Source organism: Mercurialis annua, linkage group LG7, assembly GCF_937616625.2.
Source record: "Mercurialis annua linkage group LG7, ddMerAnnu1.2, whole genome shotgun sequence".
Lineage (NCBI taxonomy): Eukaryota > Viridiplantae > Streptophyta > Magnoliopsida > Malpighiales > Euphorbiaceae > Mercurialis > Mercurialis annua.
Window position 1 is genome coordinate 35,283,355 of NC_065576.1, and position 72,089 is coordinate 35,355,443.

General features: G+C 33.6%; 5 protein-coding genes across 5 annotated transcripts; 2 read left to right on the forward strand and 3 right to left on the reverse strand.

Moving 5' to 3' along the window:
• Nucleotides 1-532: 532 nt before the first annotated feature.
• Nucleotides 533-4,247, forward strand: LOC126657547 (uncharacterized). The gene is made up of 4 exons (XM_050352252.2): nucleotides 533-722; nucleotides 1,605-1,664; nucleotides 2,055-2,470; nucleotides 3,265-4,247. The coding sequence occupies exons 2-4, from the start codon at nucleotides 1,622-1,624 to the stop codon at nucleotides 4,075-4,077; spliced, it is 1,272 nt and encodes a 423-aa protein (XP_050208209.1). The 5' UTR covers nucleotides 533-722; nucleotides 1,605-1,621; the 3' UTR covers nucleotides 4,078-4,247.
• Nucleotides 4,248-24,276: 20,029 nt separating this feature from the next.
• On the reverse strand, nucleotides 24,277-24,882 carry LOC126657094 (uncharacterized). The gene has a single exon (XM_050351721.1). It carries the CDS (start codon nucleotides 24,880-24,882, stop codon nucleotides 24,277-24,279), a length of 606 nt encoding a protein of 201 aa, XP_050207678.1.
• A 971-nt stretch (nucleotides 24,883-25,853) lies between these two features.
• Nucleotides 25,854-26,766, reverse strand: LOC126657095 (uncharacterized). The gene is made up of 2 exons (XM_050351722.1): nucleotides 26,469-26,766; nucleotides 25,854-26,416 (listed from the first exon to the last, which is right to left on the reverse strand). Exons 1-2 carry the CDS (start codon nucleotides 26,764-26,766, stop codon nucleotides 25,854-25,856), a joined length of 861 nt encoding a protein of 286 aa, XP_050207679.1.
• A 1,580-nt stretch (nucleotides 26,767-28,346) lies between these two features.
• LOC126656620 (probable glucan endo-1,3-beta-glucosidase A6) lies at nucleotides 28,347-30,428 on the forward strand. The gene is made up of 3 exons (XM_050351229.2): nucleotides 28,347-28,607; nucleotides 28,682-29,983; nucleotides 30,092-30,428. Exons 1-3 carry the CDS (start codon nucleotides 28,559-28,561, stop codon nucleotides 30,130-30,132), a joined length of 1,392 nt encoding a protein of 463 aa, XP_050207186.1. The 5' UTR covers nucleotides 28,347-28,558; the 3' UTR covers nucleotides 30,133-30,428.
• A 23,202-nt stretch (nucleotides 30,429-53,630) lies between these two features.
• Nucleotides 53,631-55,679, reverse strand: LOC126654830 (uncharacterized). The gene is made up of 2 exons (XM_050348822.2): nucleotides 54,043-55,679; nucleotides 53,631-53,969 (listed from the first exon to the last, which is right to left on the reverse strand). Exons 1-2 carry the CDS (start codon nucleotides 54,217-54,219, stop codon nucleotides 53,688-53,690), a joined length of 459 nt encoding a protein of 152 aa, XP_050204779.1. The 5' UTR covers nucleotides 54,220-55,679; the 3' UTR covers nucleotides 53,631-53,687.
• Between the last annotated feature and the right edge of the window lie 16,410 nt (nucleotides 55,680-72,089).

Genomic DNA, 72,089 nt, shown 5'->3' on the forward strand with positions numbered 1-72,089 from the left:
TGGCGATTTAAGCTTAACGTTTAAAACTTTAAAAAATAAATCCTACTCTTTCTAATTTTTGAAAATTGTAGCTCAAGCCGTTTTTCGGCCATTATTTGCTTATGCGGCAGCCATATTATTGGTATATTAAATCTCAACGTTTAAAATTTTGCAAATAAAATTTCAACGTTTCGTATTTTTATAACTTGTAACCTAAAAAGAGGTTAATAATCACCCATGGCCCCTGACTTTAAGGGGTACGGGCGTTAAACTCCCTGATGTTTAAAAATGGGCGTTAAATGATAAAGTGAGGAGCCATGGGTGATTATTAGCCTAAAAAAATGATAAAATGGGTGAAATTAGAATTTGGACTATAATTTATAAAAATTGAAAATATTAGGATATATTTCGTAAAATTTTAAACATTAGGCTTAAATAAAAAAAAAAATGAAACGTTATGATTTGTTTCAAGAGAAAAGAACAAATAAAATGAGAGCCCATTCAGAAAGAACTTCAAAATTGGATCAATTAATTGGATTTGAGTTTTCTTGGGCCACACAGAAACAAACCCTGAATCAAGTCATCTCTAAGAATTCAAAGAAACAAAAAATAATTAGAATTGAAGCGCTGTTTGTTGTCTCCCCACTGAGTACCCAATAACCAGAGAGACTTCCTCGGGCTCCGCGCTCCCTCAATTACCTTCACATCCCCATCTTTCATCTTCCTCTTCACTCTTATCTCAGGTTTTCATGCGATCTCTGCATGTTTTTCTTTTACAAAACATACGCTTTTTGGTAGATATTGGTGGATATATTGTTTTCTTTTTATTAATTCAACAATTAAACTGTTCATTTCATTCATTCTTTTGGGTTATTCTTGCAACTGGGTTCCGTTTAGATTTCAAGATTAGTGCTTTGTTCATGGATCTTTAAATTTTTTGTTAATTTCATGTCTTTTTTGTTCATTTTGATCCTTCATGCAAATTTGCAGTTTGTTTTATTTTTGTGTATTTTTTTCCTTTTGTGGCTTTGTTTTTCTTTTTGAAGAGATTTGAGTTGCTGATATTTGAAAAAGATCCTCAATTTATATGGTTTCTTGCAAAACCTTGTTGGGCAAGTTAGTGTCATACGTAGCTTTGCAGTTGTATTTTTAATGCTCAACTGTTGAATAATGTCATTAGGTGTTTATTGATGCATTATTAGCTCGTTAATTGCATGATTAGCCAGATAATTTCTGTTATTTTATAGAGGCTATGTCTTCCTTTTGCTAATTCATATTTTTTTTTCTTCTAAATTTTAGTGTCTACATTCTTGGTTTGTAGACAATAATAATTAACTAGGTAGATTATTCAATCAACGTATCCCGTTTTGGAAGTGTGCCTGACACTTGGCGTTCCAGACATGAAACTTTATTTTTAAAAAACCTTAAAATAACACCAGTTTGCCGTGTCTGTATCCAAGTGCCCCGTTTTCCCGTGTCTGTGTCTGGCTTTCGAATTCAATATTTGTGATATTTATTTCTTTGCAATGAATTTGCTTTACGTTGATGGTTTTTCCCTTTGTGAGTTAAGTCAGGTGGTTGTTTAAGTTTTAAATCTATTAACTAAGCTTTGTGTATTCTTATAGGTTGGTTGGATGTTGCAATGGTGAGTATAAGAAGAACCAAACTCAAAGGACCTCGTAGTGGTATGCTCAAGCTATAACTCTGAATGCCAGATGAAAATTTTCTCCTTTCATTTTGAGGCTAACTGTACTTCTCATAATGTGGATATACAGTGATAGATACAATGTGGTTGATTTGTTTTTGTTGCTTTGTAATTTTTTTTTCTTTGTATGTAAAGTACTTGAAGCTATGTTCGAGTCCTATATTTCGTTTCTTGAAATGCTTTTGAAACTCCAAAACTTTTGGACATATCTTATACAAAATATTGTCTCGCTGTTTCTCAGTTCAGTAGTTTCCTTTTCCGTGCAATGCACTTTCAAGTAATTGTTTTGGTTTGGTATGCTTGAACTGTTGCTTCCATCATATGACTTTATCAGTGGTCAAATGTTGATGAGATATAATGGATTTTGCAGTAAGAAGTCCCCCATTAGCTTCATTTCGCAGTATTCCACTCAATAATGTTCCTGAAAATCCTGCCCGAAGTCATAAATCTGCCAATGTACAGCGCATTACCGAAAATCCTGAGCAGAGTCGCAAGCCTGCCAATGTACAGTGCGTTCCCGAAAATCCCGAGCAGAGTCGCAAGCCTGCCAATGTACAGCGTGTTCCTGAAAATCCTGGGCAGAGTTGCAAGCCTGCCAATGTACAGTGTGCTCCTGAATATCCTGGGCAGAGTTGCAAGCCTGCCAATGTACATCATGTTCCTGAAAATCCTTGGGAGAGTTGCAAGCCTGCCAATGTACATCATGTTCCTGAAAATCCTTGGCAGAGTTGCAGGCCTGCCAGTGTACATCTTGTGCCGCCGTTGCCTTCCAACCAAGTAATTGAAGTAAGGATTCACAATGTAGTTAATATTGCCAAAGTAGTTTATTCTGATTGCTGAAGTAATTGTAAGCATGTATTGTTTAGTAGTTTTCCCCAAACTGTTTCACACGTCATCTTGAAATACATGCCCTAGGTTATGTTAGAAATTGTGACCTAAGTAATTGCAAGTATTACTGCTATTAGCTTTATGACATTTTCTGGGGGTTGTTGAAGGAAGGAGCGAATGGAGGAACAATAGAGAGGAATATTAAAATGCTGAAGAAACTAATGGGACAACAGTATTAATATTGCTGTGAACGCACCCTTGTAAATGAAATTCTGGTGTGAACTTGCCCAAAAACAAGAAGTTAGAGCATGAGTTTATTGATAATTACTGCCATGCATCCTGAAATAAAGATAACAATTAGTCGATCAGTCAGGTATACTCCAATAGGAACTGATAACTGGGGCACTGTGTTAAACGGAAACTTGTTGAGTCTTACATGGTATTTCTCTTTTGTTTTTGGAAATGCTTCTAAAAGTTTGAAACTTTATGTTTATAATCTATTCTTGTAAAAATGTCGCTTTGCCATCCTTCCCGTTTCCATGTAGCATAGCTGGACATTCTTAGGGTATAGTGTAGCAATATGATATATTATTCATAGATAGGAAGATATTACTAAATGCAATTCCTTAGGAGGGAAATACACTGTCTTCTTGATTTCTAAATGATGCGAGATAAGTTAGCATTTATTATCTTTCTGCTTAATAAGAAAAGCATAATTTAACCGATGGTTTAATTTGAACACTGTGTTGCAGGTCGCGGAAGAAAGGGACTTGAGAGCAAGTCCACCTGCTAAGAGACAAAAAATACATGCCAAAATAAACCCAGAGAATCCCATGGAAGTTCATGCCTACCTAATGAAGCTAAAGGAAGATAAGAAGTTGGATCTTGGGCCACTGCGAAGAAGTGAAGAGATGCCGGTGAAAGAGTGGATGGAAAAGTGTTATCCCTATATATTCCGAGTGTTTCCGCAGAGTCCAAAAATGTCTTTCCAGTTTCCTAATGAAATAAAACAAGATGAATTCTTATATTCCCACTACTGGCTTTTTCTTTTTGAGGTACGGAACATAGCTTTTATGGACCATCGTGTCTCGCCAGATTTCGTGGAGTCGTTAGGTAAAGTGATGAAAAATTTGGAGACGCAAGGTTTTGACTGTCGATTTTTGAGGTCGGAATTGTTAGTAGTAGGGTACATGATGAGGAAACAGCAGGAAATTATGTCGGCTGAGAAGAATATGATTGCCAAGAGAACTGTAAGTTTAGAAAAAGAACTGCAAGATTTGGCAAGAAAGAAGGAAAAAGAAACAGAATTGAAGGACAGAGGGAAGGAACTCGAAGTCGGCAATGATCCTGATATCAAAACACTATCCGATCAAATGACTAAGCTGCAAAAAGGCGAACATAAAGGAGAAATAGCGGTCAATAAGTCTCCATTTGCTCCATTAGAAGAAGAATACGTCGAAGTAATTCTGGAACGACATAAAAAGATGTTAGCATGTAAGGAAGAGGAAGGAAAAAGACTTGATCAAGTTCTAGACAAAATAAAGCAAATGTATCAGAATAGATAATAAGCTTCATAATCTTGTAGCAACTTCTTTCATTTTTATCTATTTTTTGTAGGATTATCCTGTATAGTTGTCTTCAACCTGAAAACTAGCGATGCTGACATGTGAACTAATATGTATAAGTTAGTGAAATTTTTTCAATACCGCCCATCTGCGGTGGAAAATTTTGTTCATCATAGCTGTTGAAGAAAATTCAGACAAGTTGATGGTTTCTCTGCAGCTGATACCAGACTAACATTTACGAGGCAGGGGGATGCTAAGTTTTAATCTTCTGGCATTGTCTAATATTCGAGGTAATTGGACCGGAATTCACATTTTTGGAAAGGTTAGTTGTGCAATCCGAGTTGCATCATTTGGTGCTTCATTGTCTATCAGAGCGCGCATTGGTGATGGTGGTGATGACGTTCTCTGGTATGACTAGAGGCAGAGCGGTATGACTTGCCGAATAATGGTGGTTATTTGGTTTTGGAACGCTTGTCTACATGGTTCGATGTATGAGCTTTTGAAAAGATTAAAGTGGTGATATTTGAGATGAAGTTTTTCATGTGTTGCCTTCTATATTCTTAGAAGTAGATTGATGACTAGATTGTATGAGATCTGCAAAAGGCTCCATATGAATTGGGTGTGTACATTGGCGAAATCGGATTTTTTTACTCATGTGGACAACGTTACTTGATCGAACGATATATTGTTTGATTTCTTTTTCCATCACATTTAGTTTAGATTTTTGAATATGTCATTTGAGGTCTTTAAGAATAAAAAAATCATTAATTATGGCAATTATTAAATATTAATTCACTTTTATGTAAGTATAAAAAATTAAATTAATATTAAAAAAAATAAATAGTAATTCCTAAAATTATCTTAATATTTTAGGAAACTATAATTGTAGTTTCATTTTACAAAAGTTGTGCACAAAGAAAAAAAAGTGTAATGCTATATTCGCAATGATGAAAAAGTAATTAAATAAAAATAAAAATTAAGTTCCAAAAATGATAAAAGTCATAATAAGAATACAACAAATAAAAAGATTAATGTCAAGAAAATAGAAAAGAGAGTATGTTCATGTTTAGTTGTAGAAAACATTTTTTATTTTCTGTTTCCATTTTTCTTCTCATTTTCTCTATTTTTCAGTTTTTTGTTTTTCAAATAAAAAACTAAAAAATCAAAATTTTGTTTGCTTATGTAATTTTTTTTTTATTTTCTATTTTCTATTTTCTAAAATTAAACAACATACTACATCTTTTTAACGAAATTTTTGTATTTTTATTTTTCGTGAATGTTGTTTAACCTCAGAAAATATTAAAAAGAATTGAAATTCGAGTTTTAATTATTTAATATTTAATTTAAATATGAGGAGAAAATATGTGCTAACGAACTTTTTTATATCATGATGAATATGTATGATTTAATTCGAAAATAATATGGTTGGATCATTGATTATGTTTAAAAATCGCACCAAAAATGAACCGAGAGATTTTAGGCCGGTTCAATTTTTTTTTTGGAATCAAAAATATCGGTTGGTATATTTAAAAAAATATATATTTTAAATTATATACTAAATATGTTTATATAATTCATTGTTAATATAATTAATTATATTAAATTTATATTAAATTTGAATTTATTTTAATGTATTTTTTAATTTTTCGAAACGGGTGCAGCCAAAATTTGCCGGTTTAAAAACGGTCCGGAACAATTCAAGAGTCGGTTTAGGGCCGGTTCAAGTATTTCTCAAACTGTGAACTATAGAGTTATAAACTGTGGTAATTTCTACATGCAAGTGTTTATTAATGATTAAAAAAATTCATTATATTAAGATTGAATAAATATTGATTCTCGTTGTTAAATTCTTAAATTAAATTTTTTTAGTATTTTTTGAACTTGTTAGATAGAAATATCAATTAGAAAATTGTGTTTTCTAATAGTTGATTTTAATAAAGGAAAAGTGAGAAAACATGTTTTTGATGTTTTCCAACCATTAGTTATGATATGGAAAATTATGAAAATTGTTTTCTAGTTTTTTAAATTAGAAAATAATACAACTAAACATCAGATTCTGTTTTTCAGTTTTCTTGGAGTAATTTTCTGAAAAACAGCCAGTATTTCCCACAACTAAACAGAGTAGTTTTAAAACAATCGTTAATAAGTAATTTAGTTTTGAAACTCCTTGAGAAACAAATATTTACAAAGATATCAGGCAAGTTTTGGAAATTTTCTGAAAAATGGAAATAAATATATTCACAAAAATTCAAAAAATAATACGTAAAAATCACTACAATGTATTTCCAAAAAAAAAAAAAACAACCAATTAAATGCTAAAAAATATTGAAAAAACTCTGAAAAAACACCAAAAAAACACTTAAATACATTAAAAATATATAACACATGTTGACCATGATGTTGACCACCGTCCCAGCGACTGAAATTTGTTAGACGAGAATCCAACAGTAGTTTTATGGTATTTTTCAAGTGTTTTTTTAAATAGTGTTTTTGTAAATAAAAATAAAACAAAAGTGTATATTTTTTAAAATATAATTTTTAAAACTTGGCAGTATTTTAAAAATTAAGACTTTTCTTTGATACAAAAAACAATTAAGACTTACCCATCATATTATTAATTTAAAAAAGGCTGGGGGAATCTATTAAAGAAAAAAAAGTTGAGAGATGTCAATTATAACAGAAACTAGTCGTAATCCCGCGCATTTGCGCGGCTCAATTTATATACAATTTAAATTGTAATTAATTTTTTCAAAAAATTAAACTAATAATTCCTAAAACTAAAAAATTTAATGTGTGAACTTGTAGTAAAAATAAAAATATAATCTAATAATTTAAATGATGAATCGTCTCTACATTTTATATTTTTAACTATTTTTTTATCAAAATTTTATCTTTATTTCTTCAATAATTTTCTGATAATTTCATCAAAAACCACATTTATTTTTCACTTTTTACATTTAAGTATCTACTTTGTTAATATGACATATGAATTTATAAAACAAAAAACTCAAGATTTAAATTCTTTAAATAATTTGAATTTTAATTGCAATATAAAAATTATTAAAGCTAAAGAAAATGATGTTAAACTATTTTTTTCAAGTATTTGTATTTCATCTTATTACTACTGCTACTACTATAATATTAACTGTAGTCGTGCTAATTTGATATTGTTTTGTCTATTTTTTATAAATGCGATGCCATTTATATAAATAAATATGAAAAACCAAACAATAATTTTGAAAGTTGTTCTAAATTAGCTACATAGATGGAAAAATCAAGTATGACTAATGTATAAAACTTTAAATTAATATAAATATAATTTCAATTCATTATTTGAAACTATAAAAGATATATTATTTAATCAACTTAAATTTTTGTACATGTAATTCTAATTATATAATAATGTCTTAATTAGATTTAAGTTTTTGTCAAAAAAATAAAATAGAATAAAATAAAGATTAGAATCAAGAGGAGATAGTTAATAAATGAACACAATGCTGCCGATTAAAGGAATGATCACAAAGTAACCAATTTTTTTTCTTAAAAAAAACACTCATCAGCAAACTATAAAAACAAAAGCCAAAAACATGTATACTATTCTTAAATGAATTACAAGAACTGATGGACACCAATAAAAATATAGCATAATTCTAAATTGACAATTTTTTTGCTACGAATTAGGAAAATATTAATAATAAAAAATTAGCTATTAATTATAACTTTTAATAATTAAACATGTATTTTATTTAAATTTAATGTTCGTAGTTCATACAAATACTCATTCAGTATAAGTATTTTATTCAAATTGAAAAACTAATAAAATTATCTTCTAATAATAATTATTAATAATTAAATAAGTGGAAAACTAATGAGATTTAATTTTTAGTAACAACTTTTAAAAATTAAATAAGTGCTTTATCTAAATTAGAAACTCATTAAAATGCTTTTTTGATCCCCTCAATTATATAAGGATATAGATTTATAAAGAAACATGATATTCAAATTTTTAAGATAATTTGAATTAAGGATTGATCTAGTTAAGTTGCAATTTTTTTGCTATTATAATTTTTTAAAAAATTTATATTTACATCAGATAATAACTTTGAAAATTTGTCATACTTTATTTTATCATTTATTTGTCTTATCTCTATTTTTCTCTTAAAAGGTTATTAAAATTTATAAAATAATTAATAAATAAGTAAAAGCCATTTTTCTTAAAAGGTGAATAATATATATATATATATATATATATATATATATATATATATATATATATATATATATATATATATATATATATATATATTATTTAAATTATTATAATTTTTAGTTTTGAATTTTTATATTATGAACGTTTTACTGTTTACTGTGTATTTTTGATAAAAACATGATACAATTGTATATATAGCTAATAAAGTAATAAAATACTTATTTTCAACACCTATTCAATACTACTTTATTCTATGGGCATATTTAATAATTCATTATTCAGCACTAATAAACTAATACAATACCTACATATGGACCATATGCATTTTTAACAATGTCTAATGTTTATTTATATAATCAATAATTTTTAAAATAGATTTTCATTAATTAATAAATTATTTAAATAATTTTTAGTTAATCATTATTGTCACATATACGATATATTTATGATAAAAAATTAATTTTAAAATATGTTTGTAAGTTTATTTTGTATGAAAAAAATAAAATAATAGTTCAAACGGAATTTCATTTTTTTAGATATTAATTCGTTATCTATTTGATTTACAAAATTCTCAAACTCATATATAATTGAGTTTCTTCTAAAAAAATATAATTGATTTTGGTTAGTAAATATCTACCAAGAAACAATTTACAAAACTGAAAAACTCGTAATTAACATAAGAAAATTTACCTGCTCTAATACCAGAAGCAGCAAAAGATCGTCTAAGGCCTATCTTTTTTATGATTAAACATGCTCCTATAAAAGCACCTGATGATAACGCCAAAATAAACCCAACTAAATTGTGTTTGGAATATTTATCCAAAAAAAATTGTCTTTGAAATTACCCATTTCAGAATTGTAAATATCTTATTTGGTTGTGAAATTTCTTCTTCTTCTCTGTTTTCTCATTCTACAACTCTTAATATTAATGTTCACACAATGGAGAAACAATTTTATACAAATCAAGAAACTTAGTGCAAGTTAAATAGTCATTTAGAAATTAAATTCAAATAGGTCTTTAAATAAATTAAGAAGTTTGGTATAAGTTAAATAGTCATTTAAAAATTAAATTTAAATAGGTATTTTTAAAAAGATGGGAACTCATCAAATTGCTCTATTTGGTGAGATTGAATGAGAGGGCTCCGTTGGTCCTCTCAATTATATAATATATAGATTAATGATTTCAAACTATATTTAAAAAATTGAAAATCATAATAAATTAGATATTAAAAATCTAATTACTTAATTCTTGAAAGATTTTTTTTCTTATAAGAAATTTAAGAATTTTAATTTATTATTTTGTTAGTGTGAAATTTGTATAGTGAGATACCATAAATAATTTTTCGAACTTATTTACTGATGAATTTATTTACTTATGAAAGATCCAGTTTTGAAAAACAGCCGTTTGGCAACAAGGGCTCGTACTGGAACTCGTACTTAGATTAAATTTCTTACATTGAGAAATATGAGGCAACTTGTCTTAAATTAGATTAGATTAGAAGTCCACTGACTTGTCTCTTTGCGAAAGTGGAACAAATTTGTACTTAGCTCATGGAAACATATTAATGTCTGATTCCGTTTACGGCATTTTGTTTAGTAATCATGATGAGATTTAGAGTAGTTATGACAAATGTGTTAAAATATAAAAATTACTACCTAACTATTCATTCTATGGGGCAACATATCATTTTCATCAAAGTTTAATCATCCACGCTTTGGTATTTATTTATTTTAATATAAATAAGTAGTGGATAGATTATTTATTAAAATGCATTTATATAAATAAATCATTCTCTTATGATTAAATTGTATAGTTTTAATATAATATTATCTCATTTAAAATAATATAATTTTATGAAAGCTAATAAGAAATTTCAGTTTGCATAGGATGATTGTTTCTGCAAAATTTGAAAATTATTTTTTCAACTGATTCAGACATGCAAGATAATATATTTTAGTATTTTATAATATATACTTCTATCTAGATGTTACGGTCCCTGCGTCACAGATCGAGTTGTAGGATGATTAAGAGAGAAATCACCTTGTAATTCAGAGAACAAGGTTTTTTTAGACGGTTTTCTTCCTTTACCACCTAATTTAATTGAATAGAAATAAATGAATTAAGGGCCCGTGGCGAGAGAACCCTAGGATCTATTTAAGAAAACTAAATATATATTGCCTTTATCATTTCATCTTAAAGTTTAAATACAAACATGTCAATAACTGACAATAGATAACTGACATATAACTTCCTAATAAAATCCAAGATAACTAAGGCCAGGGGCTCAAACTCAATCAACTCAGCCACATTTATATGCTCAAGCTTATAAGAGGTTTACTCATGGAAGGAACAAGAAGAATGAAGAAGAAATCAAATGCTGATTCAGAATATATAATTTAATTATTATGTATTTTCAGTAATTTGTTCAGTTGTTGTATTTAATTCTTAAGACAATTATCTTGGATTTTTATTAGGAAGTTATATGTCAGTTATGTATTGTCAGTTATTCACATGTTTGTATTTAAACTTCAAGATGATTTCAGCAGCAATTTGATACGTTCTTACGGATGTATCAGGAAGATAAGGCCAAAGACAACGCAAGGTTTCGTGAGATGGCGAGTCGCTTTGAGGACCTTTCTCGTGAAATCTCAGTCAATAGGGAAAATGAAGGTAGCAGCACTAGCCGTAGCGGTAGAGAACGACGAGCAGAGAATGTGGACAAGGGTACTTTTGTTCCTAAACACTCTAAATTTGATTTTCCACATTATGATGGTGCAATTGATCCATAGGATGGATTAGCCGCTGTGGACATTTTTTTCGGCATCAACGAACGTACGAGGAAGCAAAGGTTGGTCTAGCTTCTTTTCATTTAGAGGGTGATGCACAATTATGGTTTCTGAAACTGGAGAAAGACAGGCCAAATTTGATTTGGGATGAATTTAAACACCAATGCAACCTTCGTTTTGGTCCGCCAATCCGGAGTAACAAATTGGGAGAATTGTCGAAGTTACGTCAAGTTGGATCTATGGAGGACTATCAAAGGAAATTTGAGCAGTTAGCGGCAAGGGCGAGTTAACACAAGAACAAGAAGTTTAGATTTTTGTCAGTGGCTTATAAGATTATATTGCGGTGGAAGTAGAACTTCATCGTCCTAACGATCTGTCGAGTGCTATGAATTTAGCGAGGTTATATGAAAGGCATGCGAGTTGGCGGCGTCCTGATTCAGTGCCATTAAGGAGAAATTCCTTAGGGGCAACATCAAAATCAAAGTTTGTTAAACGTCTTAGTAGAGCAGAGTTAGAAGAAAGGAGAAGTAGAGGCCTTTGCTACAAATGTGATGAACTTTATACCCCGGGTCATCAATGCAAAAAAATATTTTCATTACAAGTTTGTGAGGATATGTGTTTCAAGGAGGGGATGGAGAAGAAAGGGTCTTCGAACAAGAAGACATTTAAACACCAGGGATTTCAATTCATGCCATCAATGGAGTTTTGTCTGCTCAAACTATGCGAGTACATGGACAGGTTAAATCTGTCAATTTGGAAGTATTGATTGATTCGGGAAGCACTCACAATTTGATTGATGCAACACTGGCAAAACAATTGAATCTGGATTGGAGGAATTATGCAGATTTACGTGTTATGGTGGCTAACGGTGAGAGATTTTCCTCTCCAGGTTTGTGTTCTAATGTTTTATTACGTCTGGGCAATCATCACTTTAATGTGGACTTATTCCTTTTACCTCTTGGAGGAGTCAGAATTGTATTGGGAGTCAATTGGGTCCTATTCTTTGGGATTTACATGAGATGCGGATGCGCTTTAATTGGCAAGGAAAGGAAATGGAATTATATGGGATGCATGTGGTTCACTCTCCTACAACTACTCTTTTATCCACACAGATTGCGACTGTCAATGGAGAGTGGGAAGTTCAGCGACTCTTGGCTGAATTTGAAGATTTATTCATGGATGTCGAGCAATTTTCTCCACAACGTAAATTTGATCATCAGATTATTTTGGAGCAGGGTACCAATCCGGTTGCTGTTCGTCCATATTGCTATCCTCATGCCAAAAAAGATGAGATAGAGCGATAGTGTGCTGACATGCTAAATAAGGGAATAATTAGGCATAATCAATCACCATTCTCCTCACCAGTGCTTTTAGTAAGGAAGACTTATGCAACATGGAGGTTTGTGTGGATTATCGCTCATTTAATGCTAAAACATGAGTCAAGGATAAATTTCCAATTCCGGTAATTGATTAATTGTTGGAGGAATTACATGGTGCCCAATTTTATACTAAATTGGATTTAGTGTCGAGATTTTTTCAAGTTCGAATGCAAAATCTTGATATGGAAAAGACAGCCTTACAAACTCACCACGGTCACTTCGAGTTCTTGGTTATGCCGTTTGACTTGACAAATGCACCTTCCACCTTTCAGGCTTTAATGAATTCGATTTTTCGCCCCCATTTGTGAAAATTTGTGCTTCTTTTCTTTAATGATATACTTATTCACGGTCGTTCATGGGTTGAACATATGCGCAACCTGCAAATTGTGCTTTCTCTTCTTCGGTAACATAGCTTTTTCCTCAAACGATCCAAATGTTTGATTGCTCAATATGGGCATATCATATCTGCAAATGGTGCGGCTGCTGACAACAATAAAATTTCTGCAATGCAACAATGGCCACAACCAACGTCAATTCGTGCTTTACGTGGATTTCTTGGTCTAACATGCTATTACTGTAAATTTGTTCATAGGGTCATTGCCGCACCCTTAAATCCCTGCTCAAGAAAAATTTATTTGTTTGGAGTGCGGGGCTGGTCAAGCTTTTGCAAAGCTCAAAACAGCCATCATGACAACTCCAGTTCTCGCACTACTAGATTTTGACAAAAGGTTCATTGTAGAATGTGATGCTTCAGACACGGGTATTGGGGCTGTACTGAAACAAGATGGTAAACCTGTCGCCTTTTTCAGCCGTCCACTAGCAGCCCGTCATCATTGTTTACCAGCTTACGAGAAGGAATTAGTTGGGTTGGCTAAGGAAATTATGCATTGGAGACCTTATTTATGGGGAAGGAATTTTCTTGTGAAGACGGATCACTACAGTCTCAAGTTCCTCTTAGAACAACGAATTGTTACATCTCCTCAACAACGCTGGGTTGGTAAATTAATTGGTGTTGATTTTGCAGTGGAGTATCGTGCCAAAAAGGAAAATATAGTGGCTGACGTATTGTCTCGCTAATCTGAAGGTGGCAGTATTGCAGCTATCTCCATGCCACAATTGGGTTTATTTGATGTTATTCGGTCTGAGATCATAACTTTACCAATTTTACAACAAACTGTTGCAAATTTTCAAAATGGTGAAGCAATTGGTCCTTGGAATTTTCGTGACAGCTTGTTGTTCTTCAAAGGACGAGTTTACTTATTAGATGAGTCTCCTTCAATTTTATCAGCCATCTCTGCTGTTCATAACCAATATCATGAAGGGTATGAAAAAACATTAAAGAGGCTTCATGCAGATTTTTATTAGAAGGGCATGAAGCAAATGGTTCAGGACTTTGTCCGTTCTTGCATAGTCTGTCAAAAGAACAAATTCGAGCAACTTCAGCCTGCAAATTTGTTGCAACCTTTACCTGTTCCAAGTCAGATATGGCCCGACATCTCAATGGATTTTGTGGAGGGACTTCCTTCTTCGTGTGGTAAAAATGTTGTCTTGGTTGTCGTTTATCGTTTCTCCAAATATGCACATTTTGTGCCTCTCGCTCACCCGTATAATGCTATCACTATGGCTCGCTTATTTTTTTGATAATATTTTTAAGCTACATGGGTTGCCGAAATCTATCGCTACTAATCGAGACGTTACTTTTACGAGTACATTCTTGCGTGAATTATTTCGTTTGAGTGAAACTCAGTTATCTTATACGTCCTCTTACCATCCGCAATCTGACGGTCAAACTGAAATCGTTAATAAAGTAATGGAGATGTATCTTCGTTGCATCACTGGAGATCGTCCCAGAAAATGGTTGCTTTGGCTGTCTTGGGCTTAGTTTGCTTATAATTCTAGTTTTCATTCCTCCCTCAAGGCCACTCCTTTTGATGTTGTTTACAGTCGATCTCCGCCCAAGTTGCTGTCTTATTTTCCGGGAGCTTCCCGCATTGAAGCGGTTGATTATGAATTTCTTACTTGAGACTCTGTTTTACAAAATCTTTATGATCGTTTATTGGCCGCTCAGAATCACATGAAGCTATGGTATGATTCTCGTCATCGGGGACTTGAGTTGAATGTTGGTGATATGGTTCTCCTCAAATTGCAGCCTTATCGGCAACTTTCTTTGGCTTCTCGGAGTAATCGCAAACTGGCATCTTGTTATTATGGACCATTTTACTTACTTGTACGAATTGGTCAAGTGGCTTACTGTCTCTAACTTCCGGAGACATCCAAACTCTATCTTGTCTTCCATGTTTCTTGTTTAAAGAAGTTTCATGGCAATAGTAGTGCTATTATTACTCCCATTTTACCGATTCTTTCTCGTGGTCAAGTTCGACCCACTCCTCATGCCATCTTAGACAGTCGGCTGAAATCTGTAAAATCAGATATCTTAGTACATTGGGAAGGTCTCTCCCCTGCGGATGCTTCATGGGAAGATGCTGCAGTAATCCTTGACCATTACCCGGACTTCGGGCCTGAGGTCAAGCGCGTTTTGGAGGCAGAGAGTAATGTTAGAGGCTCGAATTCAGAGTCAACACAGCCACGTTTATATGCTCAATCTTATAAGAGGTTTACTCATGGAAGAAAATAAGAAGAAGGAAGAAGAAATCAAGTGCTGATTCAGAATATATTGTTTAATTATTATGTATTTTCAGTAATTTGTTCAGTTGTTGTATTTATTACTTAACGCAAGTTATCTTGAATTTTATTAGGAAGTTATATGTCAGTTATTGATATGTTTGTATTTAAACTTCAAACATGTTTGTATTTAAACTTCAAGATGGAATGATAAAGTGAAGTTTAATCAAATGCCCATTATCAAGAAACCTTAGAGAAGTGAGAAAAATATGGAAAATATTGTTGAAATCATGCATGTTATGGATAAACATGGAAGAATGAAGAATGTGAAAAGTTGAATAGCAAAAGGATGAAGATTAAAAGAATATGCTTACCATGTAAACTTTTAAAGAATAAATCAGCTGAATTTTTTTTTGAAATTAGAAAGTTAACTGCTTGAGATTGAGAATGCTTTGAGCTTTTAGCTATGAAGATACTCATTATATAAGTAAGAAAAAGGCTACATTACAACCCCGAACAAATTTCAAGAAATTAGCCCAACTGCATAAATTTTCAACTTTACAAATTTTGTATCTAAGTATTCAATTCTCAATTACTTGGTATTAAACCAAACCCATTAAATTGCTTGTTTGAAGTCAATTTCACACACTGATAATTGGAATTCGCTCCCTGACACGTCCACATTCTTATGTTTACATTTCGTTGTAGCCAAAAACCTAACAGTTTATTGTATTTGTTTTTACTATTTTTTGGCATACATGTTTACATATATTTTTAATTTTATATTAAATTATTTAATATTTGTCTGAGTTGGTTGAGTAAAATTTAATTCCTTTACATTGTTATATAGTATAATATAGTTAAACAAATATTTTTCATTTTATTAATAAAAACATTAGTTCCTTCTAATTTTTGGATGTAAAAAATTTAAATTTAAGTTAAATTGTTCCAATCACTGTTTTAAAAACCGGAACAGACCGGCCGGCCGGTTCAACCGGTTAAAGCGGGAACCGGTCAGTTGTCCGGTTTTTTAAGTCCTCAAACCCGGAAATCTGGTCCAACCACATTTACATACTTTTACATATTTTAAAAATTATCAAAGTCAAACTTTTAATTTTATTGCCTTTTAATTTTATTTTATTTTATATTTATACTAAAATTAGTAAAATCAATTAAAGGATGTGATTTTATTTGATTTATTTAGCATTTGGTAAAAGAATTATAATAAATGAATTTAATTATTAAAGAGTTTAAAATAACAAGTTCTTGATATTTAAGTCAAATATATTACTTATTCCCATGTTAATTAAAGTCAAATTGTGTAGTTGGATAAGTATGAAATGAAATCATTAATTTCCGAAAAAATTAGATAAACTTGAAAGGTTTAGCCTTTTACAAAATTTTCATAAAAGGTTTCACATTTTTTAGTCATTTAGCCTTTTATAAATATCAAAAAAAAGTTATTTTTAAGTCATGTCCAACTCCTCTTTTTTAAAATAACTCTTACGTAAAAAACAGAGTAAAACTTTCTTGCGCAAATAACTCTAAAATCCCTCATATATATCATAATTTACAGTTTAATACCTCTTTTTTGACATTAAATAATTTATTACTTCACTTTTGATTATATAAATTAGACATGAGAGAGAAGTGACCAACGGGTGTTAGGCACGAGCAAATATATTTGAGTCACTCGTTAGCTGCCCCTCCCCCTGCTAAAGAATTGTGTCAGTTTGGAGAGCCCAAAAAGTGGCAGGGAGACCGACACAAATTCTTTAGCATAACAGGGGAAGACTTTCAATCTTTTTCTTCCGAAAACTCCATTTACTGGTGTTTCACTTTATCGACCGCTTTAAGAACGTGTGGAGGAAAGAACCAGCAAGGCCGGAGATTTGCCACATTCCACCATAATTTCTTCTGTTAATTATTTTATCTTAAATACGATCAAAAGAACAAAAACCGTATCTAAAACGACGTCGTTTTATAAAATAAAAAACCCAAAAATAATATATGGAAACCTTCGGTCGACAGAGATGAACCCATCGTTTGGGTTCACCTGAAAGAATCCTAGACGACTCTGGGTTCGCCTGAAACGAACCTAGATGTGTCTACGTTCGTCTCAGGCGAACCAGGCGATGGATTTGCCCGAGACGAACCCAGATGTATATGGTGCACATGGGTTAGCCTGAGACGAAACCATATATTTTTGAGTTTTTCTTAGGCGTGGCACAGGTGGTTCCAGCAGGGCGATGGCGGCAAGTGACAGAGGTGGTGGTAGTTGTCGGTAGAACTAAGGGAGAAAAAGGACAAAATGATAAAAGTGTCAATTGAATCCTGATTTTTGTTTAATGTTTAAAATGATTCAAGGGTATTTTATGCTTTAAATTTTTCATTTAGGGTTTCATTAGATTTTCTTTGCTTGAATGTTTGCCGTATGGAAAAAATAACTGAGGGCCGTATTGTTAACGGAATTGAAAGTGAGATAATAAATCTTTTGATTTTCAAGTAAGGGGTGCCAAATTATAAATTATGACATATATGAAGGGGTCTTAGAGTAATTTGCTTGTTTTTCTCCAAGTACAAACTTTAACTATAACTTTAAAAGAATATTTTTACCATTTCACCTTTTAAACTACTCTATTATTGGCCGGTGTTTTACAAATCAAACTGGTGGCTGAACCGGCGAGGCCACCAGAATCTGATTCGACCGGTTTAACTGATTCGATCGCCGGTTGAACTGGTTATGTACATTTCAAAAACAATTCAACGTATTATATTTATACTATTGTTGCCTATTATATTCTACTACTCTTTACCATTTTCTTATAATCTTATTAAAATTTCTTTAATGTAAGAAGCAAGACTTTTATATTTATAAAAAATTATGTGTAATTTGAGTATAAAAGAAAATATAAATCTTTAAATTATTATATGTTTATTTCTATTATGAAAATTTTATTTTTATGTTTCTTATTTTGTATGAGATTTTTGGTTTTTTAATTAAATCTAATAAATTCGCTTTTTTTTTTATCAAATTTAATAATCTCACAAACCCCATTTAAAATCTCATATATAAGTGCCTTTTTTAACATATTCTCAATTTATGTCTATTTTTTGGAATGAATTTTAGTATTTTTTACTTTTGTTAATCTAAAGTCTTTTATTTATAGATTTTTACTTCAAGTTCTTTTCAAACTCCTAATATATAGTCCTTTCTTAAATAAATTTTTTGTTTATGTGGCGCTGATGTGTGGCAATGCCACATCAGCGCCACGTAGGCACATTACGACACATCCGCGCCACGTAGACGTCACATGAGCAAAATTACATAATTGAACAAAATTAAAACGAAATCATGCGTTTCAGGGAAATTGGATACAATTGAAAGGTTTGAACTTTTGTGAAACTTTCATGAAATGTTTGGCATGTTTTGATCATTTGGCCTTTATAAAATGACAAATATTATGCACCAATAGAGCAACAAGTATTATGGTTAGGAGAAAGTAGTATTCAAAAGATAAATATAGGCCTTCACTTTATTCGTTCTACAACAATTTTCGGGAAGTTAACTTCCCGGGAAATATAGTTCCTAAAAAGTTAACTTTCCAAAAAGTTTAATTGATGTTGCTAATTTTGATTTTTATTTTTCGGGAAGTACAAAATTTATTTTAATATAATATATTATATTTTTAATTAAAAGATATGATTATCCTATGATAAGTTTTATATTGTTAAACAAATAAGATCAAGCAATAAATAATTAAATTTTTTCTTATTGATGGAGTCTGTCTTCTGAATCGGTGAATGAGACCTGCAAAACAGGGTAGAAGCTAACCGGACGGTGGTGGTCCGATTAATTCTCCGATGCTAAAGTCAGTTTAGAGCTTTGAGCAGCGTTTTTGAGTATATAATGTAGTTGTGATTTTAGGCATATCTCATGCTTTTTTTATAGTAGCTGAATATACCTTGTAGAGTCATAGTAGGTAAGTGAATTCTACTTTGTAGGGATCGAGCTACTTTGTAGGGATTCACCCTAATTTGTCGTGATCTACCTTATTCAGACATGAGTCCTATTTAGGAACGTCTTCCTAAATAATCTCGTCTTCCTAAGATAGAGCTTATCTTTCCATGTTTGAAGATTGTGTCCAAATAGGAAGATACTTCTACATATGGCGATCTATCCGAATCCCGGATTAACGCGCATTGGGCGGATCCTATGGGATTCGGTCTTCGTCGGTATATTGGCGAATCTCGAGGGATTCGGCGACTTCTTCATATATTTAGGTCTTTATTGGGAGTCCGGCATCACCCGAGAATGGATCTCCCGTGACTCGGCTCCACTGTAACTATTGTAGGATTAGGTATCCATCATTAGCCCCCCGCAAGTGAGCTGAAGTGATCGGTATTCATGCCTTAGTAGATTTTAGCTCTTTTGGAGCTGAGTCTTTCTATATTCTGGGCGAGTCGCTTCATATTATAGGCGAGTCGTTTCGTATATCGGTGAGTAGCAATTCTTCTCCAGTAAGATTCTCTCTATTGCCACGTGTTATTTATTTAATGATTTGGTAAATGTTCGTCTTTTTGAAACTCTTCGTATTTAAACTCTTCATATTTCTATTTTCTCTTTTTACTTCTATTTCGAAATTACTCTCATTACTTTCATTTCTTCAATTATTTGTTCCTTGTTCTTCATTTGCTTATTCTATTCTTCATAACTTGTTTCTCCAGATTTTCAGGTATGTTCCTTCTTGTTTGTTGTGTTTTGAAGATGTTGAAGATGCTTTTCTGCTTTCTTTATTTTCTCGCAATCGTTATTCTGGAAAATGCTTTTCTGTCCTTGATGTTCTTCAATATGTTCTTTAATATATTCTCTGTTTGATCTTTACTTTGTATTTATGTTTGTGATTTCATGTTCTAGGATGCCTCTTAGTCGAGTGGAAGATGCACGCACTACTATGACTATTACCAGATCAGGGCTTCGTAGGAGCGAAGTCTTGGATATTTATTTTAAATATAGTTTTCTCTTTGACTATAGGGTAATATTACCTGGTGCCGATATGGCTGCTTCCGATTCCCCTGGTTCATCTTGTAGGATGGTTGTTTTTGAAGAGCAGTTCACCGCTGGTCTTAGATTTCCCTTAGGGTGCGTTTGGATAAGGGTGGATTTGGATTTGGATTTGGATTTGAACCAAATCCTTTATTTGGATTGTAAAATTTATTGGATTTGGATTTGAGTCAAATTCAAGTTAATTTTAACACATACAAAATTGAGGATTTGAAATAACTCCTATAACCTATGAATTTCAAATAATCTCATTATCTTTATTATATTAAAAATTAACCGATTGAATTAATTCCGTCGAAAATCGACTATTACCCGATTCAAATAGAGAAAAAACTAAAAATATTATCCAGCCAATATTTTTCCGATTTTTTTTTTCAAAAAACATTTTGTGGAGGAAGCTGTTTCTCCTTTTCTGAGATACTCGTCGTCGCTGTCCGACGGTAATTTTTTCCTGATTTATTTTTTGAAGGATCAGACTCCTCCTCTTTCGAGGTACCCGCTGCCATCGTCCGACATAAATTTTTCTGAATTTTTTTAATCCGCATACTTTTCAAATTTTTGTTTCCGATTTTTTCCGGAATTTTTTTCGAAGGTAATTTTTTCCGGAATTTTTTTTCTAAAAGATTAGATTCCTCCTCTTCCGAGGTAACCGCTGCCGGCGTTAGACCGAAATTTTTTTTCCGACAATTTCTTTTACGATTTTTTTAATCCACATATTTTCCTGAATTTTTTTCCGGAGGATCAGACTCCTCTTCTGAGGTACCAGCTGTCGGCGTCTGACCGGAATTTTTTTTCGATAATTCTTTTCAAGTTTTTTTTAGACAATAGATATTTTGAAAAAAAAAATTTCCGAATTTTTTACCCGAAGGATCAGGCTCCTCTTCCGAGATACCCGCTATGTCCGTCTGACAGAAATTTTATTCCGATAAATTGTTTTCCAAATTTTTTTTTCTAGAGGACCGGGCTCCTCTTTCGAGGTACCCGCAGCCGCCATCCGACTGAAATTTTATTCCAAATTTTTTTAATCAACATATTTTTTCCGGAGGATCTGGCTCCTCCTCTTTCGGGGTACCCGCTGCAGCCGTCAGACAATTTTTTTAGGAAGAGATTCTGAGATACCCGCCGCCACCCCCCACATAAATTTTTTATTTTTTTCTAAAAAAATTCCAAATTTTTTGAAAAACCAAAATCCATCAGAGGGCGGCGGCGGATATCTAGGAAGAGAAGGAGCAGGTTTCTTCTGAGGAAAAAAAAAATTCGTCGGAGGGTGGCGGCAAATACCTTTGAAGAGGAAGAGCAAGCTCCTATTTTGTGAAAAAAAAATTGGAGGAAAAGTTTAAAAAATTATTCGGATTAATTTTAAAAAATATTTAAAAATAATTTAAAAAAATTGGAAATTTTTTATTTTGAAAAATTATTTATTTCAAAATTTCGGTTTGGTTTTATTTAAAAAGAAAAGAAAAACATAACTGTTTGGATAAATTTAGTTTTATAAAAAATTTTGTTTTTCGGTTCGATTTTGAACATAAAAACTTTAGTTAAATTATAATATAAACCAAACTAAAAAAATTAACCGGTTCAATATTTTTTGAAAAAATTATTAATTTTAAAGTTTTAATTCTTTTTTATTTTGAAAAAAAATTGGTTTGATTCGATAAAAAAAGATATATTTTTTGAATTATTATTCAATAAAAAATATTATTTTTTTCAAAAAAATTGAAAATTAATTATTAGTCAAATATTATATATATTGAGAGTTCAAATTTTTTTGTCCATCCAAACAATAGATTTGAAATTCATCAATTTGAAATGTAGGATTTAAAATGTAAAATTTGAAATCTAAATTCCAAATTCAAATCCATGTATCCAAACACACTCTTGGATCCATTTTTGGTAGAAGTATGTAGGGATTTAAGAGTTGCCTTGGGGCAAATTTATCCTGGTACGATTAAGGTGGTGCTTGCCTTTGTAGAGGCGTGTAGGCGTCGGGGCTATGCCCCTTCTCTTAATGTGTTGTATTACTTTGTAGATTTTAGAAAATGTGACGGTTGTTTCGTCTTTGCTCTTGGTAGGAAAGGGCGGTCCCGTGTTTATCTTCCTTGTTTGAACAGCCGCTGGCGAAGGCGTTTCTTTATTGTTTATCATAATTTTGCTTTTCTTCATTTTTCGGATGGTTTTTCTTCTCATCAAGTCTGGAGCTGTCCGTCTCCTTTAAGTTTATCTGAGTCGACATTTGCTTCTGATTTATCATCCCATAGTGTCTTTCAACGTCCTGTCTTAGATGTTTTAGTTAATAGTTATCTTCGGCATCGATGGTTTCCTTTGGAGGATCCTCCTCGAGGCCTGACAGATCTTTGTTACTCCTTTCTTCAAGGTATATTTATTTGTTTTTAAGTTTACTTGATGTTTCTTTTTGTAGGATGTCTTCTTCTTCTGATGATTTCCTTTCCGGATTTAAAGTAGATTTGGATGTTCCAATGGGCGGTCTCGAAGCTCACATCGCCGAGCCTATTCCTGGCGACGTCGAAGTTGCTGTAATTCCTGCCGAGGCGGTTGTAATTTCCGTCGAGGCAGTATTGCATGCTGGCAATGGTGTTATTGTTATAGACGACGATGACGCGGTTAAAAAACCGACGTGTGACGAGGCCGTTACGTCTTCACTTCCCCCTTCAGCACCATTGGCTGTCTCGGAAGAGGCCGAGGAGGTGAATTCAGGCGGGTTGATTGTTGTTGATTCGGAAGAAATTTCTCCGAGTCAGAATATGGATTCTCCGTCTAGGAAAAGACGTCGAGTGAGTAATGACTCTCCTTCAAGGGAGAGTCTTCCCGAAGGTTCGTCTGCTCCCAATCTAGTGCAATGGGTTGAAGGTCACGATCCGGCAAGCTTGCTGAATCCTAGGGTGTTGGCGGAGTACATCAGGACTTTGGCGATTCCTGATGACATTACTTGGTTCTGTTCTAGGCCAGGACAGGAACTCTCCGATCTTGCTTGTTTTCATGGCTTCTCTGTAAGTTGATTTTTATTTGAGTACTGTTTGTTGAATTCGTTATTTCCTTATTTATATTTGGTTTATTTTCTTGTGTTGTAGGCTCTTCAGTCTGTTTTGGTGTTGAACGAACGCCGTCAGTGTGCTGAGGAGGAGGTCGAGCGTCTATCTTCTCTTCTGGCGACGTCTGAGTCTGAGAGGGCGAAAATGAACGCATCCTCAGAGGAGCATGATTCTCTTTTATCGCAACTTAAGGCGCAGGATGCAATTAATGACCGCCAAGTCAAAGTGATCGAAAAGAGAACTAATGACTTGACTCAGGAGATCGAAGAGCTCATTCAAATCAATACTCTTGTTGGCGAGGAGAGAAATAAACTAAGATTAGAGGTAGAAGGGCTTCATATCCGTCTACTTGATACGAAGGCTTTTTATTCTTCTTTGATTAGCGAGTATCGCCTTGCAATTTGGAGGAAGCTTCTGGAGCAGAACCCAAATATTGATCTTTCTGGAGTCAACGGGTTGGATCCTCAAGCCATCGCTCGCGATCTTCTTGATAAGATGTCTAAGGATCGTGTTAAATAGATTTTGTTTCTTTTGTATTTTATTTTTTCTTATTGTATCTTGATTTCTATTTGTAATTCGCGATTTATGAATATATCTTCTTTTTGCTTCAGTATGTGTGCTTCTGTTTTATTTAATGTTTCCGAGTCGATGCTTGATTTAGATATTTGTTTCGCTTCGGGAGTTACTCTAAACCCCGTTTTAGCGTTTTTTGTTTTGACAGAGTTAATCTAAACTCTTTTATTTGAGTTAACACTCGTAATTTTGCTTTGAGTTAATCTAAACTCTTTTTTGGCGATTTGCCTTTTTCTGAGTTAATCTAAACTCTTTTTTGGCGATTTGCCTTTTTTGGCGATTTGCCTTTTTCTGAGTTAATCTAAACTCATAGTTTTATTTATTGCTCATCTTTGATTTAATCATTCATGGCGGTTCTTGATTTTTGTTTCTTTAGTGATTCGTCTGGCTAATCATATAGTAGGGAAATTGAACTTTCATTGATAAAAAGACTGCATACAAAACATTAAAGATAGTTTTGACGCCATCGGGTAAGATATAAAATCGTTACTGGCGATGGGTCGTTTTTCTTTCCTATTCTTCCTTCTTCTCGGTCTTGTTCTCTTGAAGATCTACCACGGACTCGTCGTAGCATTTCTTAGCGATATTCTGATCTCCTCTCAGCGTCACTACTCCTTTTTCGGTTGGTATTTTCATTGCTAATGCTCTTATGCTAGTTACCGCAGCTGAGTCATGAAGGAAGGGTCTTTCGAGGATGGCGTTGTATGTTAATTCCATGTCTACTATGTTAAATAGCGACATGACTTTCTTGTTGATTCCTCTCTCTGGGCCGATTATCACTTCCAAGGTAACTGCTCCTAGCGGATTGATGGAGGGGCCACCGAGTCCTGACAATGGAATCAGGACTCGGCGCAACCTCGATGCGGTTCCTCCAAGCATTTTGTACGCCGCGTTTGTCATAAGGTTCACTGCACTTCCTTTATCGATTAAGATTCGCTCCATGTTCCAATTCTCAATGATAGTAGTTACCACTAAGGCATCGTTGTGAGGTGCTTTGACATGTTCATAATCTTCGACATCAAAGATTACGGGTGGCATGTGAGTTTCTCTGATGTTCATCACTTCTCTCCTTTGCTTTCTCCTAATTGTAGAGCTGTTGTGTCCACCTCCATTGATCATATGTATGGTTCCCAGTATCTTGGATGGGCGTTCATCTTCTTTTTCCTTCGGTTTGTCATCCCTGCTTCTTTTTTCTCCTTTGTCATTGCTCTTCTCTTTTCAGGCCACGAATTTCCTTAATTCGCTTGTGTCGATCATTCTCTCGATCTCGACCTTCAAATCTCTGCAGCTATTTGTTTCATTTCCATAGTCTTCATGAAAATTAGCAGTATTTTCTCGTGTCCCTTATCTCGGCTTTCATCTTCGGTGGCCATACCACATTCTTGACGTTTTCTTTGATCCACATGAGGACGTTAGTTCGGCTGGTGTTCAACGGTGTGAAGTTGTTCTCGTCATCTCTGGGGTCATATCTTGGTTCGTATCTTGTCTGGGGGGCGAATCGCCTATTTTCTTCTGGCCTTCCTTTCCTATCGTCGGATTTCGACTTCTCTTTGGACTTCTCTTTCGATTCTTTTCCTTTTACTTCTTTTCCACGAATCGCCCTTCGCCCTTCGTCTAGCTCGAAGTATTTCTGGGCTATGCCCACCAAGTTTGAGAAAGTCGTGGGTTTATTGACCAGTAGCTTGTCTACCAGTTTTCCAAATCGTGTTCCTTCTCGCAATGCTTCGGTCGCCATATCGACGTTTAGGTTGTCAATCTTCATAGCTTGCTTGTTGAACCGTTCGATGTAGCTTCGTAAGGTTTCTCCTTCTTCTTGGATGCAGGATCTCAGGATGCTGGTGGTAGTTTTTGCTGGTATGTTTGTGAGGTATCTGTTTAGAAATTCCGTTGAGAGCGAAGTGAAGCTCTTGATTGATCCTGGTTTCAACTTGTTGTACCACCTCTGGGCGGTGCCCGTGAGCGTGGTTGGAAAGACCCTGCATAAAATAGCGTCTGATACGCTGAGTAGCCCCATGGTGGCCGTGAATCTGGATGTGTGATCTCGGGGATCTCCTTCTCCATTGAAGGTTGGCAGGACTGGTAGCTTCATGCTATATGGGATGGTTTCTTCCATGATCTCGGGTGAAAGGGGCTATCCTTTTAGCCTGAGATTGTCTATATCCAGCTCTTCCGATTTCAGCTTTTTGAGTGCTTTGGCGATCTTTTCTTCCAAGTCTTCCTCCACTACGTATGTGGCTTTGCTTTTTTGGGGTTTCTGAGGATTCGCCCTCCCCTTCTTGATGTTTTTTCTTTGGCTGCTCTTTCCCCGCATCTTTGTCTTGTCGCTTTCTTTTTGGTGGGGCATCTTCTTTTTCCTTCTCCCTTCGTTCATCTCTTTTTGAATTCAACCCGCTTCGGGCATCATCTTGGTTTTGCTCGTTTCTGGGTGTTTCAGGGGATTGCTCATTGGATTTGTCTTTGTTTTGATTGCCTGGGCTTTCTTCGTTACTCCTGCTTCCATTCTCCTGTTGGTTTCTTGTCTCGTCTCTTTCCTCGTTTCCTCCATTCCGGAGTTCCCTGCCTCTGTTATTTTCTCCCCTTGTCTCTCTGCGGCTTGGGTTTGTATTTTCTGTTCTTCCTCTTTCTTCTTGGAGCTGTCGGGCTGAAATTCTCCCTTAGGATTTTCATAGTTTCTTCGTGCCTATCATTCGTTCTTTTGGCTTCACTAGCCAATCTATCCAGATTCGCTTGGACAGATTCTAGCACCTTTTTCAGCATCTCGTGGTACGAATCTTGTGCTGCCATGCCTGGCGTTGGTTGCTCTTCAGTGCTTAGGTTGAAAGCAATTGGGTTTCTTCCTCTCATCAGATTAGTTTGGTATTGAGGTGTTGAAAAAGAAGGCACTCCGGTGTCGCTTTTTCCCACGGAGTTGTGTAGCCCGTCTTCCGTCATATTGATTATTTCCGGCGTGCTTTTTGGATCCATTGGTTGTTTGTCTTTCAGGTCCACTCTTTCAAAAGTCATCTTCTTCAATGAAATTTGTTTTGAGTTCAGAAAAGCTCCTTCGAATTGAAGTTTAGCTAAGCTCTTCCCACAGACGGCGCCAATTGATGGAGTCTGCCTTCTGAACCGGTGAATGAGACCTGCAAAATAGGGTAGAAGCTAACCGGACGGTGGTGGTCCGATTAACTCTCCGATGCTAAATTCAGTTTAGAGCTTTGAGCAGCTTTTTTGAGTATATAATGTAGTTGTGATTCTAGGCATACCTCATGCTCCTTTTATAGTAGCTGAATATACCTTGTAGAGTCATAGTAGGTAAGTGAATTCTATTTTGTAGGGATCGAGCTACTTTATAGGGATTCACCCTGATTTGTCGTGATCTACCTTATTCAGACATGAGTCCTATTTAGGAACGTCTTCCTAAATAGTCTCGTCTTCCTAAAATAGAGCTTATCTTTCCATGTTTGAAGATTGAGTCCAAATAGGAAGATACTTCTAGATATGGCGATCTATCCGAATCCCGGATTAACGCGCTTTGGGCGGATCCTATAGGATTCGGTCTTCGTGGTATATTGGCGAATCTCGAGGGATTCGGCGTCTTCTTCATATATTTAGGTCTTTATTGGGAGTCCGGCATTACCCGAGAATGGATCTCCTGTGACTCGGCTCCACTGTAACTATTGTAGGATTCAATATCCATCACTTATTAACTCTTATTTTACTATTCAAGAACTATTTGAGAGAGTTTTTTAAATATTAAAATTTACATTTTGTTAGTTTAATTTTACATAATATAAAAATTATCGATAAAAATATTTATAATTTTATTATAAATAACAATAATATAGATATATTTTTGAAGTAAATAAAAATTAGGAAAATCCAACAAAAATAATAAAAAAAATTCTATTTTTTTGGGTTTTTTTAGGAAAGTTAGTTATCTAGTCAAAGGGAATTCAAACATCTAATATTGTGCACTAAATAGAGCAACAAGTATTATAGTTAGGAGAAAATAGCATTCAAAGATAAATATAATATATAAATGATCAATTTGAAAGAAAAAAGAAAAGAAAAAGGAAAAACTATGAACTTATTGGTCTCTGTAGCATTATTGTAGAGATTTTGTTTTAGCATCGAACAAAATCGGCTGCTTATGTCAACTGAAGATTAAAATTAAAATAAAAGTTATAAAATAAAGTCTGATCAATTTATGATCAGCTCTAACCAGTTTCAATCAAAGTTGAACTGATTACTAAAAAATAGTAAAAATACAAATTCAAAATACAATCTTCATAAAAAAATATGATTAAATTGTCAAAATCTACCTAAATTTGAACTGGCCAAATCAATTATCTAGTTGAACCTAATTAAATTGTTTATATTTATCAATTCTTCTGTGGTTTAATTTTTAAAACGACGATACATATTAAATAGTATCATTAATATGTACATTCAAAAGCTCATCAGCAAGCTTTATATCAACATGGTGAGTTGGTGGTGTAAATAATCTTGCCCATAGCTTCAGACCACCAACCCAAGAAATGGCCCAAAATATCCAACGGCTAATTTCTAAAATTGACCACAAATTTACAAAATAATACAAAACAAAACCCTTTTTATTTTTCAGTACTTTGTCTCTTCTCTCCTTCCCAGAAACCAAGTAAAAGCTCATTTCTCCTCTATAACTCTTCTTTTCTCCCAAAATCAGATTCTCTAACCACTCTTTTTTCTTTTCTCAAAAGTAATTTATTCTAATTTCTTTTTTTACAACTTTATAACACCAAATCTCATCTCCCAACCTTCATCCGTTGGGAGTATGGGTTTTCTTCCGCTCTTCGTTTTCGCTCTCTTCCTTACCGTTTCGAGTAAGTATTACATACATAAGTTTTTATTTATAATGTGTTTGTATTTTTGTCTCATACGAATATTTTTATCGCAGGCGCGGAGTTCTCTACGAATGCGGGAGTAAATTGGGGGCAGCTAGGGAACAATCTCCCATCTCCGAAGCCAACCGTGGAGCTAATTAAATCGATCAAAGCTAAACGAGTCAAAATATATGATGCTGATCCGGACATCCTCAATGCTCTTAAAAACACAGACATTCAAGTCTCTATCATGGTACCCAATGAAATCATCCCCAACATTTCCAAATCTCAATCTTTTTCAGATCATTGGGTATCCAAAAATGTCATACCCTTCTACCCACGTGTCAAAATCCGATACCTCCTCGTCGGAAATGAAATCTTGACCAATCCGGATATCAACACGTGGTTTAATCTCGTGCCGGCCATGCGTAGAATCAAGAAGTCTTTGAGAAATCAAAAGATTCTTAAGGTTAAAGTCAGTACTCCACATGCTATGAACGTTCTTGAATCCTCGTTTCCACCGTCAAACGGTACGTTTAGATCCGATATTTCGGATCCGGTTATTAAACCCATGTTGAATTTTCTTAACCGGACGAAATCTTTCTTTTTCCTTGATGTTTACCCGTATTTTCCGTGGGCTGAGAATTGGAAAAATATTAATCTTGATTATGCTCTGTTTAAATCCAAGAATATAACTTATTCTGACCCGGTTAGTAATTTGACCTACACCAATCTATTTGACCAAATGGTGGATGCTACCATTTTCGCTATGAAACGGCTCGGGTACCCGGATATCCGAATCTTTATTGCTGAAACGGGTTGGCCCAATAATGGCGATTTTGACCAAGTCGGAGCTAATATCTACAATGCTGCAATCTACAATCGTAATGTAGTCAAGAAGTTAACAACCAAACCCGCCATTGGTACTCCGGCCCGACCCGGATCAGCAATACCGTCTTTTCTCTTTGCTTTGTTTAATGAGAATCAGAAGCCGGGTCCGGGTACGGAGCGGCATTTCGGGTTGTTATACCCGAATGGGACGAATATTTATGAGATTGATTTGAGTGGAGAAACGCCGGAATCGGAATTTAAAGAGCCGTTACCGGCGCCGACGAATAATGAGCCGTATAAAGGGAAGATATGGTGTGTGGTGGCTAAAGGGGCTAATAAAACGGCGGTTGCAGAGGCTCTGTCGTATGCTTGTTCACAGGGGAATAAAACCTGTGACCTAATTCAACCCGGGAAAGAATGTTTCAAACCCGATTCGTTATATTGGCATGCTAGCTATGCGTTTAGTTCGTATTGGGCCCAGTTTCAGAAGATAGGTGGGACCTGTCAATTTAGTGGGCTTGCTACTCAAATTGTGAGGGATCCAAGTAAGCAATTTTTCTTTTTTGAATTTTTTTTCATCAAATTTAAAATTAATAAAATGATTAAAAGTTAATTTTAGAGTGATTTTTACTAATTAATGTTATTTGGTGTAGGTTATGGACATTGCAAATTCCCAAGTGTAACTCTTGTGTAAGACCATGTGGGATAGAAGACAATTAATTAAGCATCATTAGGATGCTTAAATTAAGTATTGTTATTGATTCATAAGTGATTTAGGTGCTCAATTTTCTATTACATTTTGAGATTATTGTAGTAATTATTAATTAATAATAAGATAGTTGATTCATTCTTTTAGGCATCTAATGTAGTGTTGTCAAGGCAGAAAAGAAAATTCTATCGTTCAACTTATTACTAAATTGGCACTAAATTACTGTGTAGTTGTACTTTGTTGACATATTTATATGAATTTGTTATATTTTGGTCACATAATTTATGAATTTGTTATATTTTGTTGATATATTTTATGAATTGTCATGAGATTATCGTTTGAGTTTGCTGTTATATATCTGAAAAAAAAAATGCCTTTTGACTTTAAAATTAAATTCCAATCTTTAAAAAAAAACTAAAAATTATATTTTTTAAAAAATTCTTACATTAAGTTATATATCGTGAATAAATAAATAATATTATAATATACTATTAAATGTGTGAAAGTTTTAGTTAATCAAATTATTTTTTTAATATTATTTGAATGATGTGTTATAATCATAAGCCAAGCCTTGATTTAGAAGAAGGCTAATCCTCTGAAAAAACCCCCACCTTTCACCCCCAATTCAATTATATCCTCACCTTGCAAAACCACCAATTATGTCCAAATTACCACCTTTTTCTTTCAATTGTACCCTCAATCGAAATGGCACGCGTTTTCTGCCACCGTGGAGGACATGTCACCAATTTGCTTGCAGTTACCATCCTGCCCTCGCTGACTCAGCGCTGATTTGGACTAACCATGGCTGGTTAAAACAAAACAGTGAGTTTTGATTTTAATACTGGTTAACCCCTTTTCCCATTTTTACCCGACCCTTACCTGCAAAAAGAATTACCCTCGTTCTCTTACAGCAAACCCTAAAACCATAGCCAGCTTTGCAATCTGAAGGAAAAAATGTCGGACATGTCGTCGCAATCGTGTTTGTCGCTGCAAAATGTACCTTACGAGCTGCTGAATCTTCCCCCAACAAAGGAACGCGGTAGATGCTGTCATGGAAGGTTGTATCTCTACACTTCATGGACAAAAGCAAACCCAGGTAGAAGATTCTGGAGATGCTCGAAGTCAAAGGTAAGATTCGAAATGTACATACCCAATTATTTCGCTATTCAATTTTTAGGTTTAGGGTTTCTTCATCTTATTCAGCAAGGCTTTAAATTTTGGGGTTTTAAGCTGAAAATTGCAAAATTCATACGTTCTGTATATTAAAAACAAGAAAGCAAGTTTTGTTATTTGTTTAATTCTCTGGGTTTTTGTTGAATTTTGACAAATGGGTGTTCAGTTAACACATTTAATAACAATTTTACTTGATATTACATGTATAATATGATGTGCAATCTGATCTTATGTTGTTGTATCTTATGTACTAAATAGACAAATCAAGACTGTGGCGCGTTCCGCTGGTACGAAGAGGAGGTATCAATGGAGAATTATGGGAAATTTACCTTCCTATTAAATAAGATTGACAGCCTGAAAGAAGAAGTTGCTGGTCACGACAAGCAAATTGTTGAAATGACGAATACAATTAGGAGGTTGGAAGCTAATCGGGATAAAGCAACCATTGCCTTCACGGAGTTGTTAGATGTTCATGACAGGCTTTTGAAAGAGAATCAGGAATTGCAAGCTAATTCCAATGGGTCTCAAACTTGTTCCAGGTTCACCAAGAAATTTCTGATGATCTTATTGTGTCTCTATATTTTATGTGTTTATGTAATTTCATCACCAAGGAGCAGAAATGAATTGCTATTATTACCTTAGTATGAAAGTTGTGGATTGTATTTTGTGTGTTGTAGGTCTTGAAGTAATGGAGATAGTGCCCATACGGTGATGGCAGCTGGTGTCGTAATTCAGCAATGTACTATTGTTTTTTTGTAATGCAGTCGGTTATTTTTAGGATAGTTAGTATGGTATCAAGTAGGTTGTCGAATATAGCCGACTGTCGTTGTATTAGGATTTATGTATTATTGTTATTTATGCATTGAAGTAGTGACTTCAAAACTTTTCCTTTGCAATGACAGTCGAGGTTGGAAAAAAAGCTAAAAAAACATTTGGCGGCCTAATGCCACTACTATCCTTTCTTAACTTCGCCCTTCGTTATAATAATATCAATTCTAAATACGTGTAAGAATTGTTTGTATTATTAGTTTAAATGTCGAAAGCTCAAAAATGTCGTCTTACAATTGGAACGGGTTCAGGAAATTTTGTGGAACATAATATAAAACAACCCTTGTGACTATTCATTCATGAACCAATTAATTACTATTTCCTTTTCATACAAATATTTCAAGTTTGTATTTTGAACGTTTCGAAATATAAATAAATTTTTTTATTTTTATTTGATTAATTAAGTTGAAATCTCACTTTTACTTTTATTGAATTTTAGTTATTTATATATTCATGTTTCTAATTTGATCCAATAAAAAAAATCATTAGCTGATTTTTTTTTCAGCATTTATTTTTAGTACCAAGAAATAATTATAATCTACCATTCCAAATAAAAAAAGAAATAATTATAGTTGTTTTTTTGCCTAATTACTTAAAAAAACCCCACCTTGAACTTTTTTTTTGTTTATACCCTAACTTTATAAAAAAAGTCATTTGTACCCAATTTTGGATTTTTAAGTTTCATCTGTTCCCAATACAAAAATATAATTGACAATTTAATGAAATAAAAGATGAAAAAAAATTAAAAAAAATTAAATAAAAAGTTATATCATACGTCTAACTAGTATATAAACATAAATTAAAGGATTATTTTCAACTTTTTTTCAAGTAAAAAGAGGCAATTTTAGTACTTTTGGGTATAAATGAAACCTAAAAATTCAAAATTGGGTATAAATGACTTTTTCACAAAGTCAGGATATAAACAAAAAAAAGTTTAAGGTGTGGTTTTTTTAAATAACTAGTTTCGCATTACGTGCTATGCACGTGGCTCGTAACGTAACTCGTCAATGAACATATTAGTAAATTTATTATAATTATATTAATTTTTTATTTATAATTAATATTAAAGTAGTTAAGAATTTTTATAAAGTAAATATAATATATTCGGTTATTAATTTTTTCCATACTTAATTTTTTTTGGTTTTATAATAATCATAATTAAATAATTAGCTTAATTTTATTAATAATATTTTTAAAAATAATAAGATAAAATTTTAATAATATTATATTGACCATATACAGTATTTTAATTTTATAGTTAAATCAAACTAAAAAGATAGGTATTCCTACTAATTTGGAAACAATTTAGTAAATTGGAGATAATTTAATTACCTATTTTATGTAGGACTTTAATTATAATAGTGATTAATTAAATAACTAATTAAGTAATGATTATAAAATCTTTATTTAGTAGTAAACTGAAAAGGATTATTCAGTAAATTTGTCTGTCTCCCCATCCGTGCTTCTATATATATAGTATAAATTAAGCCTTGTTTTGTTTACCGATACTCTATTTATCTTTACGTAGCTTAATGATACTGGTACTACATGAATATTTTTCTAAAAAGGTTTTGTTGTTTTTATAATATTATTATAGAAATACTGAGTACATTTAAGATAATATAAAAAAGCAGAACGAGAAATTAATCGAAAGTAAAGAGGGGATTTGACACAATTCTAATGGTAGGGTATACAGAGAGGATATAACGGCTAGTATTTGTGGGACAAGTGTGCACCTATTAAGGCAGTTGTTTATAATTAGTAGCTTCTTTATGAATCCAACGACTATAATTTTCTTTTCTGTGTTGTTTTATTTTTGTATGCCTTTGAGAATATATATATGAGAACAAAGGACCATTTTACCCCCTCAACTTAGCATAAATATCAAAAAGGTTCAAAATTGGAAAAACCGGACCACCTTTAGGCAAAACTGGGTCAAAACTCTCCCATATATTAACGTGGCACCTTAATTGGAGAGTAAATTTCTAATTAATCATATTTTATTCTAATTAAATCATACTTAAATACTCATTAATTGTAATTAATCTAGGAGTTTTTTTGAAATTTTTTTCAAAAAAATTTCATTTTTTTATTCTGTTCTTCAAAGAACTTAATGATGAAATTCTAATTAAGAATATATCTTATCCAACTCACCACCGCCACATTATTGTTCCAATGCCCTAGTTATTCAAACTTGTATAATCAAATTTATTTTCAATGCACAAAACAAATTTACTACTCATCCGTAATTAACAATATAGTAAAAAAACATGATACAATTGTCTTCTCTGTCGTTCGTTAATTCAAAAGAAACATTCACCACCATCAAAACACCGTCACTCGCCAGACAAGCAACAACAGCGACGAACAAATAGCAGCAGTAACACCAAACATATGAACAGACCAAATAGGCCTGTTCGTCGCGTCTCAGGCGAGCAAGGACATGCTCGTCTGAAACTAGCAGATCTCAGACGAGCAGCAGTGGTGGACAAATGCCAGCAGCATCGCCTTCACCTCTAGTAGTAGCCGTTGATGAACGACGAAAAAGAGAGGAAATCTACTCCAAGAGTTGCATCGTGAAGAAAAAGAGGACAACAACTGTGGCATGAATAAGAAGACGAGGACAATGGTAGGGGTGAAACATAAACGACGATAATGAAGGACGAAAATGGGGGTGAAACGGCAGCGGTATTGGAAGGAAAAAAATTATAGAAAATTAGGTTTAAAACAATTTAATTTATTTTGTTAAAAAAATAAAATTTGGGGGTTAGTTGGTTATTTTAAATTTTAATTACAGAGATTAAATTATTTTTTTTAATTATTAGGTATTGATTTTAAAATGTTAAAAAAATAGGACCATTTTAAACCTTTTTCCATCTAAAACCACCTAGGGTTAAAAACACTACCATCAAAACCGGAGAATATGTAATACCCCGTAAGTTCAAGTGCCGATTAGTGCAACGTGTCCTGTAGAGATGTCGAATGAAGTCCAAGTCTAAATGAAAATTGTTAGTGGGAATGTGGACTATAGAAATGTAATATTTATTTGGTAAATGGGCGGTTTCAAATAAATTTTTTGATAGCCGAAGTGGGCTAGAAAAGCCATTTTTGAACAAGTTAAAGTTAACTTAAAATGTTAAGTTATTTGAAGTGAATTGTTTTGGTTAATTAAATATGATTTTGATTAATACCAAAGATAATTAAAAAGGACGTTTTAAGATTATATCAAAAATAATTCGATATGAGAATGTCTAGTTACGTTTATATATTAAACGTTAAACTCTAATCAATGTAATTAATTATAAAATAATTTTTTTATTAAATGTTCTAACGATAGAATTATACGTTAGATACGACGGAATATCGAGATACGAACTTGGCGAATCAAGGCAGCTTGATAAGAATCGACGTTATCTTATTTATGTTGGATTGGATAGCGGTCACTGTGAATTTGCAGTTTACTTTTGTGTATTGTTTATATGAGTTGAATGCTTTATCGCTGTTACATTATATGCTTTGCCTATTCCGTTATCTTTAACGATGTATGTTTTACAATCTGATTTGTGATGCTTTGATGTGATGAATTTGTTCTAACGATCCGAGAAAACGTGCTACCTATTGGGCGTTAATAAGACTGCGTGATCACTAGTACTGAGGTTAGATAATCCTGTGTCATAGAGTTACGTATGAGCTATCAAAACAGATGGCGACGGTGGCTTAGTTCTCGACCAAAACTTAAAGGGAAGCTGTGGCGACGGTGGCATTGTTTGCAGCCCAGAGACCCAACACAGATCTATGGCGACGGTGGCTTTGTTTCCGGTCCAGTTGCTGTCATAATTAAACTTATTAGATTCTGTAGTTGGTATCTTAAGAATCTTTGGATTAGGGTTTCAGTCGGATCGTATAAATGTGTGTTGTTTAATGCTTGATCTATGAATTGATCATTCAAGTATTTACAAGTATGTTAGATGTTTATATGATTTTGATTATAGTACCATCTGTAAACGTGAACTCACTCAGTATTTTCCCAAATATTGACCCCTCACCATTGATGTTTATTAGGTATTTGGAGTCGGATAAGACATACCATCTCCTTTGTGTCGGAAGTCGGTTGCCTTGCACAAAGTACGAGTCCCAATAGAGTTGCAGTAGTCGGTAGGTGTCAGTTTATGATTTGAGTTTTAAACCAAACGATATTTTATATTATAAATTCTGATAATATTTATAAATGATATTTGTTCATAAAGAGATGTTTTATTCGTTCGAGTTTCTAGAAACGTTTTCTATATAGTAATATATATACTATTTGCGAAAAATTTATAGTGGTTTTAGGCTTACTACGGGTTTTGGAGCTACCACTCCCATTTTCTAGCGCCGGTCGCGGCTCAATAATTTGGTTCGTGACAGAATGTGTCTCACTCTCTTGGGTGAGAGTGGCTAAGGGGGTTTTTAATCCGATATTGCCAAGTTCAGGGTAAAGTGATCCTTTTTTTTTCTTTCTAATTTTAACGTTTTTAATATTCTGTGCCAAGTCGAAAAAGGCGGTGTGGGGTGGGGGTGGGGGTGGGGGGGGGGGGGGGGGGGGGGGGGGTTAGGTTTAAAGTGATCTTTTGTTCAAATAAATATTTTCTTTAAATGATTAACCCAATATAAGGTCCTTAACTTTATATTTTATGTTTATATGGTATCTGAATTTTTATTTTTTTTTTATCTGGTCTCTGAATTTTAGATCTTATCTAATCCTTAAATTTTAATTTTAATTCCTTGGATCCTCAAACGGATGCCTGTCTATTTTGTGGTCTCATGGATTGATTTTATTGTTTTTTTATACGTGAAAATAATTTTATTTTTTTATTAATTTCACGGAGCGTGGTGCAACAGAATAGACAGACATCCGTTTGAGGAATTGAAAAAGTGAAAAAACAAAGTTTAGGGACCAAATAAGACCAAATGGAAGTTCATGGATCAGATAACCATAAAATTAAAAAAACTATATAAGATCAAATAAAAATTCAAAGAATAAATAAATAAAAAACATAAAATTAAAGGACCTTAAAATAGATCAATCCTTTAAAATATAATAAACTTTACATTAATTGTTTGGGTATATAATAAAACAATTGCTTATTTTATAAATTTAAATTTTTAAATATAAATGTTTATACATATTTTATATTTTTATTCGTTTTATCATTTTATTTTAAATCTGTGCAACTGCGAGTCTGCGTGCGGGGTTCATTCTCGTCATGGTGAATCTAAAAAAAGATTAGATAGTCCATTCATGCTTAAGCCATACTACAGCTAAAACAATTTAAATAAAGCATAGATAAGAAACATTAATTTTGCATTATGAAAAGCTTAACAAAATAAAACATAAATAAGAGACATTATATTAAGTTTTCGTTAAATACAAATTAGAGTTTTTTTAATTTTTTTTTGCCAGAAGAGTTTTTTTAATTAATATTAATTTATAAGTATAATATAGCTTGTAACAAATAAATGGCTAAGATGATTTCAAGAAATATAAATCATATCAATTTTATAATCATTTGACGAATCTTTGAACAATTTCAATTTTTTATAAATTAAAATTAGATTCTTTTATAATTTTACGAAGTTAACCTAATTTTTGTTTTTGAAAAATCAAACTCTATTCTTTAGTGTTGAATCTCTTTCAACCATGATAGTTTTTTTTTTAAAGGTGGGATCATCTAATTTCTTTTTATCATAATTAATAAATAAAAAACGATAAAATGAATGTCAAGATCCACAATATAAAATAAGATTGAATTGAATTATTTTTGTAATATTAATTTGATCATTGTGTCAAAATAATTTGATTTTGTCACAATGTTAAACTAAAAATAAATATAATATAAATAAATTGAGATTCGAACACGAATCAGAAATCAAACAAATAATGAAAACATTACATTCAATGTAAAAGAGAGTAGTGTATGGCAGAGAGTCGTGTATGGCGATGTTTAACCATGTTGGCTGCGACACTTATTCAATTTTAAGCAACCACGGGTGTATTCGTTAACCGGGATAGGCCCAGGCCTGTGACCTATGCATTCTGGTAGATAAAGGCCTTCCTTTGTTTTACATTTATCAACTGGCGCAGGGCCGGGTTGTTTCGCCGCCGGTTGTTTCGCTGCTTCGGCGCAGTTGAGCAATGCAGCCATGGCAATTATAACCACACAGAACAACCCTGCGCCTCTCTTTCCCATCATGATTGCTTTCCTTGTTTGAGATGATTTAATATGCATGCATTTGGGAGTTTATATACACTTTCTTTAACGCTCAATTATTGAAAATTTGCTATTTTTATCATCATCATCTTATACTATTAATTATACCCATAATACTTGCATTTATTTCGGTTCTTCTATTATTAGTAATTAGACTTGTGTGATCCATGCAAAATGTTAGTTGAAAAATAAAACAAAAAGGTCAAAGACGTTCCTAAAACTTTCATCAAATCTCAAATCATAATAAAGATATAGGATGGCTAATATTGATAGTTTGATTTGTTAATAATTTGTTTGAGTTAGGATGGTTAACTTCAATAAATCAATAATAATAATGTTATTTTTTTACTGCTTCATGTTCTCAAAGTAACATATAGTTATATATAGTTTCAATGATATTAATAATATTGCAAATAGAAAAAGATATATATCCCATCTCTTTCAAAAGATCAGTATCACTTTACAGCGATCCAGACCTGACTCATGGTATGACTCGTTAAATAATCATAATAATAGTTTAAAAAATTTGTATTCTATACTTCAATTTTGAAACATTTGCAAAAATATCCCTTTTACCTATAATCTACCAATGAGTTACCAATAATCTACTAATAAACTATACAAAAGCGATATTTTTACAAAAATTTCAAAAAATTGAGGTATTTAAAAAAATATATTATAAATTAAAAATATTATATTTTTATTTAATTAATAATTATTTCTATAATTATAAATTATATTTAAATATCAAATATTAAATAATTATTAAATAATAGTTAATTAGAAATAGTTTATCTAATTAATAAATTATATTTAACAATAAAATATTAAATAATTATTAAATAGTACTCTCTCCGTCCTAATAGAGTTCCACTTTGTCATTATCATATAATTTAAAAAAAAACACAATAATTATTATGAATTCATATAAATATTTCTTTACTTTCTTACCATACTCTTATTTAATATATGGTCCATTTTCAATTGTTTATAGAAAGAACAAATTTAAAAAAATGTGCAATTTTAAATAAACAATTCAAAAAACAGAGAGAGTATTTCTTAGAAGTGGACAAGAATATTGGAACAATTTTTTTTAAAGAGATAACTATACTAGGACGGAGGAAGTTATAGTTAATTAATAATAGTTTATCTAATTTATAGAGAATATAAATAATAGTTAAATTAATAATTTATTAAAAGTAGTTTATCTTAATTACAATTATAGATAATTGAATAATAATAAAAAATAATAATTATTAAATAATTAAAGTAGTTTATATTAGTTACTGATGGACACCGAATCCTATCGTAAGTACTATGGAGCCGAGTCGCAGGAGATCCACTCTCAGACGATATCAGACTCCCGCTCAAAGTGCTAAGCCAGACGAAATTAGTGGCCGAATCTATGAAATCCGCCTCGACTGGAATACAATCTCAATCCACAAGGATAATACTGAATCCCCTGAGGACTCGGACAATGCGCGTCGACCCTGGGATTCAGACTGATCGCCAAATCTATAAAGATTCTCAAAGATCTCCCCTATTTGGATACAAACTCCAACTAAGGAAGATAGCCTTTAACTTAGGAATATGAAACTATTTAAGAAGATGTTCCTAAATATGACTCATGTCTGAATAAGGAATCACACTCCTAATCAGAGTCAAACTCTACTAAATAGAATTCATTTTTCTATTCTAAGTCTATAAGATATATACTCAACTACTATATAAAGAGTTTAAGGTATGCCTAAAAACACAATTACATTTATATACTCAAAACGCTGCTCAAAGCTCAACACTGACTTAAGCATCGGAGAGTTAATTGGACAACCACCGTCCGGTTAGCCTCTTCCCTGTTTTGCAGGTTAATCCACCGGATGAGAAGGCAGACTCCATCAATTGGCGCTGTCTGTGAGCAAAAGCTCCAAAAACATCGAACAAGAAGAGACTTTTTCTTAACTCAAAACAAATTTATTGAAGAAGATGACATATGATTGATCAAACCTCAAAAACAAACTAAGCAACACACCGCATTACCCGCCGGGAAAGAAACAAAAGATACAGGAATCTATGATACCACCACCAGTAACTTTCGATGATGAAGACTTCGGAAGAATCACTGAGACACATAACGAGGCTTTAGCTATAGCCATGATCATAGAACATTGGAACGTTGAGAGGATATTGATTAATGAAGGGAGCGCTATCAATTTGATGAGAAGAACAACTTACGAAAGCCTTGGAAGAGTTCCTGCAGAACTAAAAGGGAACGGTATCCCAATGACTGGGTTAGGCGGGTCTCCCATCAGACCAATGGGCACGATCATTCTTGATGTTAAATTAGGAAGAGAAAGAAGAGATGAGGAGCTACCAACGCGATTTAGCGTCGTGGATACTGATCTACCATACAATGCAATCTTGAGGAGGTCATTCCTCAATAACTCAGCATCTATAACGAGCATAAAAGCTCTCACAATAAAGATACCGACGAGTAAGAGAATTGTTACAGTGCAAGGCAAACGAGCCACTGCAAAAGAATGCTATAATAAATCGATAAAGGAATACTTCAAAACTCCGCCAATCGAGGAAATTATTAACAATGACATTGAAGAAAAAGAAGCAGTCCTAGAGGGCGAGACGAAGAAACTAGAGCTCAATGAGGAGAAAAAAGTGAATCTAGGAGTTGGCATAAACCCCAAAATTGAAGAGGAAATTACGGCTATGCTGAGAAGGAATATCGGGACATTCGCCTCCAAAGCTTCAGAAATCGTCAGAATAGATCCACACATCATAATCCACGAGCTGAACGTAGCCGAAGGGGCGAATCCTGTAAGACATAATAAAAGGAAATTCTCTGAAGAAAAATGAAAAATAATAGTTGACGAAGTAGAAAAACTCAAGAAAGTTGGATTCATCAGAGAGGTACATTACCCCGAATGGGTAGCAAACATGGTGATCGTGAAGAAAGCAAATGGGAAAAACAGAATGTGTGTAGACTACACAGACTAGAAAAAGGCATTGCCCCAAAGACAGTTATCCACTGCCAGACATTGACCAGCTGGTCGACTCAACCGCCGGACATGCGATGTACAGCCTAGCGGATGCTGCCAAGGCTATCACCAGATACAGATGAAGGAGCAAGATCAAGAAAAAACGTCGTTTATCACAGAGGGAGGATCCTACTACTACATGGCGATGCCTTTCGGACTGAAGAATGCAGGAGCTACCTACTAAAGGCTTATGAACTTTATATTCAAAGATGAGATCGGAATGCGAGTTCAAGTGTAATGTAGACGATCTAATCATCAAAAGCAAAAATGCAAAAAACCAAGCGAGAGACCTGGGAGAATCATTCAAAATCTTAAATGAGTTCGGGATGAAGCTGAACACATTCAGGGTGCAGGGAGGAAAATTCTTAGAATTCATGATATCTCAAAGAGGAATAGAGGCGAATTCAGAAAAGATCAAAGCAATCATGGATATGAAACCACCCAGGAATATAAACGAAGTTCAAAAACTCAACGGGTGAATCACTGTGCTCGGAAGATTCATGTCCTGCTCAACAAAAATATGTCTACCGTTCTTCAAAGCTCTAAAGGACACGCAAAAATTCGAGTGGAATGAAGATTGCAAAGAGGCATTTGAGGAACCGAAGAAATTTCTAACCTCACCATTGTTGCTAAGTCGACCATTGAAGAGGAAAACACTCTACTTGTATATATGCGCAAGAAAGGAAACTATAGGAACAGTGCTAGTAAGAGAAGAAGATTGAGAATTAAAGCCAATTTATTACATCATCCGAGTACTAAAGGAGCAGAAACAAGATATCCGGAGATAGAAAAAATGGCGCTCGCCGTGGTGACCACAACAAAAGTTGAAATATTACTTCCAAAGCCACAACGTGGTGGTAAGAACCAACTAGCCCCTACCACCACCACCATATTATCATAATTAATTTAGGAGCCTTTTTGAATTTTTATCCAAAAAATTTCATTTTTTTTCCAATTATGTTCTTCAAAGAACCTAATTATGAAAATCCTAATTGAGAACATATCTTCTCCAACTCACCACCACCACCACCACCACATTATTGTTGCAATGTCCTAGTTATTCAAACTTGTATAATCAAATATACTATCAATTCACAAAAAAAATTCACAACTCAATCGTAATTAATAATACATTAAAAAAACATAATACAATTGTCTTCTCCGTCGTTCGTTCGTTAATTCAAAAAAAACATTCATCACCATTGTAACAATGTCACTCGCCGGACAAGCAACATCAACGACGAACAAGTAGCAGTAGTAACACCAAACAGATGAATAAACCTAGTGGGTCTATTCATCGCGTCTCAGACGAGAAAGGATTTGCTCGTCTGAGACTAGCAGATCTCAGGCGAGCAGCAGTGGTGGACAAACGCCAACAGCAGCGCCTTCACCTCTGATAGCAGTCGTTGATGAACGACGAAGAAGAGAGGAAGTCGATTCCAAGAGTTGCGTCGTGAAGAAAAAGAGGACGACAACTGTAGCATGAATAAGAAGACGAGGACAGCGGTAGGGGTGAAACTAAAACGACGTTAATGAAGGACGACAATGGGGTGAAACGGCAGCGGTAGTGGAAGAAGAAAAAGAAAAAGAATTAGAAAAGTAGGTTTAAAACAATTTAATTTATTTTGTTGAAAATATAAAATTTCCGGGGTTAATTTTTTATATTAAATTTTAAATTAAAGAGATTTTTTTTAATTATTAGGTATTAATTTTAAAATATTCAAAAAATTAAACCACCTAGAGTAAAAAAACACCACCATTAAAACCGGAGAGTATGTCTCACTCTCTTGGGTGAGAGTAGGTAGGAGGGGTTTTCAATCAGATTTTCCAAATTCAGAATAAAAGTGACCTTTTTTTTTCCTAATTTTGTCGTTTTTGATACTTTGTACCAAGTTGAGAGGGTAAAGTGATACTTTATTCAAATGTATGTTTGCTTTAAATGATTAACCCAGGTCCTTAACTTTATGTTTTATTTTTATATGGTATCTAAATTTTCATTTATTTTTATCTGGTCTCTGAATTTGAATATTTGATCTTATCTGATATATTAACTTTTAATTTTTAATTTCTCGGATCTTCAAACAGATGCTCGTCCATTCGTGGTCTCATAGATTTTATTGCTTCTTCATACGTGGAAATAATTTTATTGTTTTTGTATTAATTTCGTGGAGCGTGGTACAACATAATAGACAAACATCTGTTTGAGGAATTGTAAAAGTGAAAAATCAAAGTTCAGGGACCAAATAAGACCAAACAGAAGTTCACGAACCAGATAAATAACAACCATAAAATAAAAAAAATTATATAAGATCAAATAAAAATTCAGAGACCAGATAATTAAAAAACATAAAGTTAAAGGACCTTAAAATAGATCAATCCTTTAAAATAAAATGAACTTTACATTAATTTTATGGGTATATAATGAACAATTGCTTATTTTATAAATTTAAATTTTTAAATTTTTAAGTAATAATATAATATATATTTTATATTTTAATTCATTTTATTATTTTATTTTAGATCTGCGCAACTGCGTGCAGGGTCAATTCTCGTCATGGTGAATTAAAAGAGAAATTTAGGAAAAATACTCCAATTTCTAAAATATTTATAAAAATTACCTCACACACTAAAAGTTACGTTTTATACTCTCGGTTTTTTGACCCTTTATATTTATACTCTTAATGTCTTTTTATTTATATATTTACTCTATTAATTACTCTAATTCCATCTAAACTTTTAACTTTTACTCTTTTTCTTTTCCATAATCGTTTTCCTAGCGACATCAATGATTCCTCCAATTACAGTCACCGCCACCATCTTTATGGGCTTAATGATTATCGGTCTTTTTTGCTGCCGATGATCACCGTATTTGTTTGGTATTTACAAAAGACGGCGGCGGCGGAACGGAAAGCGGTGGATGGATAAGAGATTCAATTAGGTTGACAGTAGAAGAGAATTTAGAGGAAGCGTGTAGGTAAAGGTGATCTCTTGCGGCGGCAGTGGAGGCGATTTTCGTCGGCCTCAGTTAATTGGAAGCAGTGGATGGATGATATGTTCGGTTACGGCGACACTAGTGGTAACCAATCTTTTTAATGAAATTAGAGATTTAATTTCATTTTTTAAGTGGATTTTGATTTTGCATATTACTATCATTTCAAGGTTTCCCTTTGGACTGAGAATGTTACGCTTTTCTACAGTTAGCTGTTTTTGCCGTGCTTTTTTTTTTTTGCGATTTGTAGGAAATAAAACTTCAAGAATAAGATTGTTGCGGCTGTTTAATTAATGTAATTGGGTAGGGAAGAGATGAGTAAAGTTGAAACTTAGGATTACATTTCATGCTTGACAGTAGAGACTATAGTTATCATGGTATTTTGGTTCTGATGGAGTACAAGTTGTTCTACTAATTCAGAGGTGGGCTTTATGCCATCAGAATTAGAAATGTTGATTCAGTGATAAGCAACTTATGTTAAATTTCACTTTTTTTGTTAATCTGTATGAGTTATTCTATCATGGACCTACTATGATTTTTTGGCTCATGTCTTCACTTTTATCTTTGCTTATCATAGATGCCAAGAATAGCGATTACATGTTCAATTAGAATTCTTTGATTACATGTTCTATTAGTTGCCTAATTAATTGAATTGATGGAACATAATTGTGATACCCAGTTGATCTCTATAGTCTCTGTGTGTGTGTTTATCCCTTTCTATTAATACATTCAGATGTAATTTACTATCTATGGAAGCTTTGGTGACATCTATGTCGTTACTTGTGCAATTTTCAGTACAATTTATCATTTATGTTTTTCAAAAGATGGTATAACTAAAAATAAATTAAATGCTGAATTTTCTATTTATTATTTTTAACTTTTTTTTTCTTTAATGTGCAAAATATGATAATTGAGGAGGAATATCATTTTTTTTAGCTTACACTTGGTTTCTCTAAATTGTAGTTTTGTCAGCTTCGATGCTAGATTCTGATGCTAGTATGTTGGTGATACTTGCTCACTTTTATCTATTCCAATGCTACAAATAAGTGAATTTAGGAGGACGGAAAGAAGGTTGTTTTAGAGGATGGAAAGAAGGAAACTAAAGAGATTGAACTTCTACAGAACAAGAATGAAGATGACGGTGGAAACACCAACTTTAGTTGAAACCAACCAAAAATGTGATTAACATTGTTATTTACTCACTTTTGTTCTCGATTGGTAATTTGAATTATTTAGAGCTATAATACATTCTTAGTTAAACAATAAGCATTTTATAGATTGTTTGAATTAAATCAGAACTTCTATTGCATTATGATTTCTTTTTGCTTCTCATTTTTTTTACCTACAATACATTTATGATAATATTATAATAAGCTTCTGATTATATTAATGTATGATAATGTAATGATAAGGTTATGATAAAGTACATGAAATAAATTTACATAAAAGATTATGATAATATACTGACATAATTATGATAATATTATGACAAGTCTATGATAAAAGTTATGATAAAGATAATATTATAATAAAGAAATAAAAAATAATTTATGCAATTTTTTTAGCAAGGTTATAATAAAATTATTATAAGATTACGATAAAATACGTAAAATAATTTTGCATAATACGATAATGATAATATTACGATAATATTTTGATAATATTATAATAAGGTTATGATAAGATTATAATAAGGTACATAAAATAAATTAGCATAATAAGATTATGATAAAATTATGATCATATTTTGATAATATTATAATAATCTTATGATAATCTTATGATTATTTTATGATAAAATTAGAAATGAAAAATAATTTATGCATTTTTTTGATAAGGTTATGATAATATTATTATAATGTTATGATAAGATTACGATAAAGTACGTAAAATACACTTCCATAATAAGATTATGATAATATTTTGATAATATTATAATAACCTTATGATAATCTTATGATTATTTTATGATAAAATTAGAAATGAAAAATAATTTATACAATTTTTTTGATAAAGTTATGATAATATTATTATAATGTTATGATAAGATTATGATAAAGTACGTAAAATATAATAATATTATGATAAAATTTTGATAATATTATGATAATGTAATGATAATATTATAGTAAGACTATGATAATATTATTTATGATAATGTAATGATAATATAATGATAATATTATGGTAAGACTATGATAATATTATTTATGATAATGTAATGATAATATCATGATAATATAATGATAATATTTATGATAATATTTTATGATAATATTTTATGATAATGGAATGATAATAAAATGATAATGTAATGATAATATTGTGAGAAGGTTATAATAATATTTTTTTATGATAATATAATGATAAGTTTATGATAAGTTTATGATAATATTTTAAATGATAATATTATTATAAAGTAATGATATTTTTATGATAATGTAATGATAATATTATAATAAGATAATAATATATATTATCTGATAACGTAATGATAATATAATGATAATGTACTGATAATATTATGAGAATGTGATGATAATATTTCAGGTTAATGTCAAAAATATTCAATAATGTGATAATATAACGATATCATGAGAAAATGCATTGCAACCTATACATTATCTCTTAATATAAATGAAAATGAAACTGAATTCATTAGAGCAGGTATACTATAATTTAACTATCTCATCCCACACTTCAAAGTTAAAATATAATTTTATTTTGATTATAATTTTTCCTTCCAGAACTCAAAAATGTCACTGTTCACCAAGCTTTCCAAATACACCCGCACGATCAACCTAAATTTCCTCGTCCACTGTCTCCACTTCATGAACAACACACCGAAAAATACCGTCTACGACGGTCCTAAAACACATAATCTAAACCAAAAAATAATTCTAAAATCGTATTCCATATTAATTTTCTATAAATTTTTAAATCTGAAATTGAGATAATCAATTTTAATTAATTGCGAGCTTAAATTAAAATTAAATTGCAAAAACATTTATTTTTTTATAGAAAAACAATTTAATTCTAATAATAGTATTGATATTTTTGATAATTGTAGTTGCATGCAGCCTTAATGCAAGTTAAGAAGAAAAATAAATTTATTTTGTCTAATTAATTTAGTAATAAAAAAAATACAGTGAGCTAGCTATAGAATGTGGTTGTGCTTTTAGTTGCAGGTGTTGCATGTGAGGGGGTTGCGTGTCAGAGAGAAAGAGAAAATGAGAATATTGTCAGAGCATATGGTACTATTTGGAGTAAAATTAAAACTTTTGGACACGGCAGAGTAAAAACACTAAATCATCAGAATTGTGATGTATTTTTATTAACTTTTTCGTGTTGAGGTATAAAATCCTATTATTTTTATATTTTAGGTAAATTTCTAAATTTCTCGAATTAAAAAAAGTTAATTAGTCCATTAATGCTTAAGCCATACTATAGCTAAAACAATTTAAATAAAACACGAAAAAGTGACACACAGATCAACTAGTTCATATGGATGTTTCACAGGAAAGTAATCAACTATTTGGCTTTTTGTTATGGCATATTTAGAAAGGGAGAAATCTAGCTATATTTCATAATGAAGTTTTACTTCCACAATCTGTTTGCAATTCGGCAGTTCAAGCTTGTTTAGAATATAAAGATTGCTGTAGTACAGAAAAGCTTGCAACTGTTCCAAATGTTTTAAATCCATCATCTCATCAATGTTGGATTCCTCCTCCTGAAGGTACCATTAAAGTTAATTATGATGCTGCCTCAGATAATGTCACGAAATTTGGAACAGTTGGTGTTATAGTCTCAGATTATCTTGGTAGAACAATAGCTAGATTTACTGCATTTGTGAGGCATATCTGGGATCCAGGGGCCTTGGAGTGGATTGCTCTTAGATCTGCAATGAGTTTTGCATCAACTAAAGGCTGGCAAACTGTTATTTTTGAAGGAGATGCCATTCAAATACCGCAAATTCTGAACCAAACACAAGTCTGTCCTGCTGCTATTTGGGGTGTTTATTTGGATATATTGCATCTTCAAACTTTATTTTCAGATGTTCAAGTAGCTTATGTATCTAGAAAATATAATAGTAAAGCTCATAACCTTGCTCAATCCTGTAAATTTTTAGTGCAACAATTATTGGCTTAGGACTGAACATAGAGGTTTAAGTTGTACTCAGTGGCTTATTTAATATAATTACGTTTGACAAAAAAAAAAGCTCTACAATTTAAATAAAACATAAATAAGAGACATTATATTAAGTTTTCTTTAAATAAAAATTAGAGTTTTTTTAATTAATAATGATTTATAAGTATAACATAGCTTGTAACAAATTCAACTTTTTATAGATTGAAATTAGATTCTTTTATAATTTTACGAAGTTAACCTAATTTTTGTTTCTGAAAGATCAAACTCTATTCTGTTGAATCTCTTTCAAGGGAAAAGGGGCAAATATGACCCTAACGTTTGGGGTAAAGACCAACTAAGCCCCTAATCAATTTTCAGTCTCAAAAGGACCCTTAACGTTTTGAAACAGGACCAGATAAACCCTTCTGCTTCACAGTGTTTATTCCCGTTAGTTTTTGCCCACCTGTAATTTCCACCTCATTTATTAATGCAAGCATTTAATTCCACGTGGCCCTCTAATTAATACACTCACCCACTACACTAACCAAACCCCTCAGTAATGAAATCCCTAAATCATTCTAACCTAATTCCCAATTCTATCGCTAAACCTAACACCCAATTCCTTCTCAAATCCTGAGAAACGACAGACAAACCTTCAATCGGTAGACATAATCGGTCCTTCTTCGTTTCCTCTAACCTTCTATCGTTCCTGTAACAAATGTTTGGTGCGAATATCTGAACAAAGAACAAGTAAGTCTCTTTTCCCTTTTAAGTAAAGAATGTCTTTTGTTTTTTGTTCGTTACTATACGTTTTATTGTTGTGTTTTGAAGTGTGGTGGACCTGTTGACAGTAAAAGCTTGTTTTTTATGTTATTTTGTAAGAGGAAAGTGTAAATGCATGTGGTCCAAAAGCATGTGGGGACTGAATGTTTTATGGTTGTTTAATAAGCATGTGGGGACTGATTTTTTATGGGTATTGTTTAATAAGTATGTGGGGACTGATTGTTTCTATTTTTGTTAAAGAAAATTGTGAATTTAATATGGGTGGTTGTTGTCCCTTTTTGTGAATTTAATATTCTGTTTTTCCCCTTTAAAAATTATCTCTCACTTGAATTTACTGTTCCTGATGCAGTATGGCTGATGGTTTTATTGATGTCATTTTTCATTTTGGGGGTACATGGGTTTTTAATCCTGGTTTTGACTATGTGGATGATGAGTTAGAGGTGTGTTCTGGTTTTGACCCAGACTATTTAAATTATAGGAAGTTGTCAGTGTTTTATGAAAATGAGTTGACTCTTGGAAATGTTACCTCAATCTTCTTACTGGAACCTGGGAAAACATTGGATGATGGGTTGTTTCTGTTAGAGAATGATGACAGTGTGCGAAGGGTCTTAAATCACATTAGGAGGTATTCTTGGGTTAGCCAGATTCATGTGTATGCTAATCATGATGTGAACATTCCTGTGTATGCAACTAATAAGACATCCTTGTTAATTGATTACCCTTCTGTCGGCCATGAGAATATAAATGAGGGAGAGACTAGTGAGAAGAGGGGAGAGACTAGTGAAAAGAGGGGGGAGAATGGTGAGACTATTGATGACATAATAGAAGCTATTGGGAGGGAAGATTTTATTTTTGAGGAGGCAGATGTAGACCTTGGAGCAAATGATGAATCTTCTAGTGAGAGTGGTAGTGAGAGTGGGGAAGACAATGGGCAAGGGGAAGAGAATGGGCAAGGGGAAGAGAGTGATGATAGTGGGAGTGAGTATATTGCAAGTGTTGACAGTGACACTAGTGATGGGGAGGGTGAAGGTGATGATGATAGTGAATCAGAGTCAGTTGTGCCAATTGAAAGAGTGAGGTATGATAGTGAGGATGGTCAACCTCACTTTAGGTTAGGCATGACATTTAAAAATGCTGTTGAGGCAAGGGCAGCAATTGCCAACTATGCAGTTGCAAATGGTAGAAAGCTGAAAATTAAACCTAATGAACCATGTAGGATTAGGGCCAAATGTGTGACTGAGGCAGGCTGTCAGTTTCAAGTTTTTTTATCCAAAGAAGGGAACAATCCAGGGCTGGTAGTTAAGACCCTTAAGACTGAACACACATGCTATAGGGCATTTAGGAACCCACTAGCATCTGCTAAGTATTTGTCCCAGTACTTTAGGAGGTTAATTATAAAGAATCCTGAAACCAAAGTGAAGGACATGAAGAGTATAGCTGAGGTTCAGTTGAAGGTGAATGTTTCAATCTATATGTGCAAGAGGGCAAAGAGGATTGTGAAGCAAGAATTAGAGGGAAGCTACAGGAGAGAGTTTGAATACCTAGATGCTTATGTTGCAGCCCTCAGAAGGTCAAATCCAGGAACAACTGCTGAAGTTGAACTCTGTCATGCAGCAAGAAGAGAAGGAAAGAGGGTTTTTAAGAGACTGTATGTATGCTTTGCAGCTTGCAAAGAAGGCTGGAAGGCAGGATGTAGGCCCATCATTGGCCTTGATGGGTGCTTCTTGAAGAGTGCATGCAAAGGTATATTGCTGGCAGCCATTGGCAAAGATGGAAATGACCAGATGTATCCCATTGCATGGGCAGTGGTAGATAAAGAGGATAGGAGAAACTGGGAATGGTTTATGAAGCATTTGTCAAGAGATTTACTGTTAGGAGAAGGACCAACAATAACTCTAATATCAGACATGCAGAAGGTAATATCATATTTTGTGTTTTTGTTATTTATTAGAATAACTGTGTTGTGGAGTTTGTATAATTTACTATTGTTTCATGTTTTATTTGTAGGGTTTAATTAAAGCTGCCAAGGTAATCTTGCCTGAGGCTGAGCACAGGTGGTGTGCAAGGCATATATGGGCAAACTGGTCTAAGAAATGGAGTGGAGGGGAGTTCCAGAAACATTTCTGGATATGTGCTTGGAGCACATTTGAAGAGGAGTTCATTGACAATCTCAGTAAGCTGGGAGAGCTAAGTGTGCAAGCAGCAGAGGATTTGGTTTATTACCCACCCAACAACTGGTGTAGAGCTTATTTTAGCAATCGATCCAAGTCAGACATGGTTGATAATAACATCACAGAGTGCTTCAATTCATGGATTAAAAATGCTCGTTTCAAGCCTATCATCAGTATGCTTGAAGAGATCAGACTACTGGTAATGAACAGACTGGCTGAGAATAAAGCAGCAATGACTACTTGGGTTACTGACTGGAGTCCAGCAGCAATGGCTATTTACCAAGATAATAAAGAATTTGCTATGGGGTGCAAGGTTGAGTACAATGGAGATTCAGGATTTGAAATTGGTGAGGGTGATGATAAGCACACAGTTTTTATTGACATGAAGGCCTGCACTTGTAGATCCTGGGATCTGACAGGCATCCCTTGCAGCCATGCAGTTTTGCACTCAACCACAAAAGAGTAGACCTAAATTCTGAAATCTCCATGTACTACCACAAAGACAATGTTGCAGCAACATATCAGTACCTAATGCAACCAGTTCCTGGGAAAAGATTCATGAGGTGTGATCAGTATCTCCCAATTGAGCCACCAGAAGTCACCAAATTGCCTGGGAGGCCAAGAAAGAAGAGAATCAGATCAGCCAATGAACCTAACCCAACATCAGGCAAACTTTCAAGGCAGGGAAAGAAACAAACGTGTCGCAAATGCCACCAGGAGGGTCACAATAGAGCAACCTGCAAGAATTTAGTAAGTGTATTGTTTTTGTTGCATTTAGTGTTTTAGTTTGAGTAGTTAGTAACTGAATGCATTAAGTGTGTTAGTTTGTGGATGTGTTAGTAAGTGTGTTAATGTTTGACAGCCCCAAAGTTCCCAATCTGGTAGCAGCAACCATGATGCAGCCCCACCTCTATTTGCTGCTTCACAGGCCTCATGTGTTCAGTCAGGCCCTTCACCAGGTGCTCAGTCAGGCCCTTCACCAGGTGCTCAGTCAGGCCCTGCACAAGGGAGACCAGTGGTTCCTGAACAAGCTTCCCAGACTTCCCAAAGGCCTATACAACCAACAGCACCAAGGCATTCACAAGCCTACAAAAGAAAAATAGCACAACGACTCAGCCGTGCTTCCGGCAGCAGACTTTCTACAAGCGTAGGTGCCGGTACACGTATAGATGAAGCTAGTGGGGATACTGTATGGAATGTAAGTCACTTTTGATACTTACTTTCATTTTTGATGCAATTATTTGATGGTTGTTTGATGCAAGTATTGATGGCTGTTTGATTCCTATTTGATGGCAGCCTGGAATGTCTGGTGAGGAACCAGTTGATTTCTCTGCAGGGGGTGGCAATTCTGATGTAAATGTCAGATTTGCTATACCCAATGAACGAAACATTCAAAGGGAAAAAGCTGGATCTTCTTCTACTGTCTCAAATGCACACAAAAGGCCTATCAAATTCCTTGGGAATGGAGCAGATGTTAGGTATGCTAAAGATTTGCCATTTAAACCTAGAGGAGGTTTGAAATGGAAAGGTGTCCAAGCTATCAGAACTGAAGATCTTGAGAGACAAAGGGAGGAAGCAATTGGAAGTCAACAGAGGTCAAGGGAAGTCAATGAGCAGGATTTAGGAAATGCATAGTCTGTTGCTTTAGATATACATTTTGCTAGGATGTGGTTAAACTGGTTTTGTACTGGCATTTGTTGCTAGTTTGCTATATTACTTATAACTTTTTTTGGTATTTTGGATGACAAGTTCCTTATGAACTTCTCTTTTGTTTGGCTTGTAGTTCATTAGGAACTTGATAGTAGCCAAATATGCTTTTGTAATGGCAAGTAATAGTCTGAAACTGATGCTATATGCCATATTCAAATTTCTGCAGTTCAATGTCATTTTCAGTGTTATGTTTTTATGTTTGCAGCCTTTATTATACATTACAATTCTGCATGTTATGTCTTGCAATGTAGTTCAATTCAGAATGAATTATGCACATGTAATTCATTGGCAGAATCTCATCAATAACCATCAATGTAAACCTAGCAATACAAAATCTCATCACTAACCATCAATTCATAAACAAACAATGGAAATTTCATTCATTTAACATATAACTCCATCAAACCATTCAAAAACCATTCAAAGGAACCAATACACACTACAACTTTGTTGCATTCTACAATACAAGCATACACAGTATTACAAGGCTTGAGAATGCAGAAAACATGTATGCCCATCTCAACTTTTTTTTAGCAACCATCAATTCATAATCTCCACATTGCTCTTTCTTCTTCAAAATCCTCACTTCATACCACAATTCCTCTAGTTCATCTGCAACGATGTCTGGTCCAGCCTTCAAGCTTTGCTCCCTTTTTTCAATTAGGGCATTCATTACATTTTTTTCCCTCTCACTCATTGGCCCATCATGCCATTCAAAAAAATTACAGCCACCATCATCCTAATGAACACAACAAATCACTCTCAATCAAACATTCAAAGAAATTTCTGCAATTTATCAAAATTAAACATACCTTGTAATCTATGCATCCATAAAACCTCCTACAAGGATTATTCGGTGTCCAAGAGAAGAACCTTGGTGCTGGTCGATTTCTACGCCCTCTAATTACACAGTTGCAGAATTTTGTTCCTTCGTAAGTGTAATCACACGTTCTTCTTTGTTTACGTGACGAAGAAGACGATGAAGCCATAATTACGAGAGCCGTTGCAGCAAATGGAAGAGAAAATTAGAAAGAAGGAAGATGAAATGAAGAATGGAGAATTGGGGATTTCAATTAGGGTTCAAGAATTTCAATTACTGATGAGTGGGTGAGTGTAGTGGGTGAGTGTAGTGGGTGAGTGTATTAATTAGAGGGCCACGTGGAATTAAATGCCTGCATTAATAAATGAGGTGGAAATTACAGGTGGGCAAAAACTAACGGGAATAAACACTGTGAAGCAGAAGGGTTTATCTGGTCCTGTTTCAAAACGTTAAGGGTCCTTTTGAGACTGAAAATTGATTAGGGGCTTAGTTGGTCTTTACCCCAAACATTAGGGTCATATTTGCCCCTTTTCCCCTCTTTCAACCATGATACTTTGTTTAGGAAGGTGGGGTCATTTATTTTTTAGCCAATTCTCTGAAAAACCCCACCTTTCAACCCCCTTTCATTTGCACCTTCATCTTTTAAAATTTTCAATTTTATCCAAATTCTCACCTTTCATTTTCAATTGCACCCTAAAAGTATTAAATTAGCTCTTTTTCACTATAAAAAAGTTCAAATCGATAATTTATATTTTAATTCATATTCTAAATAATCTTCAATGTTTAAATTTTAACAATAAAACCATATTTCCTAAAATTTTAAAAGTTAAATTTTTTTTATATAAAATAGAAATCAATTAAAAATATCCTCAAATATGGTTTTGTGGTTGAAATTTAAACAGTAAGGACTATTTAGAACATGAATTAAAATATAAAGTATCGATTTCAACTTTTTTTAGTGACAAAAGCCCAATTTAATATTTTTAGGATGCAATTGAAAATGAAAGGTGATAATTTGGGTAAAATTGGAGATTTTGAAAGGCGAGGGTGAAAACGAAGGGAGATTGAAAGGTGAGGGGTTTTTTAGGGGTTAAGCCTTATTTTTTTTAGCATAATTAACAAACAAAGAACGATAAAATAAATGTCAAGATCCACACTATAAAATAAGATTGAATTGAATTGTTTTAGTAACATTAATTTGATCATTGTAACAAAATCAAATTAAACTAAAAATGAATATAATATAAATTAATTAAGATTCGAACACGAACCAGAAATCAAACAAATAATGAAAATATTAAATTCAATGTAAAAGAGAGTAGTGTATGGCAGAGAGTAGTGTATGGCGATGTTTAGCCATGTTGGCTGCGACACTTGTTCAAGTTTAAGCAACCACGGGTGTATTTGTTAACCGGGATAGGCCCAGGCCTGTGACCTATGCATTCTGGTAGATAAAGACCTTCCTTTGTTTTACATTTATCAACTGGCGCAGGGCCGGGTTGTTTCGCCGGCGGTTGTTTCGCTGCTTCGGCGCAGTTGAGCAATGCAGCCATGGCAATTATAACCACACAGAACAACCCTGCGCCTCTCTTTCGCATCATTATGATTGCTTTCCTTGTTTGAGATGATTTAATATGCATGCATTTGGGAGTTTATATACACTTTTTTTAATGCTCAATTATTGAAAATTTGCTATTTTTATCATCGTCGTATACTATTTTTTTTATTGTTGTTCAACTCTCACCCATAATACTTGCATTTATTTCGGTTCTTGTATTATTAGTAATGATTATTATTATTATTATCTATGTGATCCATGCAAAAAGTTAGTTGAAAATAAAACAAAAAGGTCATAGACGTACCTAAAGCTTTCATTAAATCTCAAATCATAACAAAGATATAGGATGGCTAATATTGAGAGTTTGATTTGTCAATAAATAAATAATAATGATTTTATTTTTTTACTGCTTCATGTTCTCAATGTAACATATAGTTTCAATGATATTAATAATATTGCAAATAGAAAAAAATATACATCCCATCTTTCAAAAAAAATCAATATCGTTTTACGTGATCCACACCTGACTCATGGTATGACTCGTTAAATAATTATAATAATATTCTAAATAAATTGTCTTCTGTATTTCATTTTTAAACATTTGCAAAAATATCTCTTTTACCTCTAATCTATCAATGAATAACCATTAATCAACTAATAAACTATCCCAAAGGGATATTTTCATAAAAATTTCAAAAAAATAAGGTACTTAAAAAAATTATAGTTTTGTTTAATTAGTAATTATTTCTATAATTATAAATTATATTTAAATATCAAATATCAAATAATTATTAAATAATAGTTAATTAGAAAAATTTATCTCATCTATAAATTATATTTAAGTACAAAATACTAAATAATTATTAAATAGTACTCCCTCCGTCCTAATAGAGTTCTATTTTGTCATTATCATATAATTGAAAAAAACACAATAATTGTATTCATATAAATGTTTCTTTACTTTTCTTACCATACTCTTATTTAATATAGGATCCATTTTCAATTACTTATAAAAAGATCAAATTTAAAAATTATTACTCCCTCTGTTTTTTTAATTGTCCACTTAGTCAAATAAATTTGTCTATGATTATTTGTTCATTTAGAATTTTAAGATGACTTTAGCTAATTTTCAAATTTATCCTTTCATAATAAATGACTATATGACTTAGTTTAAAAAATATTTATTAACTAGTAAGCGTATATTAGTATTTATCTTTATAATTTAAAACAAAATGCCTATTTTTTTAATATGTGTAATTTTAAATAAAAAATTAAAAAAAAACAGAGTATTTCTTAGAAGTGGACAAGAATTTTAGGACAAATATTTTTTAAAAGTGGACAACTATATTGGGACGGAAGAAATAATAGTTATTTAATAATAGTTTATCTAATTTATAGATAATTTAAATAATAGCTAAATTAATAATTTATTAGAAGTAGTTTATCTTAATTAGAATTTTAGATAATTGAATACTAATAAAAAATAATAGTTATTAAATAATTAAAGTAGTTTATATTAGTTATTGATGGATATCTAATCCTATCATAAGTACCATGGAGTCGAGTCGCAGGAGATCCGCTCTCAGACGATATCGGACTCCCGCCCAAACGGCTGAGCCAGACGAAACCGGTGGCCGAATCTATGAGATCCGCCTCGACTGGTATACAATCTCAATCCACAAGGATAATACCGAATCCCCTGAGGACTCGGACGAAGTGCGTCGACCCTGAGATTTGGACAGATCACCAGATTTATAAAGATTTTCGAAGATCTCTCCTATTTGGATACAAACTCCTACTAAATAGGATTCACTTTCCTATTCCAAGTCTACAAGGTATATACTCAAATACTATATAAAGAGCTTGAGATATGCCTAAAAACACAATTACATTCATATACTCAAAACGCTGCTCAAAGCTGAAAACTGACTTTAGCATCGGAGAGTTAATCAGACAACCACCGCCTGGTTAGCTTCTACCATGTTTTGCAGGTTAATCCACCGGATCAGAAGGCAAACTCCATCAATTGGCGCCGTTTGTGGGAAAAAGCTCCAAAAATTTCGAACAAGAAGAGATTTTTTCTGAACTCAAAACAAATTCATTGAAGAAGATGACTTCTGATGGATCAAACTGTTGGGTTTTCTAGGTTCATAACGCAGCGGAATTTCAAATTTTTTTATCTAAAACCCAAACCAAGATCCATGTAATTCGAATAAATAGATTAACTACAGAATTAATACTTATTTGTATGTCGAATTCAACAGCAATGTAGGAAGGAAGGAGGTGGTTCACTTTGGTGATACCTGGCCTCGGATCAGAAACGCCTCCAAAAGAATGCGTCCTCTACGAGTATCCTCACGAAAAGACTTTAGCCAAAACTAGTGCTTGTGTGCTAGCACTATTGCTTCACAAGCAATTTCGAATTTTTAGTGATTTAGTGAATAATGAATTTTGTGTTCCTCAAACCAATTGCTTAATGTGTATTTATAGTGATACAACAACAATAGGGTTTGAGACAAATTCGAATTTCAATCTCATTGCAATTATACAAGTTTATGTTTATCAAAAACTCCTTTTTTGATAATCATCCATATATATTAATTACTATATTTATTATCTTCAAAAAAATAATAAATATATATATATATATCACTTAATCACATTAGGCTTGTACAACCCATAACTGTTTTGGGCCTGTTCCTAGTGTGCGACCCTGTAGGTTCATATAACGTTGGCAGTAGGCCCGAAATCCCTATTTCTGCCCGCAAGTCATAAATGGCCTCTAGCAAGACATTATGACTACCCAAGTTATACGAATATCGACAATCTGATTTAACCATTTACAATAATATTTTAATCCCTTTGTCTCTCGATATCCAGATTGAATATAAGGCATAGTCCTGTCATCCTTATAATATTCAATCATCAGTTTCTTGACTCTAAGTAGACTGAAAATGATAACTCTTTATCAATTCATTTAGCATGGCCATGCATTTCCTTCAGTCTATCTTATTCAAGGGGCCCATAGATATCTTACTCAAATAAATGAGGGACAAATTCCTTCTCAGTCACTCACATTTCTCACATAGTTACTTTCATATCCAATGACAATCTACTCCATTATCCTGTTAAAGATAATGTAAGACTGTATCAAAATATGAAATAGCTATGTAGAAATCCATGATGATTTCAAGGTCAAAGGATTATACTAATAGAACTGTAATGAGAATTACTTATGACAGTGATCTATGTAGTATTCTCACAGTGGGTCATCCAGTGCCTTATTTCTCAAATAGCACCTATGATTTGATTTAATATCTCATATACATGATTAGTAAAACATAATCATCAGTCAACATCATACTAGTCTCAATGTTCTATTAAGACTAGGGATAGATGGTATATAATTCTTTTATTAAACCTAAGGGTTCTACTATCAAGTCACATACTTGATGACCTTAGAAAGAATTAACCATTCAAGTATTTTAATCATTAATATAAAATGATAAAAACTGCCAATCAATAAATAACAAAATGATAAAGTCAAAACATGGTAAAACATGATTGACCTAGTGCATATCACTAACACAAACCTCATAAACAAACTAAGCAACACACCGCATTACCTGCCGGGAAAGAAACAAAAGATACAAAAATCTATGATACCACCACTGATAATTTTCGACGAAGAAGACTTCGGAAGAATCACCGAGACACATAAAGGGGCTCTAGTTGTAGCCATGATCATCAAACACTGGAACGTTGAGAGGATATTGATTGATGAAGGGAGCGCTATCAATTTGATGACAAGAAAAGCTTATGAAAGCCTTGGAAGAGTTCATGCAGAACTAAAAAGGAACGTTATCCCAGTGATTGGGTTTGGCGGGTCTCCCATCAGACCAATGGGTATGATCATTCTTGATGTTAAATTAGGAAGAGAAAGAAGAGGCCATTCTTGATCATTCTTGATGTTAAATTAGGAAGACCAACGCGATTTAACGTCGTGGATATTGATCTACCATACAATGTAATCCTGGAGAGGCCATTCCTCCATGACTCAACAGCTATAACGAGCATAAAAGCTCTCACAAAGAAGATACCGACGAGTAACAGAATCGTTACAGTGCAAAGCAAACGAGCCACTGCAAGAGAATGCTATAATAAAGCGATAAAGGAATACTTCGAAACTCTGCCAATCGAGGAAATCCTTAACCATGACATTGAAGAAAAAGAAACAGCCCTGGAGGGCGAGACGAAAAAACTAGAGCTCAATGAGGAGAAAAAAGTAAATTTGGGAGTTGGCATAAACCCGAAAATTGAAGAGGAAATCACGGCTATGCTGAAAAGGAATATCAGGGCATTTGCCTCCAAAGCTTATGAAATTGTCGGAATAGATCCACACGTCATAACCGACGAGCTGAACCTGGTCGAAGGGGCGAATTGTCATACCTCGCCTTACTTAGCATGAGATTGACGGTTATTTAAAATATATTTATCTCCAAATCAACATTTTAAAACGTGTTCTATAAATAATTAAGCACAAATATATGAAAAACTTTTATACAACATTTTATCTAAAAAGCTGTATGAAAACAAAGTATTGTTACAAACTTTTATACATATGATTCAAAATATATATTTAGGTACAAATAAGTTTATTCTAAATAAAAACATCAAGGTATCTCAAAACTCGGAGATGTGGCCAACCTCTATGTCTCAAGCCCAAACTCTAAGCCCAACTCCCTTTCTAGTCAATTGTACTGTAGATTGCCTTGCTAACTGAAAAGGTTTTAAAACAATTAAAATGAGCGAAAACTCAGTGAATAGACATAACAGATATAAAACATTTATATACTTAAAGTAAGTATATCATATAATAACGAATGACATAAAACAGTTCAATACAACACAAAATACTTGTAAAGTTCATCACGAAAGCATTTACAAATATAAACGATACCAAAAAAATTTCACTTCAAATATGAGATGTAGTTCGTATCAATCATCAATTATAAGATTGATATATTACCCTGTAACAACAATATAAACCATAGACCTGTAATCAGGAACACAACATTGATCTACACTCTAACCAGCATATCTAGAAACACTTGACGGCTAACGCTTATCCATCATTAGCACGGCTCAACCCTTCTTCCTTCACTGACCATCAATCAAGTGCCCTGTGTCAAATGCGCATAGACACTCACAATATCTCACATGTGCATATAGCTAACTCAGCACATAACCAGGTGCATATCACAACTCAGCACCTCCCAAATATATCGTTACAGAGTAGATATATCACATAAAAGAAATCTCAAGTTATTTCATCAAAGCGCAATACGATTCAATAGCAAAATCATTTCAAAATTATCATTCAAAACGTAACCATAATCAAGTCCACATATTGATTAAATCAACAAATCTTTCATTTATAAACCACATTGCATAATGTATCATTTAAAAAGTTCAAAGAAACATTTTATCGAACACCTTTCGTGCATTATTAAAACTGCCATATATAAACATTTAAAAATACAATAAAACTTAACACTTTGAGTATCAAAATATCAAGTTTATTTTAGTAGCAAGGGCTAGTATATCTACTCACCACACAACAATCAAAACTAGTCCAAAATATCGTCAAAAGCTGCCTTACTTTCTACTTGCACCGTCGTTGTCAAAACGAGCACCTAAATGAGTAATGTAAATCATAAAACACAATCACAATCACATATACAAACTTATACATATATCTAATACTGATTTAACCTAAATGCAGCTCCTACAAATGGATTTCTATATGGTTTATGTATGATTATGAACTTGGCAATAAATCTGCCTTAGTAGGCAGAACATTAAGCCTTTATTCAAACATGTTCTGTGAATAGTATAGACATAATTTTAACAAACCCTTCGGTGAACATTTAGCCCTTTGAGCCTAGAATTCAAATAAAAAAGAATTTCATAATTGCAATATCAAAGCAATGAGTTATACCAATTTTAGTGAGGTGAGGTCAAACTGTTTTCACAGTTGAAGCAATCAAATGATGCAGTCATTTTTGATATCAAAATGACAGAATCGGATCAAACTCAAAGAACAAAAGTTGTAGGGGACACTAAAGTTTTTCCGGAATCAAGCATTACTTGATTTGGAGTTATAGAACACGATTTATGTTCAAAATATGAAAGCTTAATATGCTGCAATAAAACAGAATAAGGTACAAAGTGATATACTTCAACACAAAAACATAAATGGCTAAAGAAACTTACCGATTCGAGTTTCCACTCTTCCTATATCCTTAGAACATGAAGAATCAAGGTTTAGGTTCTGAAATTGAGCTAGAAATTGAAGGAATTCGAAATTCTCCCTTAGATTTTAGGTTTAGTTGAATGAATGAAAGTAAAAGAGGTGGCTTTTAACTTATACTAAGGACACTTGCTATGTAAAACAAAATAAGTGATCTATATAAATAATAATAGAAATGATAATATTTCATTTAGTCCTTGCATAATTCTATAAGTTCCATTTAAATCTCAAAGATTCAATTCGTTTCAAACAAACAATACCAACCTAGTTTACCGACAAACTTCATTTTCAATCGAGTTCTATAAACTCTCAAACCAATGAATTGACATTATAAATAGACTATCATTTTAATGAATGATAATGAATGTTTAATGAATGCTTAATGTAAGGTTAGAGTACAGATTTGACACGAATCCTGTAAGACAAAAGAAAAGGAAATTCTCTGAAGAAAAACAAAAAATAATAGCCGATGAAGTAGAAAAACTCAAGAAAGTAGGATTCATCAGAGAGCTACATTACCCCGAATAGGTAGCAAACATGGTGATCGTGAAGAAAGTAAATGGGAAAAACAGAATGTGTGTAGACTACATAGACTTGAACAAGGTATGCCCCAAAGACAGTTATCCACTACCAGACATTGACCAGTTGGTCGACTCAACCATCGGACACGCAATGTACAGCCTAGCGGATGCTGTCCAAGGCTATCACCTGATACAGGTGAACGAGAAAGATACAGAAAAAACGTCGTTTATCATAGAGGGAGGAACCTACTGCTACACGGCGATGCCTTTGGGACTAAAGAATGCAGGAGCAATCTACGAAAGGCTTATGAACTTTATATTCAAAGACGACATCCGAATGCGAGTCCAAGTGTATGTAGACGATCTAATCATCAAAAGCAAAAATGCAGAAAGCCACGCGAGAGACCTGGAAGAAACATTCAAAATCATAAATGAGTTCGGGATGAAGCTGAATCCGGATAAATGCACGTTCGGGGTGCAGGGAGGAAAATTCTTGGGATTCATGATATCTCAAAGAGGAATAGAGGCGAATCCAGAAAAGATCAAAACAATCATGGATATGAAACCACCCAGGACTATAAACGAAGTTCAAAAACTCAAAGGGCGAATCACTACGCTCGGAGTCCTGCTCAACCAAAAGATGTCTATCGTTTTTCAAAGCTCTAAAGGGCATGCAAAAATTCGAGTGGAATGAAGATTGCAAAGAGGCGTTTGAGGAACCGAAGAAATTTCTAACCTCACCACTATTGCTAAGTCGACCATTGAAGGGGGAAACGCTCTACTTGTATATCTGCGCAAGAAAGGAAACTACAGGAACATTGCTAGTAAGAGAAGAAGATGGAGAATTAAAGCCAATTTATTACATCACCCGAGTACTAAAAAGAGCAGAAACAAGATGTAATACCCCAAATATTTTAAAGTGATTAGATCGTGGCACGTGTGGTAAATTCCGATAGATTAAATTAATATGGAATTAATTTAATATTATTGAGGATTTAGACTAACTTTTTTATTAAGCATATTAGCGGGATTTGAGGACAATGTTAGAAAATTAATATAAATTAAATTATAAATTCCGAGTTGATAATTATTTCGCCAAAGTCCGCGAAATATTTTAAAGTATCTATGGTAGCAGTTTCAGGTCAATCGGAGACTGTTTAAAATTTGGACGCGGATACGTTTTGGGCTAAATTGCAACTTTTGAAAAGTTTAAGGACCAAAATATAAATTAGCCAATTGAGTCTCGAGAATAGTAATTAGAAGATTACTGACGGAAAATAATAATCTTGGGTTAGTATTAGGTTATTTGGATATAAATAATGCGTAAGTAATTGAATAAAAGTGAATAATTAACCATTTGGTTAAAATAAAAAGTTTAAAAGAGAAATGGTTTGAGTTAAAGAAATGAAGGATTAAAATGGCTAATTAGCCAACCTATATATAAAGAAAGTGAATGAATTAGATGATTCATGAAGGTTACAAAAGAAGAGAGAGAAAATGACGAACGATTACGATTCGCCGCGGTTTCGCCGTTTCTCGTCCAAATCAAGAGTTCTTTATATCGATTTGTTCAGAATTCGATTCTCTGTCATCTTTAAGCTTAAAATTGAAGTAACTCGACTAAGTAACTGACGTATTGATGAGCTACCAGGCCGACAAGCTGGAATAGCTACGTGATCAAATGACGTATGGAACTTGCATTCATGGGATCTTGATATTATTATAATTTGGAAAGCGGTCACTATGAGTTGCACTTTATTTTCGCGTATTATTTATAAAAGCTAATTTATATGATAAGTACTTCTGTCAAATACATCGCATTTCTATGATTTGTTTGTATGGGATTTTGTTATGTTTGATTGCTGTGATACATCAACCTTGTGGTGATGTTTATGGTGTGTATGAGATATGAGATTGGTTTGTGTGAGTTGAATCGGATACATCGGTTGGCTTTTCTATCGATGTCAGGCATATAGGATACATCGGTTGGCTTCGCTATCGATGTCAGGCGGATGAGGTTAAGTATGATAGTTATGAAATGAAAAATCATGAATTATATTTTGAGTATGCGATGTTATAATTTTAATAATACTGTTAATAATTTACAAACTCACTAAGTATTTCCCAAAATACTGACCCCCCTCACTCTGATGTTTTTCAGGTAGACAGTGTCGGATCAGACAAACCATTTTCGTTATGCCAAAATTCGATTGACTTGTATAGAGTATGAGTTCCTAGAGCTGCAGTAGTCAGTAGGTGTCAGCAAAAGATTTGTGATTTGATTTCAAACAGTTTATTTTGAATGTAAACTCTAATATAATATTTTAATATCTATAATTGTATTATCTAAAAGAGTTTTCTGAAAACGTTTATAATTGTATTTGCGAAAAATTATTAGTGGTTTTAGGCTTGCTACGGGTTTCGGAGCTACCACTCCCATTCCCTAGCGCCGATCTTGGCTTAATAATTTGGGTCGTGACAATTGTGGTATCAGAGCAGTTGGACCAGTTACGTCTGCTAATATGTCTTCTGTTGGTTAAGTGACCTAGGAACTATTGCAGCTATAGAGTTGAGTTCTGTCTGATCCAAGTTGTCTGTATGATGTGCTTTGTGATAAGTATGATAAATTGATTTGTGAAATGTTTGTTTGCTTCTTGTGACACGTATATACGAGATATATACATATATTTTGTTTTCGGTAAGATGTTCTTGCATGATATGCTTATTTAGATGAAACCTTAAGGAGATGTAATGCCTTCTATGAATAGAATATAGTTGATATTGTTATGATTTGATAGTAATACGTACGTAGTTAGCATCGAATAACGGGAGACATGCTATTGAAGTCGATCGATCGAGACGTCAAGATATGTATGAGGAAGAAGTATGAAGCTACAAAAGTGGGAGAACTTCCCGGATACAGAGTTTAAAAGTCTAGAAAACTTACAAAACGAAAGGTTTATAACTTTCTAAAGTTATTTATTAAACGATTTTGAAAGCATAATTGTGCCTAGACCCGTAATAATCATTGGTAATCGCCACGACATTGATAGAAATGCATCACTACATACATCAATACATGCATTAATAGGACATGCATCATATGCATTATGTTCAGACGAAGAGGTGAGAAGTGGCAACTCTTTGGGGAGGAGAGGTGTCATCACCCTAGTGCACAATTTTGCTAAGATTTCAACTGAATTTTGATTTAAATTTCAAAATGAGTTGTTTTATCTAAAAGAGTTTTCAAGAGATTTATTTTAATGTGAGTATACCTAGACCAAAACTCTGTAACGGAAGTGAAATGCTCGAGAGTAAGCTGCGATCAAGGCCACGAGAAGAACGAATACGTATAATCACGAGAACATAGAATTTGTTCCTCTAGCTAATGAACTTAGCCTTGATTAAATAGACTAGTATACGACTAGAATAATATATGTGTTCGGATTGTAAAGCATATCCGATTAACAACATATAGCACATGTATGTTATGCGTAAATATTCTTAATGATCGGTTAAGTCTATGTGAGTAGAATGCTCGCAGGACTTAAGATACGATGCGTAACCAAGGAAAATCTAGGAGACACTGATTTTCTTTGATGTCGGTCAACATAGATGCTTATAGCTACGATAGTAATATGCGTACAACATATACAACGCGAGTATATATTTTGATAATTTGCTAAGTCTACAATGAGTCAGAACACTCAGAAGACTTGCAATAAGAGACGTAATCCTAGAAGGCCTAAAGGAAGGAGACATTCCTAAAGTCCAACTTACGTGGACAGCGGTTAGTTGTGATGACTAGTAGGTGTTATATTTTAAGGAATTCATTAGTATTCTTTTATATATAGTCGCTATACTATGAACAAAGAACTGCGCGAACGCGTGCCGTTGCACAGTAAGTGTATGAGGCGCGAGAAGGAGATCGAAATAACGAAAGTGAATGCAACTCGGTCCATTTGGCCAATAAAGGCCAAGAACAAGATAAAGGTCAACGGGGAACTAGCAAGACAAAGTGGGAATGTACAGGCATCAGGAGTGCCGCAACAACCCAACGTCAATATGAATCAGTTAGCAGTAGACCTGTTCATGGGCTTGGGTACCCGACCCGCCCGCCCAGGCCCGTCCTCTAAGGCCCGGGCTTGGATACCAATTTTTGGTCCTAAGACCGGCCCGGGCCCGAGCACGAAAAAAGCCCGATTTTCTATGGGCGGGCTCGGGCTTCCAATATTATAAAAAAACAACGTAAGCCCGCCCAAGCTTGGCCCGAGCCCGTAAAGTTAGAGTATTAGGGCCGGGTTTGGGTAGAATATTTAAAGCCCGAACCGGGCTTGGGCGGGCTTGGGCTTGCCTTTAAAAAGTCAAGCCCGCCTAAGCCCGGCCTGACCCCGCCCAAACCCGGCCCATGAACAGGTCTAGTTAGCAGTAAAAGTAACTGATATAGGAAATTGTATGCCAATAATAGGACGATGGATAAGTTAAGACTTAAAGAGGTTGACGAGTCAAGCGGTATGCTAGATCCTCTAAGAAAAGTAAAGTAAGATGCTCTTACACATCGAGCGGATGAAGGACAAATAGTATTATCGATCAAGATGTCGATGAAAGGTTCAACCTATGATTAGTTTCGACAAGCAATTAGAGCAGTGATAGACCAAATAATATGAACTAAGTTTGTGACCCGACTTGGGAAATTATTTCTACCATTATCTCCGATTAAGGATAATCGGAAAATATCAAGGTAATTAGATCAGAAAATACGATGAAAATGAATAATTGAAGTATACGATAAGAAAGATCGAGACATAAACGACAAGTACTGCAATAGGTGGATTAAGAGTGAAACTTCCACCTCAAGATTTTGATTATGAAATGGATTAGTAAAGCGTGAAAGCTCCAGGCAATCAGATATCTGAGAAGATATGATCAAGAGATTTAATATCGAAGTTGACCCATACTAAAGAATGTAATATTAGACATATCGAGATAGAAGATAAAGGATGAAAGTAAGATATGCAAAGGGATATGATATGAATGATAAAGTATGAGAATTTTAAAGACAGCTTAAGGACGTTAAGAAATTAGTAAAAATAATAAGAGTTGAGAAAGTACGAACAACCTGCGTATGTCGCAAGGGATTTGATAAGAGTTATTGAGAAACGAAAAAGAGAAAGTCGCATGGAAAGATGACAAGAGGATCAAATGGATCAAATTCTGAGTAGTCGTGAATACATAGAAATAGAAAAGGATAAAGATGACAGAGACATAGGATCGGATCTACTGACAGTTAAGATGTCAGTAAAGGTACAATAGTACAATGTGTAAGTAATCGAGAGCGCAGGCAAAAGGAACTGCGACCCATTGTTTAATTGGTGATCGACGTTCAAAGTGCTAAAACAAGAAAAATCAAAAATACGAGATATGATAGAGATGATACCAGCATATGATTGGCTTTACAGACGGCCATGGTGACAGTACAAATATGATACGACGATACATATTGTAGATATTAAAAGCAAGTAGTACACGATGTGCAAGATGCACTGAGGAGGAAAGCAAGGAATGCAATAGAAGATAATCAAGAAACACGATAAGAGCGTGAATAAGGAACGCAAGAAGAATAACATAGGATCATAGCATTTAGACTATTAATCCTATTGGTTGACTAAGGACAAGAAGTCAAAGAAAAATTAAGAAGTACATCTATGAATACGGACAAAAGTAGAAATGACAAGTGGAATAGCAAGATCGTGGATAGTAATGAGAAGTAAGCTTAACGCTACATGATAGTAAAGAGAAATGATTTGGAAGTTAAGAATCAAACTAAGACCGAGAAGTGGAAGGAAGATATAGATAAGAAAGAGTTAGATTGTGACGATAAATGCTAAAAGCATCTTTAAAGATCAAAAGATGAACAATGTCAAGAAGACTACAGAGAAAAGAAAAGCGTAGATGAAATAAGAAAGGGTGATAAAAAAATGATCAAACATGGAACAAGTAAGACATTATCAGAGGACATTCTGATATAAGTATATAATTGGAAGAGGATTAAGATCATCATTTAAGGATTATAAGCAAAGAAAGCTTACCTGAGCATTGGTCACACGCTGTCTTACTAAAATAAGAAGTCAGCATCCAATATGAAAATCCTATCTGGATGAAAACCAGATTGATGAAACAGATCGATGTGAAGTAAGAAGAGACAAGGAGTTTTAAGAATAGTGCGTCATGTTACAGAAAAAGGAAGTAGGTCAATAAATATACGAGATATATTGATGCAATAAGAAAGGCAAGTAAGATTTACAAGGAAAGTAAACAAAGACCTTATAAGAATACATCATGAGGATTCACCTCATGGATAACCATGATAAGCAACAATAACAAAAGAATCTTCATACGAGAAGAGAAGTAATGAGACAAAAGAGGATGGCAGATAATGGAATAAGTTCCTATCACTACGACGAATAACAATCAGAAGGAATTTGACACGATAAGTGAAACGACAAGATATAAGAGAATAGCGAATAACGGGATGAAGATCCCAACCCAATGATAAATAAGGATCAGACCGTGATGACGGCCATATGAAAGAAACTACATAAGTAGAGAAGTAGGAGTTATTTGAGTATCTACATCACTCAACAACGAATAATAATAGAATTAGGCGTATTAAAGTTAAGAATCAGGAACGGAGAATCACAAGCACAAACGAATACGACTAGTGTCGACATAAAAAAAGGAGATGTCAAATGACAAAGATTATCATCCTTAATGATAAGACATCATTAGGACAAACTACCATTAGACGTTAGTAAGGAACTAAAAGTTTAATTACAGAGACAAGAGTTTATAGTATTGAATGTCAGACAAGGAATAGATGAAAAGGTACATGAAGGTCATCAATGACAGTTGAAGTGGTGATCTAAGTAGTACAGGAATTGGAATATCAATTCCGTATATCTGCAAAGCATTATGGGAATTAGTAAGAATACCTATTGAATAAGGTATATAGAAAAGTTATATGAAAATTCGAGGACGAATTTTTGTAAGGGGGGAAGAATGTAATATCCCAAATATTTTAAAGTGATTAGATCGTGCCACGTGTGGTAAATTCCGATAGATTAAATTAATATGGAATTAATTTAATATTATTGGGGATTTAGACTAATATTTTTGTTAAGCATTTTAGCGGGATTTGAGGACAAGGTTAGAAAATTAATATAAAATAAAATATATATCCCGAGTTGATAATTATTTCGCCAAAGTCCGCGAAATATTTTAAAGTATTTATGGTAACAGTTTCAGGTCAATCGGAGACTGTTTAAAATTTGGACGTGTATATGTTTTGGGCTAAATTGCAATATCAACATCAGTTTGGCTGACGCTTTACGCGAAATGCCACATTATGCCAAGTTCTTAAAAGAGATCATCACCAAAAAAACAAAGTTGGGAGGTAGAAGGTACAGTACCCATGACAAAGAACTGCAGCTCAATTATCGTGAGCAATCTTCCGATAAAACTTCAGGATCCAGGGAGTTTTACTATTCCCTGTACGATTGGTAACATGCAGTCTATTAATTGTCTGTGTGATTTAGGTGCTAGTATAAATTTGATGCCCCTATCTCTGTTTCAGAGCATGTTTGGCGATCAGCAGGTACAAGCTACCCCAATGATGTTACAATTGGCAGATCACTCTTTGAAGAAGCCACATGGGATTGTGGAGGATGTTTTGGTTAAGGTTAACAAATTTATATTTCCTGTAGATTTTGTTGTCCTTGATTATGCAGCCGACAGGGACTGCCCGATGATCTTGGGGCGACCATTCATGAACACTGGCAGAGCTCTTATTGATGTGCATTATGGCAAACTGACTCTGAGAATTAGGGAGGAGAGTGTTGAGTTTGATATGAAGAAGATTACATGCCACCCTTATATCAAAGAGAAATGGATGCATATTGACATGGTGGACGAGTTAGTGCAAGAGCAGATAGAAGAAAACAACTCCATATTGAACTCTGATTGGGATCAAGATGACATGAGTAGTATGGAGGTTTCTTGTGAATGCCCTGTGGCAGATCAGAAAACGGAACTGGAAAATCATGTACGAACACATATTCGTACTTGTGCGAATGCACAACTGGCTTCCAGTCAAGAAGAGGAAGAGTGTGAGGAGGAACCAGTTCTTGAGCCATTGGTCAAGAACAAGCACATCACTCCTCCTTCTTTAGGAAAGCCACCGAAGCTGGAGCTCAAGACTTTACCAGCACATCTTCGGTACACTTTCTTAGGAGCTGACAGTACTTTACCTATCATTATCAGCAATAAGCTCACCAAGGAGCAAGAGCAGAAGGTAGTCAACATAGTCAAGGGACGAATCTTGGCTGTTGGGTGGCAGATCTCAGATATCAGAGGAATCAGTCCTTCAGTGGTAATGCATCAGATTCATCTAGAGGATGAATCTAAAACCTCTGCACAGAGGCAGAGAAGGCTGAATCCAAATATGAAGGAAGTAGTTCATAAGGAAATTGTGAGACTACTTGATGCGGGCATCATTTACCCAATTTCCGATAGTGCATGGGTAAGCCCGATTCAATGTGTACCTAAGAAAAGGAGGTATGACAGTCGTGGAAAACGACAAGGGAGAGAAAATCTCAACTCGCACAGTCACTGGCTGGCGAGTATGTATTGATTATAGGAAATTGAATACAGAGACGAGGAAAGATCATTTTCCACTTCCGTTCATTGATCAGATGTTGGAAAGGGTGGCAGGTCATGCATTTTATTGTTTTCTTGATGGATACTCGGGATATAATCAAATTTTGATTTATCCAGAGGACCAAGAGAAAACTACATTCACCTGTCCATACGGCACGTTTGCATATCGCCGTATGCCCTTTGGTCTGTGTAATGCTCCTGCTACATTTCAGAGATGCATGACTTCCATTTTCAATGACATGATCGAAGACATTATGGAAGTGTTCATGGACGATTTCTCGGTGTTTGGAGATTCCTTTGAAAGATTTCTTCAAAATCTGGATCGAGTCTTGCAAAGGTGTGAGGAAACTAATTTGGTATTAAACTGGGAGAAATGCCACTTCATGGTAGAAGAGGTCATTGTTTTGGGGCATAAGATATCCAAGGAGGGTATAGAAGTGGACCGAGCAAAGACTGAGGTGATCGAGAGATTGCCACCTCCACTTACAGTGAAGGGAGTTCGTGCTTTTTTAGGGCATGCAGGGTTTTATCGCCGCTTCATTAAAGATTTTTCATCTATAGCGCGTCCATTGACAAATTTACTTATCAAGGATGCGCCTTTTGTGTTCACTGATGCCTGTTTAGCTTCGTTTCTCAGGTTGAAAGAGGCACTCGTTACTGCCCCAGTCATATCTTATCCAGATTAGAATCTTCCATTTGAACTCATGTGCGATGCAAGTGATCAGGCTTTGGGAAGTGTTATGGGGCACTCTTTCCGGAGCTCGGCTGAACTACACTACCACAGAAAAAGAGATGTTGGATGTAGTGTTTGCAGTGGATAAATTTAGGTCATATCTTCTTGGCTTTAAAATTATCATCTACACTGACCATGCTGCACTTTGATATCTTTTTGCTAAGCAGGATGCTAAGCCTAGGTTGATTCGATGGATTTT

What these genes read in the sequence shown, in the direction of transcription:
- LOC126656620 (XM_050351229.2), top strand. Translation starts at nt 28,559, where the DNA reads ATGGGTTTTCTTCCGCTCTTCGTTTTCGCTCTCTTCCTTACCGTTTCG. An exon ending in TCTCTTCCTTACCGTTTCGA is followed by an intron (nt 28,608 to 28,681) that starts GTAAGTATTACA and finishes TTTTTATCGCAG; the next exon opens with GCGCGGAGTTCTCTACGAAT. An exon ending in TCAAATTGTGAGGGATCCAA is followed by an intron (nt 29,984 to 30,091) that starts GTAAGCAATTTT and finishes TATTTGGTGTAG; the next exon opens with GTTATGGACATTGCAAATTC.
- LOC126654830 (XM_050348822.2), bottom strand. Translation starts at nt 54,219, where the DNA reads ATGGCTTCATCGTCTTCTTCGTCACGTAAACAAAGAAGAACGTGTGAT. An exon ending in ATGGATGCATAGATTACAAG is followed by an intron (nt 53,970 to 54,042) that starts GTATGTTTAATT and finishes TGTGTTCATTAG; the next exon opens with GATGATGGTGGCTGTAATTT.
- LOC126657547 (XM_050352252.2), top strand. Translation starts at nt 1,622, where the DNA reads ATGGTGAGTATAAGAAGAACCAAACTCAAAGGACCTCGTAGTG. An exon ending in ACTCAAAGGACCTCGTAGTG is followed by an intron (nt 1,665 to 2,054) that starts GTATGCTCAAGC and finishes TGGATTTTGCAG; the next exon opens with TAAGAAGTCCCCCATTAGCT. An exon ending in CTTCCAACCAAGTAATTGAA is followed by an intron (nt 2,471 to 3,264) that starts GTAAGGATTCAC and finishes ACTGTGTTGCAG; the next exon opens with GTCGCGGAAGAAAGGGACTT.
- LOC126657094 (XM_050351721.1), bottom strand. Translation starts at nt 24,882, where the DNA reads ATGATCAATGGAGGTGGACACAACAGCTCTACAATTAGGAGAAAGCAA.
- LOC126657095 (XM_050351722.1), bottom strand. Translation starts at nt 26,766, where the DNA reads ATGACTTTTGAAAGAGTGGACCTGAAAGACAAACAACCAATGGATCCA. An exon ending in GAATCTGGATAGATTGGCTA is followed by an intron (nt 26,417 to 26,468) that starts GTGAAGCCAAAA and finishes GAAAATCCTAAG; the next exon opens with GGAGAATTTCAGCCCGACAG.